At 37.1% G+C, this 72089-nt stretch overlaps 1 protein-coding gene across 1 annotated transcript; it reads left to right on the forward strand.

Annotated features, from left to right (window-relative positions):
• The first annotated feature begins 23448 nt into the window (after positions 1–23448).
• Positions 23449–24908, forward strand: LOC120095584 (40S ribosomal protein S18-like). The gene is made up of 2 exons (XM_039088749.1): positions 23449–23506; positions 24640–24908. The coding sequence occupies exons 1-2, from the start codon at positions 23449–23451 to the stop codon at positions 24906–24908; spliced, it is 327 nt and encodes a 108-aa protein (XP_038944677.1).
• The last annotated feature ends 47181 nt before the right edge of the window (positions 24909–72089 follow it).

Raw genomic sequence — 72089 nt, forward strand, 5'->3', positions numbered from 1 at the left:
TCATAGATAAGCAAGATATGATTCTTGATTTAAAGGCATTAAACAGGGTCAAAAAGTAAAGAAACTCCCTGAAATAGAAGTTAAGTTCTCATTACTGAAGACATCAAGACATTTTACTTCAGATGCTTCTGGACTGAAATTAAAAGTCCCCTCCCTGAGGACTACCTTTCATGTTACCACATAGCCTTCCAAATGAAAGAAAACACTTAAAGTCTTATTCAAATATGATGTCCACAAGCCACTTCAATGACCAGTATAGCATGATAAGCCAAAAAGTAAAGTAGTGGCACACATACCCCTTGGCAGTAACCAATGGCTCTTCAATTGACTAAAAACCCATTCAGTAGAAGTAACAGGAGTCTCATTACTGTAAACATTGCTATTACTCAGTACTACTGAAGTCATGGTTATTGGAGGAAAATCTATGTCTAATATAATCTTTACACTTTTTTTTGTATCCGGAGATAAGTGTAACTTTCTCCATCGTTAAGGAAACTTTCCACTGCTGCAGACTGGGACCACTGTAAAGTATCCATAACTAACCAATATTCTGAGTTGCTCAGTGCAATCCCAATGGATATAGCCATAAAATATTCTCACGGGCAAGGGTCATGGAAAAGGGGATTAAGCTGTTGAAATACTGTAAGATCCTAAGGACCAGTGACTTTGCTGTGAGATGACGTCTCTTAGTAACAAGAAAAGCCACACCTTTAAAGTTTCACCAACATGATGTTCAAATGATAGGTGGATGAGGAAGACACCAATGAACATTGTAACTGCACAGGGAATAGGTCACAAGATTTTAATCTGACAAAAAGAACCATAGGTAACAGAGAAAAATCAGGATCAGGAGAGATGGTCTCCCCCAGGGAAGAGAACACCAGTGGGTTGTCTAGCACCAAATGGTCAACGCTGAAATCACACCTAAAACTAACATTATATGGACTTAATAAGTTTTACTTCAGAATATGTGTGTGTGCGTGTATACATATATATATATATGTACATATTATATATGTGTGTGTGCGTGTATACATATATATATGTACATATTATATATGTTTGTATGTAGTCAATAACAAATGATAAAAGAGATTATGAATTTGAAGGAGAACAGGTAGGGCTATAGGTAAGAACTTGTTGGAAGTAAAGGAAAGAGAGAGATGCAGTACTTAAAATACAACCTCAAAAGAAATAAGTAAGAAATCACAGTGAATGGCACATGCAAATTCCTCAGAGATATCACTAGAAACAGAGCAAATCATTTTATTATAAATATTCTATTTGACTAGGAAGCCAAAATGTATAAATTAATAATTAAATCAAGAAAATATAGCATAAAACAAATTAATATTATACCTCCAAAAAGCAATTAAATTATTTTATGTGTTATTGAAATTTTTCTAGAATACTCTATAATCTCCATTATGGCAGAAAAAGATTAGGAATGTTTAATTGTTTAATTACATATGACTGAGACCAGTCTACATATTGAACTAACCATTGATAGAACTGACAAGCTGATCTCAACTTTATATGGAAATTCCAGAGCCAGAAAAAGTAAGACAAATTTGTATAATATCAAAATTTTCCAAATCAAAGAACAACCATTGTTTCATTTCAGATAATACCAAAATATCACACAAATAAGACACCCAATCTAACATAACCAACCACTTTAAAAATTAAAAAAAATATACCACTACAGTGTGTCCAATTGATTTTTACAAGAGTCTTATGAAAATTTCAATGAATCATTCCAAAATTAGCTATTTCAACAACCATATTTTCAGCAATGGGGTTGGGGCCCCTTTCACAAAATTTTCGTTTTATTTTAGAAATTGAGGTTGATGTAATACAAAGTTAAAAAATTGAAACATTTATAAATAGCAATATCTAAGTCAAATACGAAATTTTGTTTCCCTTTGATATGTTTTATTCTTTCAGCATATCTAAGATTTTACTGAGCATCGATAAAGAGATTTCCTGTATTTTGAGTTCTTTCTTCTGTAGGTTTGGGGCTTGTGGCAGCAATGTGACAGAGTCTGAATGCTGTCACTATTTTGGACATCATCCATTGTTGTTGCTGTGTAAATAAAGCACTCCACATAATATTTGAGCAGTCTTGTCTTTTAATTTCATGAACTCTCCATGTTTTGCAGTTACTGTCGTATAACTTTTTATGTCTTGTGTCTTGCTTTTCTGTGAAGCAGAACACTCAGATGCCCTTGATTGACAGAAATGTGCCCTTCCAGGGATGGGATAGTTCATTGTTTTTCTGGATATTAGATATTCTGCATCACATATATTTACATCATGATTCATAATAGTTATGAAGTAACAACTGAATAATGTTATGGCTATGGGCCACTACATGAGAAACTGTATCGAAGAATTTCAGGGTTAGGAAGGTTAGGAGCTCGACACTGTTCTCTTCTCTCCCTTTTAACAGCATTATTAAGAGAACTCTCTGACATTTCTTTTTATTATTTTTATTTTATTTACATCCCAATCACAGCACCCTCCCTCCTCAATTCCCAGCCCCACCCTTACTTTTTGTGGGTCTCTAGAGAGAAAGCTGATAAAATACCGCTTCTCCTCACAAAGCTGCAGTGCCCATTAGTCATTCTTTTGTCTTATCTTATAATTCTTTTATCTCCACACTACTTAATATGAATATACACTAGTGTTTGTTACCAAATAAAAAAACGTGGTCCAAAATTTGCTGAACTTCTTCCATTTTTTAAAAGAAAAAGTTATGTTATTTTTCTATTTTCATTTCACATTTTATATATTTACAGTCCAGTCATTGCCCCCTCCTGGCCCACCCTCCTACAGTTTCTCATGCTATCACCATAAGTCATTCTTATGCTAAACCACTCTAAAACCGACCTGGGGGTATCTTCTTTCTCCATGTATTTCTGCTGTTTTGGCTATGGCATTCATCTGTTAATCTACAGATCTCAACTTTACTTCATGATAGCCTTGTAAATCACACATTCTAGTGTAGCAGTTTGGCCTGAAATACTAAAGTTCTGTTAGGTCAAACCACACTCTCAGGATTCAGTTTGTATAACCACTTTTTGTTATAAGACAAAATTGATAACATACACTACTTCTGGTATTGCAGTTAAAGTGAGAAGCTCTTTAATAAACACAAACCTACTCTTGGAATTTCCTTGTGTTTCTGGGCGCGGTGACTTTGTCCAGCAACTGATTTATTCTTTTTCCTATTGGCAACTTTGGAGTTGAAGAAACTGTTGCACATCTAAATCTTGTTCTTCACTTTACCCTCTACAGTAGACTCCCATGATTCCCATCTCCTAAGAGTCGACTAAAATTTTGCTCAGATTACGTGTGTCAGAAATCTTTCATCAGCAAACTTTGCTGAGATTCTTTATTTGTGTATCAAGTGTGAAATTGCACTTTTGTTATAATTTACTGAAACCACTCAGTAGGGCTAATAGGGTATCTGCTTCGACCACTATGCCTGGCACACAGTAATATACATAACTTTCAACTATAATGAAATGAATAACCACCGTGAGAATAATATTATATCAAAACTTACTTAAATATCTTTATTAAATGTGAATATTTCCTATTTATTTTTACATAGTAAGGTACACTTCACTTTTAAAAGTATCCTACTTAAAAGTTTCCTGGTTTTCTTTTGACAAAGAATGCAATGTTCAAACTGTGATTTTTAAGCAAAAAGCCAGAATATCTCATCCAACTCTGTCAATTGTTAATGCGTTTCTATTATAGTAAGGACAAGGAGTCCTCAAAATAAAGTGAATAGCACAGACTGACCATCTACCAATTTATAGACAGGTGTTCTTTCCTTATATCATTCTGCCTCTGAAACCTCTAAGTAATTTGCTAGTTGTAGACAGACAAATGGAGGCTCTGTACTGCTACAGTTCTTAGGCAGGGCAGATTCACCCAGTAATGTTACCAACAACATCCCCCACAGACATATTTATTACCACAATTCATTTTGCTCTGCATCAGCAGGTCCATCTGGCAGAAAAGGATTGACCAGGTGTTCTGGGGAAAGTTGGCACACAAATGCCTTGCATATTGTGACACTAACAGGAGGAAGAGATTTTTTTTAAATGAGAGGAAATTAAATTATTCTTGGTATTTGTGAGGTTACAAGACATTTTTAGGTGGTAAAAATTATGGAACATCTTTTTGCCTTATTTGTTGCTTGTTTGTGGCTTGGTCTGAATTATCAGAATGAGGAATAAATATCCAAAGGTAATGGAGTGTATGTGCATTTATGGAGGGCATAAACAAAACCATACATAAGCCTCCTAAGAATTTTGCGGTAACACAAATCAAAAGACCAACCCCATAAAACCATTTGCTAAATTGGAAATATTAACAAGACCTCTTTCTTGATTAGTCTTGATTAGTTGGTATCTGACTCAGGTTTCTCAATCAGATGCCAAGAGTATAGTTCACAAATGGCCTTTCCTCTACTAAATTTAATTTTGCAACCAGAATTATTTAATCCTTTCCTCGGGGTGAACAATTTTCTGTGTATTTTAGCTTATCAAAGCAATGAATATATTAGGAGACCAGATCTCATTCTGGCGAGGAAGAACTTTCATTGAATGACAATCGCAGTACATGTTCATGTACTCTACCCACATTCCGTCCAAAACTGTGACAGACAATGAAATGTTCTTTCTATAGTATGTGCGCTTGTGCACAGTAGAAAGAAGCCTCCAGTGCCAGTATCAGCAATATGCAGGACTTCTAATTTCATCACATAATAAACAAAATCAGACTAAGGGTCTAAAGTCTGAATCTTGAGCATGTGTAGGCTATATTTTAAAATATCCATATATTTTTTATACACATATATTTCTGTACACTAATTTTACCTGTTCCATACTAGGAGTCCTAATACTGACTCCTCAATTTTAACTAATTTTAATTAATTACTAAGATTTTGCAAGATGACATAGTAATGGTTGCTTAATATTTATGAATATTAACACATCACCATATGCTTAATTTGTCTCTCTATAGCTAGATATTAAAGATAAATTATTTCTAGTTCCTATTGTAATCTAAATCATTGTTTAGCCTAGAACACATGCATAGAAAGTATATTTACTGCCTATGGCTTTGTTTTTGTGTTCTGTTTGGTTTCTGAGGCAGTGTCTCCATTACGTAGCACTGGCTTGTTGGAATTCACTCTGTAGACCAGGATAGTATTGAATTAGCTGAGATCATCTCGCCTCAGGCCTTTGAGAGACGGGATTAAGGTCATGAGCCAGTGTGCCTGGCAACTTTCTACTTCAATATTGATCTAATGATGCAAATAGAATTTAGTGTATTGAGATTTAATACAGCAAAAAGCTCATACAATTACATCACATTGCTTTCTAGCTTTAATCTCTGGACTCAGGCACTGGGGGATAAAAGAGTGAGACTTACAGTTTTGGGAAGGAGGAATTGGTTGCTGGCCACTAGCCTATCATATCTCTACAGCAGGTGGGAAGCAACTGACAGGGACTCAGTGATATGTTCCTTCCAAAGGTGTAGCAGGAGATTCACTTGAAAGGGTTGAAAGTTGTTTCTCATTTTTCAATGTGCTGAGACATCTAAACTTTAGCAAGAAAAATTGAGAACAAAGCTATGTTGCCTTTAAAAAAATTTAATAATCTCTCAAGCCGAGTTTATAAGAACACTGTGTTCTTCCTGTGGGGCTTAATAAACTACTTGTATTTGATCTTAACATTACAGTGAGGAGTTTCTGAAATTTTCACTTATTTTATTTGTATTGCATCGCTATATTATTGAGGGAAAATGTCTCTTATAAGGAAAAGGGTTAAAAGTTACTACTGTTGAGTTGAGTGTAACATCAACTTACAGGGAAAAAAAACATTTGACTAGGTATAAATTTTTCAATAAAATAGTGAATATACACCTGAGAAACCTACATGTTAAGTTCATGCCTATCACATTTCTCAACATAAGTAATAAGATTCTCACCATTGAACCTGTAACAGCTCAATAAAAGCTCTAAGGATCTTCAATCAGTTTTCCTATTGCCTGTTGTCAATATGCAATAATCATTTGTACTAACTTTAAAAGCTACAACTTACCTTGTCTCTAAGGCAGGTTCTACCTACCATGAACTCCTAGAAACGTTTTCTATTTTATTGTTTGTTTCTTGCTTAATTGTTTTTACAAGAATACTTTGAATATAGAATATTCTTGGTCTTCACATATGTCTTTTGACAGTCAGGTTTTAAGAAACTCCAGTGATTCTCACACTTGTATATTACATCCTGCAGATGGGACAGGATTCTATTAAAAGGTCATGATAAATGGGAAAACATCTGAATTTGTTTAAAAAAAATTCTTGCATAAACTTTGAGCTCATGGCTGGGGTCACTTTTCTTATTGGCTCAGATGCTACTGAAAACTCTTAAAACTCTTTGTTGTTGGGTTTAAGAATAAAGCTTCTTGAATACTTGGGAGATGGCTCATGGATGCTGAGGGTGGTTCTTGTCCTTGAGAATTTTGATGGGAATGAGAATTGCTGAAAACAAGGATGTTGGAAACAGATTATTCCTTAGTCCATTCTCTGATGATGCCATAACCACAGTCAAACAGAATTTGAACATACTAATACAGAAAGACAGAGTACACAACATGGTTGATGACCAGATTCTCTCCTAAGAGGTATATTTACATAGTCAGTGTGTACTGTGTTAAGCCTTAGAGAGCATGTAATTGACTATTACACTTTTATTAAAACACATGTCCATTCGTATCTGAGGAAGGTTAGTGCTGGTGTACATGAAGAGTCTCCTAATTCCATGTGTGTAAAAATCCCTTACATAAAATGATGTACTATTTACATGTAGTAAATATAAGTATTCCAATAAACATTAAATTATTTATAAATACTTTGTAATACCCTAATGTAAGTAAAAGAAAAACATGTGACAAACTGTGTTGTTCAATGGATAAAAACAAGAAAATAGATGTGCACAGGTAATACAGACATAACGAACTTTAGCATGTGCAGAATGTATTTTGGTGTACTGCTATGTACATGTGTAGAATACGCAACTCCAGAGACTAACAGGAATCTACTGTTTTTATCCTGTAATATTTATCTCTCTTAATAGCATTCATTATTTTGATTCAGCTTACCTTTGGAAGTTATATTTTATTTGAAATTTTGTGAATAAATCTCACAGTCAAATGATTCAAATAGAACAAAGTTCATCCTTCACCTTCCTGAGTATTTCCTTATATTCAACCATAAAGGGTCACTTATCAACCCAAGTATATATGTTTCATGAGGTTTTAATTATAGGTACTTTTAGGACATATATTTCATGAATTTGAAGCTGTTCTATTGTATGTGGTGTATTGACAGAAAAAATAGTTTTGGTAAACAATAATTGAAAAATGCTCATAATCTTTTTGCAGAATTTCTTGTTTAACTCTTTCTTAAAGTCAGAAAAATAAAGAATATCAAGCTACATGTATCTTTGAAATGAAATGACACTTAATGACTCCATATGCACAATCTGTAAGTTCTGTTTTATGAAATTTCTAGATATATTAGCAGTTCATGATGTTTTTTCTGTTATCTTTATAGCTTACCTAAGGTTTGTTCATTTCAAGACTTGACTGAAACATACATAACTTTACCTTTCAGTCAAAGTTATTATACTACAGTATGAAAATAATGAGATCTCCATTAATAGAGCTGCAATAAAATTAATTAAAGATTTTTTTTTGGTTCTTTTTTTTTTCCGGAGCTGGGGACCGAACCCAGGGCCTTGCACTTCCTAGGTAAGCGCTCTACCACTGAGCTAAATCCCCAGCCCTAATTAAAGATTTTTAATAGCTAATAAAAACATATATGGAAATTTTAAACTAGATTTTGTTTAAAACGACAGCTTCTTCAGAAATCCATAATGCTATAATAAAGTGCCATAAAATGAATTATTTGGATTCAATTTCTTATCTGATAGGAACGAATCATTCTATATAGCTGAATAAAAATACATTATAGTTTTCCTTTTACTTTAATTATATTGAGAACTACATTTTAGACTGAAATGAAGCAAGGGTCACATTCAGAGAGAATCATTACCTCTTACTAGTCATAGCAGCCAAAATATTCACTGGGATTTACTACGGTTTTATGAGTTTTATTAACATCATTGATGACACTGGAGAAAAGAGTTACTAATTGAATTACTTTTTTCCATATGAGAAGTTTTTGAACAAAAATGATTGTTCTTGCAGTGTTCATAATTGTTTTTTGGGCTGAGGTTAGTAAGGTTTTTTCTTCAAATTAATAAGGCAGTCCCTATGGACTACAAACAAATGATGTGTATAGGTAAATTTTTTGTGTTAGAAAACGAAAATTGTGTAGTGACATGACAAACAGTGAAATATAACACTTTCACTTCATTTGCATAACATGGACATCATTAACATTTGATATGGATTACACTATTTAAGAATTCAGTGAATCATAAGACCAGAATCAACTAGGAAATAATATTTTACCTGTGGTTTGTTGATATATTCAAATGAATTCTGAGAAAACAACTGGAAGATATCAGTCAAAAGATTTTTTTTGCCTTAATTTCTTTATCATGTTTGGACCTTTAAGAAATATATACCATCATATATACCACTATTTAGTGAAAATCTATTCTAGATTTTAAGGAACACACTCCACATACTATCTTGTTTCTAGTTCTTAAGTCCTAAAGGTCTTTTCACAAAGGTAGGTTCGACTCTGTTCTATGGGATCTTCAGCCTTGTGGTTTTCATCACTGTGAAGTATGCTCAAGCAGATGAACGTAATTCCAGTTTTCCTTTTGGAATTGGCCAATCACTTTGAAGTCTGTAGTCCATTATAAGAATATTCCGTTCATTAAGCTCTGCATTCTATCATGTCTTTAGAAAACTAATCTGGTTTAAAAAAATGTATTTCTTTCCCCCTGTACAGTAAGGATGAAAGTCCCAGAACACATACCATATTAACTACACTGAAAAGCACTACAGATGTGCACATGTAGTGCTCACGTAATGAGGAATCCACAGCTGTAACTGTGCATGTTTGTGTGTGTGCATGCACACTTTTGTGTGCAGGTGCACAATGAGTTTAGCAAAGGATGTTGTATCCCCTGTGACGGAGTCATCATTTCCTGTGATCTATTGAAGTAGACAAACTCAGATCACCTGCAATGGAGTAAATGTTCCTAACATCCAAATGGTTTCTGCAACAATTTCCTTTACCTAATGCAAGTATTTTTTTTAAAATTACTGTCATTGACACTTTTCATTGACTTTTTTGTGTAAAATATTCATAAAATTTTTAAATAAAATTCCATTAATATTAGGAATCTTCTCTAGGAGAGCTGCTACATGATTGTTGTCCCAAGTCACAGGAAGTAGAAGCAGGTGTTAAGAAGCTGAACATTCCAGTCATAACAAGTTTAAGCCAATCTGGGGAAAAAGGAGGCTTAGTCTCAAACAACCATACAAAAAACAGTCTTCTTTATCAGATATTTACTCAAAAATATGTTGTGTAGAGAAGACAAACATTAATGAGATTCTACTAAGAATGGGGAAGTTCAGTGAAGTTGTAAAGATAGAGAACATCTCCATGTAATTCATCATTTTAGGCTTCATGGACTTGCTATATTTTCTGCATCCCATAAGTTTATTGTTTTATTTTTGATATGAGAAGTGTAATTTTCTCTATTTATCTAATGAATGATTATGTTTATAATTGTCCTACATATTTTTATTGGAAATGAACTCATTTTTTAATCAAATTCCTGAATAAATGAGCTAAGTTTTCATTATGGCTGTGAAATAAATATAATTTATCATAATCTTTGCAAAATTAAAAATCCCTAGCCAAGCCCAGCTGCCTTGTTAAATTGAAATGATTGTGGGGCTCAGGACCTTTAAATTCATTCAGGAAGATGGTAGTTTTAAACTTCGAATTCTTTCCTAAAGTAAATAACAACTTTGTTTCCTAAGATTTCATACTTTAAATTCTACTTCATTACATATCCTAAAGAAATCATTAGTATTGGCATATTTTCCAGTAGGTATCTTATTGGAACTTTGGAATCTCCTCAGGATTTCCATAAGTTATAGGGAGAATTGGGGTTTACTTTGGTTTTTATTAATCTTTTTAATAAAATGATTTTAAAAGCAGACTCAAAATGTTGCTGAAAAACAAGTTTGTTAAAATTTCAAAAGTAAACCCCAGAATCTGCTAACTATATATCCCAAGATTGGCCAAGAGAAGGAAAAAGAACATTCTGGAACAACTGGGATGGAGGTCAGACACATGGCAGACAAACATCAGTATGGCAGTGAGGAAGGCCTTTGAGAAAGAGTAAGGGATACCAAAATGTTATCTAAGCTCAGGAATTAGAAAAAGCATATTCAGAAAGTATAAAAAATGGGAATTTGCAATTTTGTGAATAATTTAGTAATGTGTGGATTATGGAGCTCTCCTGGAAAGCTTTTATGCTCTTTGCTATTTACCAGGGGCAGACGTTGTTTGTGAAATAAAAGAACACTATTTTATTAAATACCTAATTATTATACCTAACTCTTTACCATGGCCTAAGATGATCCTACATTCCTGAAAAGGGAGACTGTCTCACAGCCAAGCAATAGACCCTCTCCAACTAGAAGGCCATGTCTCCCTGCAGGCAGAAGATTCTATTGGCCATAAGGAGATTTTTCTACTCTAAAAATGAACTATGCCATCTTAGGAATAAGTGTACCTTCTAGCCCACTGGAAGTATGGTCCAATGGTAATGTGGGAATAATCTGAAATCTAGATTAGGTGTATTAGTATATATCTAGTAATTCCTCAATTACTCATCAGACTAAGACGAAAAGCAGTAATAAGCATTGCAGGTTTTTGTTACTTCCAAACTCTGTGGAAAAATAACTCACCGTTCATGGATTTTATGAAAATTAGGATGACATCTGAAAGAGGTCACTGCAATACAGGTGATGTGAGCCCTGATACTGTAATTAACAGTCACCATTCCATTATCACGCTGATTGAAAATTAAAGTTATACGCATGTGAGCAATTAAGAAATAATTATGGAAGTTGCAGTTATGTGAACATAATAAGGTCTTAAATTAATTATTATTCTATTGAAGCATATTTTTAAAATTTACATATCTCATTTAAATGTATCATCATTAGATAGAACTGTCCTAAACTAGTATGAATCTTACATATTAGATAAAATTACTATTGTTGACCTTGAATGCTCAGCTACCTTAATATTGGCTAGAATAACAAAACTGAATTACTGGTCTCGATTATTGGTCTGTTATGAAAACCTTTGTTTAGACAAGTAGTGACTTGTTAGAAACTAAGACGTGGGTATACACAAAAACAATCACTAGTTTTTAGTTTTTCAGAATATCGGGATACAGATGATAATGTTGATAAGCTTTAATATTTTGGAACTCATTAAATTATAAAAATAACTAAATATTTTAAGTTTGGTATACATTGAAATTCTCAGGTGTGATAGATGACTCAGACAAAATTAATTCCATGATAACATCTATATCTATATCTATATCTATATCTATATCTATATCTATATCTATATCTATATCTATATCTATATCTATATCTATATCTATCTATATCTATATCTATATCATATCTATATCTATATCTACAGAGAGAGAGAGAGAGAGAGAGAGAGAGAGAGAGAGAGGGAAGGAGATGATGGGGGATTCTTTAAGACATCAGAGACATTAGGGACTCTGCAGCCAGGAGCAGAAGGAAGGTTAGTAAATGGAAAAATACTAAGAGGCCATGTCAGGATAATGAAATTATTATTTAGCCTAACTAAGTGGATTTTCAGTGAAAATAGACCAGGGTGTTAAGACTTCACTTGGAGAACATAAGCAGACAAATAGTCTGACCAGATACTGAAAGGGATAGAGATGCCAGTGGTGTAATATTTTGTTAAAGTGATGCAGTGAACTTGCTATTGGAGTTTATAACGATGCACACAAATGAGCCTGGCAGACTATTCAATAGCCTGAGGAATCTGCCATTGGCAAAAACGTCCACGATGTATTTGCCATTAATGATATTTGAAAGGAGTGGTAGCTGCTGCCCCCCTTTTCCACTGCATCCCTCCAGAAGAGTAAAGCTCACTGTCCACTTGCTAAATGTGTTAGTTTGCAAGGTCTATCTGGTGGTTAACACTGAAGTTCCCTAGTTTTCTACTCAAGTGGCAAAGCCTTGAGAAGTAAGCAGACTGGGATAGTTCTGTATCTGCTTATCTCTTGGTAAGAGAGCCAAGTTGCCTATCAGTTATTACAACAGTTGCTCCTTGAGATTTGTGTGTGTAATCTAAAGTCTCCAAAGAAGCTGGACACGTAGAAAGAGATCAGAGGCACATAGTTATCAGAAGGAACTCTAGAGGGATATAGTAGGATATGGGCTTTATGAAGGAGGTAATAGGAAAATTGAGAGAATTTAGCAGCAGAAGAGAAAAGAAAAGTAGACAACATGATGGGTGTTTATAAAGTCACCACTCAACATACTATTTTATAAGCTTACTAATATTTAATATATGTTACACAATTATATATGTGATATATATAATGCATGAACATGCATATTAAATAGACTTATAAAATATATAAAATATAAAATTATATAAAATATGAGGCGGTAGTTGTTCAGTGTTAGATGCTTGTTGCTTGCTTAAAATTCTTGGGACTTGCCAATTATTACAGTACTTGAAAGTTTCAGGTTTGGAGTTTTCAGTGAATCTGGGTTCGCTTAGTGAGATCTGTTTCAAGATGATCCCGACAGTACCCAGTTTTTGCCCAAGTGTCTCCCATGCAACACCACACTGGGTGTGGCACTCACCCGATCTGGGCAATGAATACATACATGCTGTTTTTCTATGTGCTTGCTCTGTTTTCTATAAAAAGCCATTTAGCCCTTACCCACTAGTACCACTGACTGGTTTCCATGAGGCAGTTATTGATGGTACTGAGGGAAGCCAACTGAGTTCAGGCTCAGTTATGTCCTGTGTTTTCTTGTGCTTTGATATCCAGCAGGACTTTGAGTTTTATTCTGTCAGTTCTTCTCAGTTCCCTTTGTAAAATAAGCGTCCTTCCATCCTTTTCTCCCCCTTTTCATCCCTCTGTCTGTCCCTTCCTCCTTCCCTGCTCCTTCCTTCTTTTCTTCTTTCTTTATCATATTTTAATTTGCTTTGTCCTATACTTTCATATTTAGCTAGGGTTATTTTGCACCTGATTTAATCTGTTAAAATATTAATTCTATGAAAAACATTTCTAGCAAGATGCTGTGGAGATGACTTGCTGTAGAAGTTTTTTTGTTGTGAAAGCAAAACAATGAGTTCAGCTCCCAAGCACTCATGAGAAAAGCCAGGTGTGGCAGCACAAACCTATAATCCTAGCATTGTGGGAGGTTAATGATAAAAGGAGAATCTTTGGGCCAAATTAATCAATTCGTTTTAACAAACAAGTTAAAGATAAATCTCCCAAGTTCACAGAGACTCCAGTTCAAAAAGTGAAGTAAAATCAAGAGAGAAAGAGACTCAAATTTGACTTCTAGATACAGCAATCATGTATGCTTGCACATGATAACATGCACACATCTACACCTAAAGAGACATACACACACGGTCCTAAAAATTGACACACAATACTGTTAAGATTGATTTTGGACCTCATCATTTAGCTTTCAGAGGATTCATAGAGCAGGCAAATTAAAAGAAGATATGATTCTTCTTCAAATCGTAGCATGAAATGTCAAAAACCATTTTAGCTGCTAACTAATCTGTGATTCATTACTATCTTCAATTTAAAGGCATCGTTTAAGATGAAAAGGATTGCATGTGTTTCAGGAAGTAGCTAATAGGTGTCAGGCACCATGGTGTGTACTACACCATGACTAGTACAATGACTAGCCCTCAACACAGAACCCAGGATTTTCATGATCTTTTAAAGTAAGTTCTGAGCGCTTTAAATATGAATATTAACATTTTCTGTCCTGCTACTAATTGGCACAATTTTACCAGATAGGCATACTTAAATGATGAGAATATACTCATTAACCATATCAACCTGAGAGATTTTGGTCACAGCTACTCATCAAATGAAAGGATATATTTGTAGGGTACATGGCAAAACAAACTGAACAGTTATTCCTGGAAGGTAAAAGAACAGAATGTTATATGACTGTATAATAGGAATACAAAGTGTTTGTGATGTTGTATATAAATATTTTGTGATGTTTTTAATTATTGAAATTCTAATTATCTAATTGCTTCCTTCCATTTCCTCTTTAACACAACTAAAACCCTCTTTGCTTTCTCTCAAACACACAGACTCATTTCTTTTAATTGTTAAATATATGAATATATATTCTGAAATATATAACACAACCTCTTCAGTATGTATATCACTCAAAGAAGGATGGTCACTTGGTATAGGTTAAGCAATTCCTGTGCCCCTTTCTGGAAAATACCATTTTTCCGGCCCTCTATTTTCTGTAGTTTCATATCATTCTTTGCCTAGTTCTAAGGTTTTATAAGGTGTCTTCCTTCTGCATTTGCTTGTCTATTGGTAGTGTCATTGTTCAAGTCTTGTTTTGACAGCTATGCTCATAAGACTTCATGGATATATCTTCTATGATATTTCTAAGAGGTACAATCTCAAAGCAAACTCCTGTTTCTCTGAATTTTGCATGTTTTCTGTCTTGTTTTCTGTAGATTCTATACCCATGTACAATGTTTCTTTATCCTTCACCTTCAGTCTAGAACGGAGGTTCCCCCATATTGTCACAATTAAATAGTTCAGTAAAACAAATTACTTGAAATTGAAATGAAAAACTAAATAACAAAACTGTTTCTATGTTTTGCTTTTTATTTTTCTTTTCTTTAGTAGTATCTAAGATGGGTTACTGTGTCATTATTGACATGAAACTATTAGATTTGCATCTCCTGAGTTTCTATATCTTGGCAGCAAAGATACTAAGTGAATGTTGTCATCTATCTTTTCAAGAATGCTCATGTAACAATCAGTCTTGAATGACAGATACATTGTATCCACACTCCATGTCTCCTTGACAGAAAAACATCAGGTTTGCAAATATCTTTAAATGATAACATTACTTGTATGTATATAATCACTTTGTACTTGTGAAGGGTGGCATAAACAGATTCCAAAATATTTCATTTTAAAGCTTACTTTTAGCTAGTAATACTTTTAAAAGGATGTCTTAAAATATTGTCCTTTTTTCTTTCTTTAGCTCTTCTACATTATTTACTTTCTAATCGTCTCTATTTGTGAAAATAAAAATATTCATCTTTTTTGTTCTGAGGGTTTCTCAAGGTGTTCTTTTTTAATTTTTTTATTGTTATTCTATTTATTAACATTTCAAGTGTTATCCCCCGTCCTGGTTTCCACTCTGCAAATCCCCATCTGCCCCCATTCATCCCTGCTTCTATAAGGGTGATCTCCCACCAAACCACCCACTCTAGCCACACCACCCTAGCATTCCCCTATGCTGAACCATCTAGCCTTCACAAGACCAAGTACCTACCATCCCATTGATGCCAGATAAGGTGATTTCTTTAGTAAAGCTACTAAATCCAATATAGGTTGGATTTTTATACAGGTCTTGTTGTTCAATGCTGTTCAATTCTGAAGGTAAGTTACCTATCTAGGATAAGAGAAATTTTTTATTCCTTACCCAAATATAACAGATTTAGAAATTGTGAATATACATTTCTTATTCTTATAACAGAGCACAGTATATAGAAATATGTTAGTTGATTTCTTACTTATAAAACTCATTGTAAATGGAGTCGAGTCCAGTGTATAAATTGAAACTCTGAGATACTAATATTTTGGTGAATAATAAACCATATTTTTAAATAGAAACAATGGACTCTTCTCAACATCTAGTAGGCAAATTGATTTGAACTTGGGTAAAACTTAGATATTTCAGATATCTTATCAATCACATCTCAGCCATCACACATGGCAATACATACGTGTGTGTGTGTGTGTGTCCAAGAAAGCAGCAATAAAAAGGAGTTTGTGTGATTCTTCCAGAAATATAAAATGATACAATTATATTTCCATTTTTTCACCTGATTCTGGGACAAAATAAATTTGCATTATAAACAACTCAACGTTTTCTTAGATTTTTTTCCCCAATCTCTATACCTTTCTGCCTTCAGCATTGTGCTTTCCTTTCCTTAACAGAGATAATGAGAGTCCTATGCCTTGTGCTAAGAAGTGATCCTTATCTGAGGAGTACATGTTGATTGGTACATATGTAGACAAGTGCTATCCGAAAGGATCAAATCTGTAAATCTGTATTTGAATAAATGTTGCCACCCTTAGATAGGAATATTTGGCTAATTTAAGAAAGTAGTTTGAGCAAACATGAGAAGTAGACTAGTAAAGAGTTCCTCTATGATCCTTGTTACAATGCTTTCCTCCTGATCCCTGCCTTGAGGTTCTGCTTTACCTTTCTTAGTTGATAGGTAATAATCTCAAGTTAAAATAAGCCTATTTATCTCCATATTGCCTTTGGTTAAGGTTTTTTTCATAGTATCAGAAAAATAAGCACCAATTATTAATAGGAAAGAAAGGATATTAAATTGGACTGAGATTGCGTTGGTTGATGCAATAGCAATTGAGTGGGTTAAAAGAGGTACAGATGTAATCATACTTCATTATACACATACAAATTTATAAAAATGTAGAAAAAGTTAACAAAATAACTAACGGTTTACACTATTGCCTGAAGGATTCATTTTGCCATTTTCAATATCTGTGAAAGCAACTTCATTGACAGGAGGTTGAGTTGGTTATTAAACGCTGGATGGATGGATAAAAACTTGACTTGGCAAAATAACTACCCTATAGTTAGAACATAATAGATTATGTGTACCAAAGAGTGACAGTTACATAGTCAAAGTAGATAAGAAAATTCAAGATGTACAAAAGTTATAAAGATTTTTAAAAAGTCCTATCTGGTGCTGGTTTTTTCTGTACTTCTTACTCAATTTTTTTTTGGGGGGGGAAGAAGTTCTCACTATGTAGCTCATCCTGATTTTAAATCAAATCTTCAGCCTGCTTAAGTGCCTTGCTTATGACTAGGCACTGCCATTTCTGGCTAGTAACATATGCATTTGAGAACGTCTTTGTTTACTATAGTTAAATGAGACGATTATTGGTGGCAGTCAAGTAATCTTAAGTGTTGTCTTTTGTCTGTCTCCTATATTACATATTTCTTAACTCATTATACATTTGACTACTATATAATATAAAACACCTTATTTTATTTATATGCATCAAGTTTTATAATGAGTATATTAATTAATTTATCTATTAATTTTGGTAAAATATAATGGTTCTGAAAGTTTTGAATTAGCTATGATTTAAAAGCTACAATGTTTCAAAATAAATTAAAATAACTTGTATCTACAGTTCTAGTGATGATGAGAAATTGATCCTTGTTCCATTTATGGCTTATTAAAGTATCATGGATTCCCTCTATGTTGATTATGCAAATGAAAATCAGAATTGATTGTGATGATAGTAAATGAAACAGGTGTTAACATTTCTAATGTGAGCAGAAATGTCACAAAATGTCTGTGTTTAGAGGTTTCTTTGTTTTTTCCCCATGGGAGTTTGACATGCCTGGAAAGCATGTAATAAACAAGAACTGTGAAATCATAAACCACTGGGTTCCTAGTGAAGCTGAAGTAAGGGTAGAATGAAGATAAGCAGGAGAAATTGCTGTTAACATCATAAACCAGAGGTTATTGGATTTTGATTATGACCATCTTTAATAATGATCAGTAAATGCCAATAAGGTCTTAAAAACCAATCAAGTGAATATAATTCATATAATTCACTTGGTTTTTCTTTCATAGATTAAGCTCGGTGGAATTATTAACTAGTGAAAATTAGTCCTCACACAAAATAGTTTCCATCCATTAGAATTACACTATGGAATCCAAAATATATTGATAGTATAGAGTGAAGACAGCACTTTTGCTGTCCTTTGAGACCATAGCTTCCCAAAGAGACTTCCCGTAATGTAAGAAGACAGACTTCTAGATCAAACTCACATGACTTTATGTCTTTGACCTCTCTTTAGGGACGTTGACTCTGCCACATGATGCCAATAATCAGCTCCTCTCCATGTGCCTCAATGTTGGGGTTCGAGTTCAGCTAAGGCTGCACCTCCACCAATCCTTTCGTTCTGTTCATTAGGAGCATTCCACCTCTGCCACATGAGTCAAGTCTCAGGTCTCCCACATGCTTGATGCTTTTCCACCCGGTACAGTTCGGAAGACTCTTAAGCACATCCAGAGTCGAGGCTGAGATGCAGCTTTGGTCCTCTCATGACCACAGCTACAGCTGACCTTGAAAAAATACTCCCCAAAAGAGTATTTTGATTCAGTGGCACTAGACTCTTCTTAATCACAGCTGGGGTTTCAATTTCAGCTAACTGGTACCCATTGTGCCAACAAAACAAAGGTTTTACTTTTACAGATTTTATTTATAAGATTCTTCTCTTCACATTTTTTGTCTTTAATTCTTGGATTATATTGTAATTACATCATTTCTCTCCGCCCTTTTCTTCCTCCAATCCTCTCTGTATACCCTTCCTCACTCTCTTTCACATCATATTCATGTACTCTTTCTTCATTAATTGCTATTACAAGTTTATATTTATATAATATGCACATCTGTATTATACATATATAAAACATACCATATACGCATAAAATATGTAATATGCATATGTATAATTACCATATGTACAAAACACATATCATCTAAAATATAACTTGCTCCAACACTACTCTTACACATGTTTTCAAGGCAGACCATTTGGTTTTGAATCTACAGATCCTTATTAAAGGCCTTATTACAAAATCAGACATGATAATGCAGCTATCAAAAACAATGACTTCATGAAATTCATAGGCAAATGGATTGAACTATAAAATATCATTCTGAGGGGGTAGCCAAATCACAGAAAGCCACACATGATATCCACTTACTAATAAGTGGATATTAGCCCAAAAACTGGAATTACCCAAGATACAATCCACAGACCGCATGATGCTCAAAAAGAAGAATGACCAAAGTGTGGATGCTTCAATATTTCTTAAAGGGGGAACAAAATATTCACAGGAGAGGATTTGGAGGCAAAGTTTGGAGTAGAGATCGACAGGATTGGCCATTCAGAGCCTGTCACACATGGATATATAGCCCATCTATATGCAGCCACCAAAACTAGATAAGATTGTTGAAGCTCAGAAGTACATGCTGACAGGAGCCTGATATTGCTGTCTCCTGACAGGCACAGCCAGAGCATGTCAAATACGGAGGTGCATGCTAGCAGCAAACCAGTGAATTGAGAACAGGACCCGCGTTGGAGGAGGTAGAGAAAGGATTGAAAGAGCTAAAGGGGCTTAGAATCTCATAACAATGTCAACCAACCAGAGCTTCCAAGGACTAAACCACTACTCAAAGATTATATACATGGACTGACCCATGACTCCAGCTGCATATATAGCAGAGGATGCCCTTGTTGGGCACCAATGGAAGGAGATGCTCTTGGTCCTGCCAAGGCTGGACCCTGCAGTGTAGGGGACTGTCCAGGAGGGAGTGGATGGGGAGGCGAACGCCCTTATAGAAGAGGAGGGGGATGTGATAGGGGGCTTATGGATGGGAAACCAGGAAAGGGAATAACATTTGAAATGTAAATAAAAATATCCAGTAAAAGAAAAAAATAAAGTCTCCATTAAAAAATATACTGGATAAATTCTCAAACATTTTTCTATCACCTGCATTTCTTCCAACCCTCTTGTGCTCTAAATTCTAACAACACTTCAATAAGATCAGAACACATATATCTCAAAGTCCCAAAATGTTTCCACAGTCTTTCCAGCTCAAAAAAATCCCCAAAACAAAACAAACACTTTTCCCTGAAGAAAAACAACATCAAAAACAAAACAAAACAAACAAACAAAGACAACCAAGCACACAAAATAAAATAAAAATAAAAAACATGGTCAGGTCAATCAATCTGCACACTACAAAAGGAGAAAGGTAAACCCCAATACAGGTACAAACTCTTGGTCTAGAACGGTATTTGCTGCAATCGTGACAACAAAGCTTGCAAGGGTAACCAACCAAGATATAATCTGAATTACGGTCCGCTCCATATTGTGATGTGTTCTGTCTTCCATATTGTGTGAAACAATTTCTGGTACTGATGTTTCCTCACTAGTCCCTCACATCTGTTAAGGTGAGGTAAACTGAAACTCATTCTAGCTTTACCCTGGCAGTGCTGATAGTGGTATAATTGTTTGGCATAGTACAGTCATTGAAGGATCTTTCCTTTTTCTGGGTAAAGCAGATTCAGAGTCTGTCCTATCTGAATTGTCAAGGTGACACAATCTACAGCTATTTGTCAGAAAAGCCTTAACTGAGAAACATCTTCGATCAAAGTGACTTTCAGGCATATTCAGAAGACTGTCTTGAGTACCAATTGATATAAAAGGGTTCAGCTCACTGTCAGCCATACCAACCCTAGGCAGGTGGTCAAGGATACTCTAATGAAGCTAGATAAATGAGAGACAGAGAGCAAGCCCAAGAAGTGAGTCAGAAAGCTGTCCCCTTATCTTTTCTGCCTTCAGGTTCCTCTTGAGTTCCTGCCCTAACCTTCCTTAGTGCTAGATTATGATCCAAAGTATAAGCCAAGTATCCACCTTTATTTTCAAGTTGTGTTTGAAATTTTTGGCCTGTTTTATTACAGCAACAAAATAACTAGGGAAATAATTCCTCTTTTTCCCTTAGCATAATAGCCTTTTCTCTATGGACCAGTGAACCAATGTGAGCATTCCAAGGCTATGATTCATAAAGATTTCAACTAGGAATCCAGAAGTGAGGAGAAAATTTCTGGCTAACTTTGTAGATTTACCTTGTCTACATGTAAATGGTTTCAGGCCAACATCCACTTTTCAGTTGACCTTTTAAAGCCTATACTCAGAAAAGCACTGCAGTGGCCTTTTGGGTTATTAAGAATTCATACCAATTGAAAGCTATCGCAATGAACAATGTTCAAAAATTTGGATATTTTCACTCTTTCCAAGCAAGGTTACCTTGTATACTATATCAAACTCCTTTGAAAACAATCTGGAAAAAGTATTTCTATTATGTAATTATCATACCTTTTAGTGCATATTGCTATATTGACTGTTATATTGATTGTATTGTATTTTTATTATGTCAAGAGTCTCCTTCCCATGGTAAACAAACTTTCCTTCATCCCTGGTTCTTCCCTTGGAAGCATTTTAGATGCTTTTGATTGTCCTTAGAGGTTTTTTTTCCCAGTGTGTGTATGCTGCCTGGGTGCATTTTATTTTCCAACTTCAATGTACATTGTAGACTTATTGCTCGATTTATTTTATTTATATCAAAAGTGGGTGTGACCTCAGGGCATTTATTCTAAGGTACTGCTTACTGAGTTGTGGAGGTTACAAGTCAGTCTTCCCAGGAGTGTTTTACTGTGTAATGCCAGGTCAAAGTCCACAGAGAAACAAGTAGAAAGAAAAGATAACAAGAATGTTGAAATCATGGGAGAATAGACTGACTCTGTTGTCTCTAATATTAATGGACAGAGCATCCTATAGAGTTATGAACTTAACATTCTTTTCCTTTCTACTGGTAGTTAAATTTATTTGGGGAAAATAAATGAAGATCAAAAGCAAAAAATTGAAGACTTGTCTTTTTTTGACAGTGTCACTAATTATCTTTCAAAATACTTACTTCTGTTTTCTATTTACCCTAAGTAGAAGAGCAAAGGGATGTTGACTCTTGCTATAGTACAATCAGAGAAAGGAGAATCGCAGGTTACGGCTGCTCAGTGCTACAGAGTAAGTTCAAAGCCAGCATAGACAGCTTAGGGAGAGCCCAACATAAAATTTTTATAGAGCAAACTAATAAATAAATAAAGTTCTGGGGATGTAGTCCATAGGAAAGAGATTCTATAGAATGAGGGAGGCCCACAGTTTAATCTAAGTAGTAGGCCTAATAGACAATGCTGTTAAACGTAGCCAGGTGACACATTAAAAAATATGTTAGTATATTCTCATTAATGAAAGTATCTCAAACTATGTCAAGACTTTGTGGGTCAGAGTTCAGACAATCCCGCTGCAGAAATGCTATGGACCTTGAAGACCATAACCATTTCACTTTAAACTTAAGTGTTGCTAGTACACCTATATGCATATTCAGTGGTAAACCATGGAAATAAAAGATGTCAAACATACAATGACTGTATGCCAGCTCGTGATTTCTAGGCATCCCACACTAAGCACTCATGTGTTCAGGTCACCTTTATCTTTCACAGCTAATCATATTAGAATAAACTTCTCTCACCATCAATAATGGCTCACGAGGAGAATATTCTCCAGTCTCTTAAGGAGAAAATTTGCTTGGATCCTTGAATAATGTATTGCAGAACCACTGTAGGCAGTGTCTCTCTCTAAACACTTAGGTTTTTTTTTTTATCTTCTGTAAAGATTAGAATTAAGTTTATATCTCAATTTCTTTGAATTAGATTCGCCTTGAAGCAGTGAAGTACATCATTGGAGCTACTCACATTAGTAACAACATCATATCATGCTATGGGTCTTTTCTTTCTTAAAATAATAGAGTTGTGTGTCTTTCCCCATATCTCTGTGGGTTTATTTTTGGTCATTTTTTGTACAAGAGCTCATGCACTTGTAGTGATGGCAGGAACTGAGGCAGAGACTATGGAGGAAGCTGTTTATTGGCTTTCTTCCTGTCTGGGGGTAGCACAGCCCATGGTTTACTGGACCCTTTTTTAAATCAAACTTTAATCAATATAATGCCCTGCAGACTTGCTTATAGGCCAATGTGATGGAGACACCTGCTTAATTGAGGTTCCCTTTTCTTGGATGGTGAAATCTTGAGCAACATGAAAATTAATTAATTAATTAATAAATACATGTATAAAGAAATATATAACACATTTCTATTCAAATTATAGAACTCAAGTATCATGATATTTTTCTCAAATAATTATAATCATATCTGCATTTCTATTCTCAGTTTCTCCTTTGAATTCACTTACATCATAACTAGATAATTGATTACAGAAAAATCTAAGTGAGGATGCCTCAGTCCCACTTGAGAGGGAGAAGAAAGCAAAAAAGAGGGGAGGGACGAAGGGATCTGGGAGCAAAATGGGATGGGGTTGGGGAAGGGGGAACATGATCTGGTATTGAATGGGGGAAAAGGACTAAAGCTCTGAGGTCCAGCAGAAAGAATGGAAACAGGCGACCTGGGGAAGAAGGAGGTACCAGAAGGTTTCAGAGACCTGGGATGTGAGAGACTCGGGACTCAAATGGGGGGGAGATGAAAGTCCCTACAGTGGGTAGAGGGAATTTATTGAATCCACTTCCAGCAGAAAAAAATCAGGGCATCAAGTGAGGGATGGGTTGCTATCCCACAGTCAAAGCTCTGACCCATAATTCTTCATTTCCAAAAGAACTGCAGAGGTGGAAATGGAGAAGAACCTGAGGAAAAGAAGGCCCAGCGACAGGCCCAAAGTGGGATCCAACTCAAAGGGATGCCCCAAGACCTGACACCATTACTGAGGCTATAGGGCGTTCACAAAAAGGGACCTATTATGACCGCCCTCCGAAAGACCCAACAAGCAGCTAAAACAGTCAGATGCAGATATGTGCACCCAACCAACGAACAGAAGCTGCTGACCCCTGTGGCTGAATTAGGGAACAGCTGGAGGAAGCTGAGGGAGGTGACTCTGCAGGAAACCACCAGTCTTATTTAACTTGAACCCCGAGATCTCTCAGACACTGGCTCACCAACCCGGCAGCATACAGCAGCTGAGATGAAGCTCCCAATACATATACAGCAGAGGACTCCTGGATCTGGATTCAGTCAGAAAAGAGGCCCCCTAGCCCTCAAGAAAATAGAGGCCCCAGGGAATTTAGGGGTCTGGTAGGGTGCTTGGGTGGGGACATCTTCGTGGAGACAGGTGGGACAGGGAGGAGGTATGGGATATGGTACAGTCGGAGGGCAGACCTCGGGGGGAATAAAATTTGGAGTGTAAAAAAATTAATTAAAAAAAGGAAAAGAAAAAGAATAGAAAAAAGGGGGAAATGTGAATATTGTGCTGTTGTTCAATATGAACAGCTTACGTCAGAGAAAAGTGCCTTCTTAAGGAAGTCCCCGATTGAGGGACTCTGCTACTGTCATGTGTACTCGGATGAGCCCAGTGTGTATCTTCAGACTACAATATAGTTCCTTATCAATATATGCATCATTAAAAATACCTGATTTCTTTTCTTCTTCAACAGGAGTCCTTCAGGCAGGTCACCCACTACTTGGGCTACCTCCATTTCTCTAGTGATCCCTGAAAAGTTCCGACGCATTTTGCCTGTACTCAACATCAATGGGTGGTAGTAAACTGTCTTGGCCGTCACTACAATTAAAGGTATTGGGCGGGGATATGCTCTTGTGGTGTTGAGAAAAGCAGACATCGACCTCACCAAGAAAGCCAGAGAATTCACGGAAGAAGAGGCAGAATCCGTGAGAGTACAAGATCTCAAAACGGCTCTTGAACAGCCGGAGGATGTGAAGGTCAGAAAGTGCAACCAGGTTCTGGCCAGCAGTCTAGACAACAAGCTGCGTGAGGACTTGGAGCAGCTAAGGAAAATTAGAGCACACGGGAACTGCACCGGTTGCCAGTGCCTTCGTATCTGAGGTCAGCACTCCAAGACCACTGGATTCCAGGTCATGCTGTGGGTGTATCCAAAACACATGAGTGTCTGAGCCTTGTTGTTAATAAATAGTTCATTCATCTATGATAAAAAAAAAGAAAGAAAAATCTAACCATGTTACTACTAGCATGAAGAGTAAAATATAAAAATATTTTCATGTTCCTGGCCAATGTTTAGAATTTTCAAGCCTTTAAACACTTGAGGTTATATTTCTGAATGCATCTACCCATCTACACTTGCTTTTCAAACCCCACTTTATACTTCAGAACTTATTACATGGAAGTTTTCCCGTTCCTTCTCCAGTAAGGTTATGCCATTTCTTGCATAATCATTTACTGTGTGACCTTCTCTTTTGAAATCCCTCGAGCTTTGTCTAATTAACTGTTCTTCAGTGTTTTAGGATAGAAACAGGTACCGCCACTACAACAAAGCCGGGTTCCTGTTCTTATATCGCACTTCATGGTAATTGTCTATATACCTATACTTCTTAAAGTAAAAGGCTGCTTTAGGTTTGACTTAATAGTGTGTTCATTAATGTGAAAAGACATTAAATATGTGTTGGTGATAGAAATACAACCCAAACATATTACTATTATTTTTCAAAAGAAATGACGTTTCAAATTATCATTTCAATATAGAGATTTTTAAAAATGTTGTCATTGTTTCAAAGCTTACTAGACAATCTAGAAATACGCATTAATGACAGTTCATTCTATTTTCATCTTTGCCAATCTCTTACAGTGTTCTTTTATTTATGAAATGGCAGTAAATTTGTTCGTTTTTCTATTTCAAAGACAGAAACAGAAATATCACATCATATTGTACGTATTTCCGTGTTTTCATGTTCAAAAGGTATATAGTTTTATCATCTGTGCTTGAAATGAAAAGTATTCCATTTTTCTCAAATCATAGTAAATTCAAAGCATTTTCTCACTTTTTTTTTCTTTTCTTTTTTTTTCGGAGCTGGGGACCGAACCCAGGGCCTTGTGCTTGCTAGGCAAGCGCTCTACCACTGAGCTAAATCCCCAACCCCATTTTCTCACTTTTTTAATTGGACAATTTTTATTTAAATTTCAAATCTTATTCCCTTTCTCCGTTTCCCAGCCATAAGCTCCCTATCCCATCTCCCTCCCCTTCTTCTATGAGGGTGTTCCCCCTCCCAAGCCACCCCCCTTTCCCACCCCTTTTGACATTACCCTGCATGGGGGGGTCCAGTCTTGGCAGGACCAAGGTCTTCTTCTCCCATTGGTGCCCAACAAGGCCATCCTCTGCTACATATGCAGCTGCAGCCATGGGTCTGTCCATGTGTAGTCTTTAGGTAGTCGTTTAGTCCCTGGGAGCTCTGGTTACTTTTTATGGGGTTGCAAGCACCTTCAGCTCCATCAATTCTCTCTCTAATTTCTCCAACGTGAATGGCATTCTCAGTTCAATGGTTAGCTGTGAGCATGTGCCTCTGTATTTGACATGCGATAGCTATGCCTCTCAGGAGACAGCTATATCAGGCTCCTGTCAGCATGCATTTCTTGGCTTCATTAATATTATCTAGTTTTGGTAGCTGTATATAAATGGACTATATACCCAGGTGGGGCAGGCGCTGAATGGTCATTCCTTCAGTCTGTGCTCCAAACTTTGTCTCCATATCAGTCACATAAAATCACACACACACATGGCATGCACTCACTCATAAGTGGATATTAGCCCAAAAGCTCGAATTACCCAAGATAAAGTCCACAGACACATGAAGCTCAGGAAAAACGATGACTAAAGTGCAGATGCTTCAGTCCTTAGTAAAACGGGGAACAAAAGTATTCATAGGAGAGGATATGGAGACAATTCAAAGCATTTTAATGCATTGAAAGATTGTCCTCATTTATTAGTGAACACCGTTTTCTTCATCTTGTCAAATGCTAAAAACAATTGTCTCTTGTACACACATATAAGGGAAGCATGGTATGTACTATTTAAAAGCCCCACATTTGATCCCTAATGTGATTAAAAGATAAATATAAAGAACAAAAGTTACAGACATATCATGGTAAAAAAATTTTACTCTAAAAATAATGACAAAATTGAAGATAAATGTAAAATTGTTTATCTTCAGCATTTTACATTCTCTGGTAAAATAATATCTAGTATTACAATGCAATGCAGTTTTACACAGACAGTACTTCTTTTATCCTATTAATAACAACTCAAAGTATTTACCGTTATTGTGAAATTGTGTAAACATAGGAAGGGAGCTCTGAAAGTAACAGAATACCGACTATTCTGAGAGGCATTGCAGGTATGAGATGTAAGCAGGAATTACCTAGTATTTTAAAAAAACACAGCACATTGTCTATGTACCTCTAAGAATCATCCAGTTGGAGATAAACCTTTAATTTTAGTTTCAGAGATGAAACATTTGCTTAATTAAACCTTATTTGCCTTTAAATTATAGTTAGTCTCAGTGACATCTTCCATAATATTTTGAGTTTTTGTTAGAAGTTTTTGTTAGAAAATACGGTGAAAACTGGAAACAAATGATATGATCAGAGCTGACAGTTTTCTAATGCGGGTAATATTTTTATCCATTGTTCTTTTATATTTATGTTATACTTTTGTCTCCATTTAACCACCAGCCAAGCTTCTTCCTGTAGAAATTTTAATTCTTACTAGAAATACTGAAATAAATATATAAATTTGCAGATTAATTTCTATTGTATAAGAGATGTCCAATCTGTCCTTTGCTATATAAATATTTCTAAGAATGCAATTGGGTTTTTTTTTTTTTTGCCATTGAACCTTTCTTTACTAAGCACTCTGTTGCTATGAATATTTAGTCCCAGTTGTATAATGTATGGGTTAATTGCCAATTGTAAGATGACATGTTATCGACTTATCTTTGCTGTAATTTATAAATGTGCACATAATATTTGTATGTTAAGAATTTTACCTATAGGGCTAGAGTTTGGTGAAGTGGGATTTTTTTAATATTATGTACCTTTTAATAAATAAATATCACTTTGAATAGGACATGTATGGTTTTTTTTTTATCTTCTGCCTTTCTTCCATGTATTCACATAGCATCCCTTGTGTCTGTAGGACATAGCTTCAAGACAACAGAAACACTAGTAATGAAATGAATGTGCCTGATTCTTGGATTCCCAGCGTCTAAAACTGAGAAATTAATTTTAGTTATGAAATATTAAACAAATAGGCTGGAGAAAAGAATTAGTGGTCAATAAGACTTTCTGATGTGGAAAAGGACCTGGGTGTACGTTTCATCCTCAACCTCAAGGATCAAAGGTATCTGCTACTGCAGTCGCTAATGCTTTCTTCTTGCATCTACAAGCACCAGACATATGTGTTTTGTGCATTCATGCATGCAGTCAAAAAACTCACACTCATGAAACAGACATAAAATAAAACTTCAATAAAACTCAATCTCTAGTATTTTCTCATGGTAGTATTTATGTAGAAGTTTCATTTGCAACAATATCTGAATTATTGTAACACGGATCAACATCCCTGTTACAGCTACTAAAAGTTACTCTTTGACAGACTTTCGTAGGAGATTAAATATTTCTGTACTACATTATCCCATTTATAAGGCAACAAATACTCCTGGGTTCATTAATGCTCTGCATAGCTAGCTTCCGAACCTCTCATTTGATTATAAAGCCTTCGCTGGGAGATTCAAGTAAACCTTTGTTCCCTCTGTTCTGACTCCCTACTCACAGAAACATGTACAGAATGTTTCAATATGCCTAAACCTTTTACTATTGTGTGTGAAAATCCTTGTACTTCTGCATATGTGTATTTTAATGAATAAATAAATAAATGATTGCTTGTTAAATACAAGGTAACTTTCTTTTTTTTTTTTTGGTATGAACATTTTTTAATATGGATTTCTGTCAAGACATACCAAAACATGTAAAAGGCATAGAAGAAAATGAATGCTCATTAAAACAAATAAATACTATATATTTTCCTTACTGGGATTATAGCTAGATTTGTTTTGTTTATTTGTTTGTTTTTTTTAGTAACTTGAGTATTTCTTATATACATTTCGAGTGTTATTCCCTTTCCGGGTTTCCGGGCAAACATCCCCCTCCCCCCCTTCTTTATGGGCGTTCCCCTCCCCATCCTCCCCCCTTGCTGCCCTCCCCCCCAACAATCTAGTTCACTGGGGGTTCAGTTTTAGCAGGACCTAGGGCTTCCCCTTCCACTGGTGCTCTTACTAGGATATTTATTGCTACCTATGAGGTCAGAGTTCAGGGTCAGTCCATGTTTAGTCTTTAGGTAGTGGCTTAGTCCCTGGAAGCTCTGGTTGCTTGGCATTGTTGTACCTATGGGGTCTCGAGCCCCTTCAAGCTCTTCCAGTTCTTTCTCTGATTCCTTCACGGGGGTCCTATTCTCAATTCAGTGGTTTGCTGCTGGCATACGCCTCTGTGTTTGCTGTATTCTGGCTGTGTCTCTCGGGAGAGATCTACATCCGGCTCCTGTCGGCCTGCACTTCTTTACTTCATCCATCTTGTCTAATTGGATGGCTGTATATGTGTGGGCCACATGTGGGGCAGGCTCTGAATGGGTGTTCCTTCTGTGTCTGTTTTAATCTTTGCCTCTCTATTCCCTGCCAAGGGTATTCTTGTTCCCCTTTTAAAGAAGGAGTGAAGCATTCACATTTTGATCATCTGTCTTGAGTTTCATTTGTTCTAGGCATCTAGGGTAATTCAAGCATTTGGGCTAATAGCCACTTATCAATGAGTGCATGCCATGTGTGTTTTTCTGTGATTGGGTTACCTCACTCACGATGATATTTTCCAGTTCCGACCATTTGCCTACGAATTTCATAAACTCGTTGTTTTTGATAGCTGAGTAATATTCCATTGTGTAGATGTACCAAATTTTCTGTATCCATTCCTCTGTTGAAGGGCATCTGGGTTCTTTCCAGCTTCTGGCTATTATAAATAAGGCTGCGATGAACATAGTGGAGCACGTGTCTTTTTTATATGTTGGGGCATCTTTTGGGTATATGCCCAAGAGAGATATAGCTGGATCCTCAGGCAGTTCAATGTCCAATTTTCTGAGGAACCTCCAGACTGATTTCCAGAATGGTTGTACCAGTGTGCAATCCCACCAACAATGGAGGAGTGTTCCTCTTTCTCCACATCCTCTCCAGCATCTGCTGTCACCTGAGTTTTTGATCATAGCCATTCTCACCGGTGTGAGGTGAAATCTCAGGGTTGTTTTGATTTGCATTTCCCTTATGACTAAAGATGTTGAACATTTCTTTAGGTGTTTCTCAGCCATTCAGCATTCCTCAGCTGTGAATTGTTTGTTTAGCTCTGAACCCCATTTTTAATAGGGTTATTTGTCTCCCTGCGGTCCAACTTCTTGAGTTCTTTGTATATTTTGGATATAAGGCCTCTATCTGTTGTAGGATTGGTGATCAGCAATTATTAGTGCAGTTTTATTAATAGTGTATTTGCATCCTTTAGGAAATACGTTATGAGCTTCTCTCATATTTCTCTAGACACTCAGAATTAGAATGGAGGTCTTATCAACAGCCTTACCCCAAAAGCTGTGGAGAGATTCCTGTGGGCTTCTTGATAAGGTGTATGTGTTCAGATTCCTTAGATAAGGTATGAATGTCTGTGTACATGTCCATGCTAAGGGAAAGGGAGTGGTGTGCAGCTACATGCCATCAACATGTAATTATTCTGGTTCAATTTCTTGGAGAGTGAGTTCTAACTGAATGAAAATGAAATCTTTTGTTGTTTATGATTATGAAATAATTGTTATCACTATTTTATTTTTCTCAGAAGTTCTGAATGTGATATGAAATTCAATTACACATAGAATTAAGAAAATAAAGGAAGAGCAATTCAGTAGGTTAACAGTGCAGAAGTCTTCACAATCTTGGTGGATTAATAGCTGTCAATAATAATGGTAAGAGGTCACTGCTTTAAATAATATTATACCCATAGCATTAAGCATAGCAACATTGCTAACAACTTTCTAATATTGAATCAATTGCAATAGGTGACACAATTTGAGAGGAACATAAAAGTGAATGTATATATTAAAATCAATGTAGTAATTTACAGCTTATTTCAATTTTGTTAAATGATTAATAGTTGATACATATTTGACATAGCTGAGTCTGCCCTAAGAGAATTGTATTTCAAAGACACCGAATAATAAATATAAATGGTCTCTCTCCACAGATGAAATAGTATAGTTTAATATAAAATTAGTCATTCCTTCCCATAATTTAAAAATAGACCACAGGTGTTGAACCATCCCATGAACTGTTTGTTTTACAGTCTCCACTCCTGACTTAGCAAATGTAAAGTTAGCAGTGAGTTTTACAAGCCTTGTTTGTCTCTGACTTTCAGAAAGTCCTTTCTTCTAAACATAACATTTCATCCTGTCCTCCTTGTACCAGTCATGGGTCAAATGATTGTTCTTTGGTACTCTAAGTGCAGTCAAATGGCCTTACAAGTAAACAGCTTTTACAAGTCAAGCCTCTGGGTAGTCCATAATTCTTCTACCTTGTTGAACTTATGTGACAGAGTGAGAAATACTGCTTTGAAGAACTGTAGCCAACAGCACTTTACATTCACAGGCTGACTTCCATTTCGCTCCCCCAAAGAACTCACATTATTTCAAGAGATAGCTCCTCCTTTTAAGATGCTTTCCTTCCTCTGTTTCAGAAGATAGGATGTGAGAAGTGCGTGTGTGTGTGTGTATGTGTGTGTGTGTGCGTGTGGGTGTGTGTAAAATAATCAGTAATAGATGAGTAATGGAACTAGGAAGTACTACATAATAAATAACAGTGATCCAAAAGAGACTTTTAACTTACCAATAATCAATATAAGCTTAAATAAATTCAAGTAAAAACTGACTGGTTTTTCCCTTCAAGCAAGTATTTGAATCCTAAAAGCAAAATGTTATATTTCTCCTTTTAATTGGCCCTTGCAATAGTTACATTATTTCATTACTATGCCCAAATATCTGAAAATAACTTTTTATAAAGAGGAGAGGATTATTTTACCTCACTGTTGGAGAGCATGTGATAACAACATGGGTGGAATGCACAGAGTTTAGAATGTGAGGAAGCTCAAAACTCAGGCACCAAAGAAGCAGCAAATCAGGACTGCTCCTCAGCCATATTCACCGATAGGGTGTGTGCGTGTGCGTGCACATGTGCATGTGCAAGTGTGTGAGGACATAAGTGCATGCATTGGTGGGTACCAGTGGGCTCACCTGTGAGTATATGTACAAAGGACACAGTCCACTTTACTTTTGAGATCATGGCTCTAACTGCACCTGCAACTAACCATTTCAAGTAGCCTGACTGACTGGCCATTTAGCCCTACAGGTCCATCTGCCTGCTTTCACAGCAATGGGTTTCCTAATGCAAGCATGATACCATGGCAGGCATTTTAATAGATCATGAACATGTCCTCAATGTTTTTATTCTTTTTCACATTGAGCACGTTGACCCAGAGGCTTGCTGATAATAACCCTGAGTTTTTACTCCCTCATTTCTTTAAAGTAAAGTGAGTTTTAATTTGAGTCACAATTTGAAAGGAATTGGCCCCTCCTAGCACTGAAGGCACGGCTATGTGTGGCACTGTGGTGGTGGGTGTGGGAGGCAAGTGTTGGCTCACATCTCATCCTGGCCTGAAAGGAAACTGAGGTCAGGAAGTGGGAAGACCCATGTGTTATAAAAGGTAGCCACACTCCCTGTCATGTAAATGCCAATTATTAATTTTTTTTATACCTCCCAAAAATAGTACCATCAAATAGGCCCACGTAGTCAAAAACAAGAGACATTTCATACTCAGACCAAGACAGATGGCAGGAATATTTGACCCAAAAGATAAAATAATGTCCTCTTAGAACATTTTTTAATTCAGCAGTCTCTGTTTCATTTATTATCCTCTCTTTTATCCAGATCCTGGAGCCCAGGCATTGTGATGGTGACCTCATATTTTATTCTTGGAATCTACTTCTGCCCACCTGCTTTAATCCTCTGACAATTCCCTCACAGACATTTCCGGACATGTGGTTTACTAATAGCATAGACGTTTTTCATCAAATCAACTTGACAATCAGAATTAACATAGGCATTTATGTTTTTTTAAATAGGTTTTGACAAACTGTAAGTTTCTAAAGATTCAACTCCAAACAATAAAGGCTGCAACTACTTCTTTGTTGCCCATCAGAGCTTAGTGATAAGACCCTACTACTGAATATATTAAGTACTTTCATTGCTGGACATGAAGAAATCAAAATAGCACTGACCAGAAAGCTTCCTTGCGGATGGCTAGTTTTCACAGTGCTACATGATGCTATGGAGGCTGATGGAGAGAACAAAGTTATTATCAATCTTGCTCGACTGTGGCCTGCAATAGTGATCAATATGACAAGATATAGCCATAGGTAAAATAACATCATGAATACCAGGGGAGTCACCAATCGCTTTATAATCGGACATAATGCCTGTTCCATAGAAAAAATTTCATACCTGATACTATAAATCTACCCATCAACCCATGTTTGTGGAGCTCACAGGCTCCCAAAGGTGAAACAATAATGGTTGTTCTGCTAAATGAATACAGTATCAAATTGCCTTATGAAATCATCTCTGTACCTGAAGCTTAGCTCTACCCGCAGACCACATTACAAAAGCTTCAGAGTGTAGTGGATGGCAGTTAATACAAGTGAGAACCACGATTGCTCAGAGCACAGAGAATAAGTAGGAATACTCGGTCACAAACAGAACATTCGTGTCACCCTTATCACCACCTCGATGTGTGTGCATGCGTGTGTGTGTGTGTGTGTGTGTGTGTGTGTGTGTGTGTGTGTGTGTGTGTGAAATGCTTGGAGTCTGCTTGCTGGCGCTTTACTCTAACCATTATATGTGTGAATGTGTATATGTCTGCAGATATGTATACTCACTGCTCTCAAGAAGTTAAAGGAGGTCATAGTTTTTTCACTGGCCACAGGGAGTGCGATCCCCAGTAAATTAAGTTTTGTCCCCACAAAGACAAGTCTGCTGAGTAACTTCCATAATTGCTAGCTGCCTGTGGCAGCAGCCCTGTACGTATCTGGATCCATCCCTGTCAGCAGCTCCAAGCACTGATTCCCAGTTTATCCACCACATGGATGGCAAAGCCAGTCATTGGCACCTTAGGTTGGAGGCTTTATTCTAGTATTTTTGGTATATCTGTAAGGGATTTATTTGTTTCCTCTTTAAAGGCCTCTACCTATTTGATTGTGTTTGTGGATAGATATTGTTTGAATTTGCATTTGTCTTAAAAATGCTCTGTTTTCTCCATCTATGGTGATTAATAGTTTTGTAGGGTATAGTAATCTAGGTTGCCATGTGTACATTATTTTAGAGGTTGCAAGATAGAAAGGTCCAGGCCTTTCTAGCTTTTAGCATCTGTTGAGAAGTCCAGGATAATTCTAATAGTTCTGCCTTTGTATGTTACCTGGCCTTTTCTCCTTGCTGCTTTTAATAATCCTTAATTCTGTAGATTTTGTGGCAAGAGGATTTTCTTTTCTAGTCCAGTCTAATTGGTATTCTATAAGCTTTCTTGTATGTTTAAAGCATTCTCTTTCTTTAGGTCTGGAAAGTTTTCTTCTATGATTTGGTTGAAAATATCATCTGGGCCTTGGACCTGGGCCTCTGCATCTTTGTTCCTAGGATGGGTGTTCGCATGGCCACATTTCCTGGTTGTTTTGAACCATGAGTTGTTTAGAGTTAACATTTTCTTTGATTGATGTATCTATTTCTTCTTTTGTATCTTTTATTCTAAGTGGAGAGGTTTAATGAGAGAAGAAGAGTAGAAGAGGGGAGGAGAAAAGGCCGGCCATGAGCACATGGAGGGGAGGAGTGGGAGGAATGGGGAGAGCAGGGACAAAGGGGAAGAGGGGAAAAGGGCAAGAGCAAGGAGCAAGAACCTTTGGTACCCTTTACACCTGAGATTCTCTCTTCCACCTCCTGTATTCTGTTGGTGACGCTTGCATCCGTTGTTCCTGTTCCCGTCCCTAAGTTTTCCATCTCTACGTTTCCATCACTTTTCTTTATTGCTTCCATCATCACTTTCAGTTCTTGCACAGTTCGATTTATTTCCTTCACATGTTAATGGTTTTTTCCTTATATGTGTTTGAGGGATTTATTTGTCTACATGCCTCTACCTGCTTGCTTATATTTTCCTGTATTTCTTTAAGGAATCTATTCATTTCCTCTGTCATCTTTATTATATTTTGTGTATGGGGGGTGCTTTGTTTGTGTTAGGATATCTAGGACTTGGAGTACAAGGGTAGCTGTGCTCTGAAGGTGTCTTATTGCCCTGATTTTGTTGATTATGCTCCCTGTGGGCCTTTAGCCATCTGGATGGTTTTAGTCCTTGAGTGTTCCTGTTGCAGTATGCATTAGGAGGGGCATTAAGCTCCACGGTCCTGGTGTAGCAGGCCTCTGATGGGTATTTTGGGGCTATGTGTCTCAGGATCTGCAGGCCCGTGGGGCTTAGAAGCTACAAGTCTGCTACAGGTGAGCAGGGAGATGGTCAGAGAATGGTGGTCCTGAGAGGACATTAGGCTGCTCAGGGTAGCTCAGTGACCAGCGAGCAGGTGAGATGAGGTAGGAAGGGAGGTAACCAGTACAGTTCAGGATCTGCAGGTCTGATGAAGGTAGGTGGAAACGTGGATTGACAATGGAGGTCTCAGGGGAAAGCAGACTGCTCTGGGCAGCCTGGGGTGCCTTAGAGGACTCTTTGAGCAGGGAAGATGGGTTAGGGAAGGGAAGCTTACCTGTAAGTCTCACTTATTCTAATAGTTATAGAATGTTAAGAGATATTTACAAATTTTTGATGATAAAATTTACATAACAAGACAGGAAAAATATGGCGAAATATCTATAAGTTTGATTGTGTAGTGAGTGTGCCTTCATGTAGCAAAAATAAGAGAAAAGCATTTCATAGATTAGGACTGAGGGCCCTGTTAAATAACTCTTAAAGGCAAGAAAACTTTTCATTTAAAATGTATGTTTTAAACATGCTCAGTATTAGGGGCTTGAGACCCCATATGAACAGCAATGACCACCAACCAGAGGTTCCAGGGAATAAGCCACTACCCAAAGACTATACATGGACTGACCCTGGGCTCCAACTGCATAGGTAGCAAGGAATAGCCTAGTAAGAGCACCAGTGGAAGGGGAAGCCCTTGGTCCTGCCAAGACTGGACCCCCAGTGAACAGGATTGTTGGGGGGAGGGTGGTAATGGGGGGAGGATGGGAAGGGGAACAGCCATATAGAAGGAGAGGGGAAGGGGTTAGGGGGATGTTGGCATGGAAACTGGAAAAGGGAATAACAATCGAAATGTAAATAAGAAATACCCAAGTTAATAAAGATGGAGAAAAAATGCTCAGTATTAAAATGGATAAAATACATCCAACAACATTAAGAATAATTTGGTGTATTATGCTTCTCTAGGTTTTTCTCTCTCCATAAATTCATAGGTATATATTGTAATATGCTGTATAATTCTGAGAAAATTTCATAAATCTATATGCGGGTAATGAAATCATGGTAAATTGTTCCTTCTCCATCAGAAATGATTTGAATTAATTTTTACTTCCTATGTTTGTTCAGCCACACTGAAAGCTCCTCTTAGTTCAAAGCAATGGTAAACTTACTAAAAATATTAAAGCTAAAATCACTTTCTTACTAAATAATATTTTAACATAAAATATATCTTTGGTGCTAATTTTAGCTAATACTATAGAACACAGTTGTACACAAGAAAACAAGCAGTCCTGATAAGGCAGTTGCTGTGCATTTTTTTTCTGACATTTCATCATTTTTAAACAAAGAACACTGAAAATGATTGAAATACATTCACGGACCTTAATAATTTCTTTTGTATTGTTTCAGTGTTTTATAGTTTTTTTCTCCACATCCTTTCAAATAGAGGGAGGATAAAGGAACAATTAACAGACTCGAGTTGCAATGCACAAAGGGAAGTGCTCTGGTGAACTTCTGACTCTGTTTTCATCCACTTGTTTAAAGTATGAAAAACACCCATCACTCAAGTCTTCAGTGTACTCAGAGTGCTATTCTCTTATTATTCTGCCAAATCTTGGGAATTATTCACTTGTATTGACTAGGGTTGCTAGGATACATTTTTATCAAACAGTACTAACAATTTACTTAATTGGGAAAAATCTTATTTCAGGGTAGAAAATCAAAACAGTTCCACACTGATTTTTGTGAAATTACTGTTGTTAAGGGGGTCAATGTTTTTAAATATGTAACTACTTGCTTGAATGGAATACACCACCATCAACTTCGTCAAAGTTTTACTTTCTTATGTTCACTTAAGAATGGCCAAAACAAGTTCTAGCAATATTAAGTTGAAAATTCTCAAAATAAATCATTCATTGTTTTAAAATAATTTTTGTCACAGGATAGTTAGAATTCTCACGTTGTGTTATTGTACCTACATCATCTGATAATATGACTAACTTATAAGTTAAGGCTTATTATAGGTTTTACATACATATATACATATACAATGTAGACCTGATCAATATTTAAAAATTAGATCTGAAAGTTTACTCCACTATCTGGTTTCTAGGGATTCTGGAGGCTTATAACAGATTTTACTGTAACATTACTCTAACAGTTATTTTTCTCATGTTTATTCTTCAGTTAGGAAATTAAAATTTATAGCAAAAATTATTACACTTTCAATCATTTAGGCTTTTCACAAAAAATGAATGTGCTTCCCTCTAAACTAACATATATATATAAATATATATATATATGTAGCCGACATCTACACAAGTAACAAAAAGTTACTTGACTCTCCTTATTTATCTTCATGCATTTCTTTTCTTTTTTTTTTTGCTTTAAAATGGTTTATTTATGGCCTTAGCATAGGACTCCTGTGGAGGCAGAGGGCACTTGGTAAGAGTCGCTTATCTTCTTCTTTCTCAGTAATCCAGGTTGTTACACTTGGCAGGAGGAATCTTTACCAGCTCAGTCACTTTGCTGGCCCTTGTTTAGGTTTACTTTCAATCTCTCTGTTCTCATTTAAACCACACACCATATTTTAGCTTATAAGTGCTTTCTTTTTTTTTTTTTTTATTAACTACATTTCGAGTGTTATTCCCTTTCCCGGTTTCCGGGCAAACATCCCCCTCCCCCCTCCCCTTCCTTATGGGTGTTCCCCTCCCAACCCTCCCCCCATTACCGCCCTCCCCCCATAGACTAGTTCACTGGGGGTTCAGTCTTAGCAGGACCCAGGGCTTCCCCTTCCACTGGTGCTCTTACTAGGATATTCATTGCTGCCTATGGGGTCAGAGTCCAGGGTCAGTCCATGTATAGTCTTTAGGTAGTGGCTTAGTCTCTGGAAGCTCTGGTTGCTTGGCATTGTTGTACTTTTGGGGTCTCGAGCCCCTTCAAGCTCTTCCAGTTCTTTCTCTGATTCCTTCAATAGGGGACCTATTCTCAGTTCAGTGGTTTGCTGCTGGCATTCGCCTCTGTATTTGCTGTATTCTGGCTGTGTCTCTCAGGAGCGATCTACATCCGGCTCCTGTCGGTCTGCACTTCTTTGCTTCATCCATCTTGTCTAATTGGGTGGCTGTATATGTATGGGCCACATGTGGGGCAGGCTCTGAATGGGTGTTCCTTCAGTCTCTGTTTTAATCTTTGCCTCTCCCTTCCCTGCCAAGGGTATTCTTTTTCCTCATTTAAAGAAGGAGTGAAGCATTCACATTTTGATCATCCGTCTTGAGTTTCGTTTGTTCTAGGGATCTAGGGTAATTCAAGCATTTGGGCTAATAGCCACTTATCAATGAGTGCATACCATGTATGTCTTTCTGTGATTGGGTTAGCTCACTCAGGATGATATTTTCCAGTTCCAACCATTTGCCTACGAATTTCATAAACTCGTTGTTTTTGATAGCTGAGTAATATTCCATTGTGTAGATGTACCACATTTTCTGTATCCATTCCTCTGTTGAAGGGCATCTGGGTTCTTTCCATTTTCTGGCTATTATAAATAAGGCTGCGATGAACATAGTGGAGCACGTGTCTCTTTTATATGTTGAGGCATCTTTTGGGTATATGCCCAAGAGAGGTATAGCTGGATCCTCAGGCAGTTCAATGTCCAATTTTCTGAGGAACCTCCAGACTGATTTCCAGAATGGTTTTACCAGTCTGCAACCCCACCAACAATGGAGGAGTGTTCCTCTTCCTCCACATCCTCGCCAGCATCTGCTGTCACCTGAGTTTTTGATCTTAGCCAATCGCACTGGTGTGAGGTGAAATCTCAGGGTTGTTTTGATTTGCATTTCCCTTATGACTAAAGATGTTGAACATTTCTTTAGGTGTTTCTCAGCCATTCAGCATTCCTCAGCTGTGAATTCTTTGTTTAGCTCTGAACCCCATTTTTAATAGGGTTATTTGTTTCCCTGCGGTCTAACTTCTTGAGTTCTTTGTATATTTTGGATATAAGGCCTCTATCTGTTGTAGGATTGGTAAAGATCTTTTCCCAATCTGTTGGTTGCCGTTTTGTCCTAACCACAGTGTCCTTTGCCTTACAGAAGCTTTGCAGTTTTATGAGATCCCATTTGTCGATTCTTGATCTTAGAGCATAAGCCATTGGTGTTTTGTTCAGGAAATTTTTTCCAGTGCCCATGTGTTCCAGATGCTTCCCTAGTTTTTCTTCTATTAGTTTGAGTGTGTCTGGTTTGATGTGGAGGTCCTTGATCCACTTGGACTTAAGCTTTGTACAGGGTGATAAGCATGGATCGATCTGCATTCTTCTACATGTTGCCCTCCAGTTGAACCAGCACCATTTGCTGAAAATGCTATCTTTTTTCCATTGGATGGTTTTGGCTCCTTTGTCAAAAATCAAGTGACCATAGGTGTGTGGGTTCATTTCTGGGTCTTCAATTCTATTCCATTGGTCTATCTGTCTGTCTCTGTACCAATACCATGCAGTTTTTATCACTATTGCTCTGTAATACTGCTTGAGTTCAGGGATAGTGATTCCCCCTGAAGTCCTTTTATTGTTGAGGATAGCTTTAGCTATCCTGGGTTTTTTGTTATTCCAGATGAATTTGCAAATTGTTCTGTCTAACTCTTTGAAGAATTGGATTGGTATTTTGATGGGGATTGCATTGAATCTGTAGATTGCTTTTGGTAAAATGGCCATTTTTACCATATTAATCCTGCCAATCCATGAGCATGGGAGATCTTTCCATCTTCTGAGGTCTTCTTCAATTTCTTTCCTCAGTGTCTTGAAGTTCTTATTGTACAGATCTTTTACTTGCTTGGTTAAAGTCACACCGAGGTACTTTATATTATTTGGGTCTATTATGAAGGGTGTCGTTTCCCTAATTTCTTTCTCGGCTTGTTTCTCTTTTGTATAGAGGAAGGCAACTGATTTATTTGAGTTAATTTTATACCCAGCCACTTTGCTGAAGTTGTTTATCAGCTTTAGTAGTTCTCTGGTGGAACTTTTGGGATCACTTAAATATACTATCATGTCATCTGCAAATAGTGATATTTTGACCTCTTCTTTTCCGATCTGTATCCCTTTGATCTCCTTTTGTTGTCTGATTGCTCTGGCTAGAACTTCAAGAACTATATTGAATAAGTAGGGAGAGAGTGGGCAGCCTTGTCTAGTCCCTGATTTTAGTGGGATTGCTTCAAGTTTCTCTCCATTTAGTTTAATGTTAGCAACTGGTTTGCTGTATATGGCTTTTACTATGTTTAGGTATGGGCCTTGAATTCCTATTCTTTCCAGGACTTTTATCATGAAGGGGTGTTGAATTTTGTCAAATGCTTTCTCAGCATCTAATGAAATGATCATGTGGTTCTGTTCTTTCAGTTTGTTTATATAATGGATCACGTTGATGGTTTTCCGTATATTAAACCATCCCTGCATGCCTGGGATGAAGCCTACTTGATCATGGTGGATGATTGTTTTGATGTGCTCTTGAATTCGGTTTGCCAGAATTTTATTGAGTATTTTTGCGTCGATATTCATAAGGGAAATTGGTCTGAAGTTCTCTTTCTTTGTTGTGTCTTTGTGTGGTTTAGGTATAAGGTTAATTGTGGCTTCGTAGAAGGTATTCGGTAGTGATCCATCTGTTTCAATTTTGTGGAATAGTTTGGATAATATTGGTATGAGGTCTTCTATGAAGGTTTGATAGAATTCTGCACTAAACCCGTCTGGACCTGGGCTCTTTTTGGTTGGGAGACCTTTAATGACTGCTTCTATTTCCTTAGGAGTTATGGGGTTGTTTAACTGGTTTATCTGTTCCTGATTTAACTTTGATACCTGGTATCTGTCTAGGAAATTGTCCATTTCCTGCAGATTTTCAAATTTTGTTGAATATAGCTTTTTATAGTAAGATCTGATGATTTTTTGAATTTCCTCCGAATCTGTAGTTATGTCATGCATTTCTTTTCAAGCTCTCCAACACCTATTAAAGTACTACTGAATGGCCTATTTTTTCTTGAAAAACAAAGTGCATCAAAGTGCTTTTTCAATAAAACACTGTGTGGAGATTTTTCCATATTGAGAAAGTTTGAAAGTAGTCAAGTGTGGAGTCAAATGTCGACGTACACTGTTTATACACGTCCAATTTCTATAACATCTACTTACAGAAGAATAACTTGCCTCAAAGAATAAGAACGTCATTTGAAGCCTTCCTGTTGAAGCCAGACGAGTGAGTTATTTGAAATATAATTTATACTTCAGCTATAAGGTGACCCGACTGTATACATTTAAGGTTCTAATTATGTCAGCCTCTGCCTTGTCAGTTAACAAGACGTGAATTTTATGAGGCCTGGACAAATGCAGCCAAGACTGAGAATGTTCAGATGAGAGGAAGATTTACAATATACCTTGGAAAACTTTGGGAGTAAAATGAATGCAATATCTCTATGAAAACAAGAGAATTGGAGAAGCTTTAAATTCGAAGAAGAGAAGGAAGCTGCAAAAGTGAAAATGGGCTGACTTCAAGCCTACAGTGCCTTGTAGAAGGTGTCATATATAGTAGGATTTGGTGCAAGGTCTTAGGATGAGTAAACTCAATACTATAATTAGTAAGCATGATCTGTTTTCTGGAGTAATTTATTACTTGTAGTCATGGGATAAGCATACAAGGCATTAGTATGCTCTGGGTGTCTTTTTGGAGTATACTACCAACTTAACACACACACACACACACACACACACACACACACACACACACACATATATATAAACATATATTACTCATTTTCAAGATTCTCTCAGAAAAAAAGACAGAGTAAGTAGAGAGCAGAAAGGAAAAATTTACAAACACATCTTCTTCATGTTCAGTTCAAAGTGTAGGCTGGCTCCTGAGTTACTTTTTTCCCACTGAATGTGTCAGCAGTGAAGTAGAAAGAGCCTTAAGTCTTTTCTCCCTTCCTTTCTTTGTTATCTGCTCAGAGTATCTCCGTTAGCCTGTCAGAGAGCAGGCAGAGATCAAACATGGAGGACCTGACTCATCCAATACCCAGGTGACAGCCATCAGTATACAAAGCAGGAGAGAGCCCAGCACCACAATCAAGGGCTATGCCTAAAATAGTCAGCTGCAGAGAAGCTACTGAGTCACCTAAGACACAAAATATTCAGTTGACTAAACTACAGTCTTGTGAACAATGGCCGATGGCATTGCTCCACTTAATTTGGCTTTCTTGTTGGTAAAGCCTGACAGAGATATGAATTCCTGATCAAACAGTTGTTGAATTCATGCACTCGGTTAAGGAAGGATAAATGTAGAAGGAAAAGGCATCAGAATGAGGCTCAACACAGATTTCAAAAGGGAACTCTGTGAGCACAAAAGACTGCTCCTGAACTAAAAGAGGTAGGTAAAAATTGGAGAGGAAATTCTGTGACTGGGGCACAGCAGCTTTGAAAAGCTAGCAGAAGGGAACTGAGAAGTTCCCATAAATTCAGAGACAATGTCAATGGGACTTGAATCATTTGGTGACTTGTCAACTAAGCGCTGTGGTCTTTCTCTTCGCTACCCATCAGTCATGAGCCAGGATGACTTCACTCATAATACTCTCCCAGTTCTACGATAGATGAACTAATTCAAAATTAATGAAATATACACATTTACCAGTGCATTAGATAGATATTGATTTCTGAGGCATTAATTTATGGAGTTCCATTAAATAGCTCATAGAAAGCACACAAACCATGAAAGGGATACTTATCCACTTAACCTTAAGTTGAATATTAGTCAGAATCTATGAAGTTAAAGATTTTTTTTATTCTTTTATAGGAAATGAAGTAAAAATAATTCTATAAAAATTTTATTTGAATTATGAAAATAGAGTCAGGATCACTTGTGTGCCAAGTGTAGTGACATCTACACTACCTGTACTCTCAGAATGTGGGAAATAGGGAGGAGGATCCCAAATTTAAGGGCATCTAGGATGCATAGGTGAACTTGTCTCCAAGCAAAGATATCCCATCAACACATAATTGCTGGTTTGGAAATGAAATGTAAAAGCATATGTTTACTATTATCTAAGTTATACATTGTATTCTATGTGGATACATTTCTATCGCTAATGTTTTTATTTTCATAATAATGCTACTCTTCACAACAAGTAGAACTTTAAAATGGAAACTTAAGTGTTGTTTAGAAAGTCAGCTGGATGGTGTTTTGTGGAGGCAAACACATGATGAAAGGTTTCCTTAAAATGAACACAGGTGTAAAAGGCTAAGGCAGACTCTTTGAAGGAATGTTTTGCTGAATTTGACTGTTTAGTTAACTGTTTCAAAAATACTTAATATTTATATACCAATAAAATATCTATTGCATGAAATTTAACAATAGACAGGCAAAAGAAAAAAAAGTTAGCCACAAAGGCACAGAGAAAATGATTCCTATGTGAGGTAACATAAGACTCATATACACGCCAGCATAAAATATAAACCTGTCACTTATTGCTGAAGCAGATAGGGATATTAACTCTGAGCACTGATTTAACTTTTTTCCTAAATAAAATGAAAATAAATTTTCACATGACTGTAGTGAGATATTTAAGAGAAATTAACTGGTAATATTTGATAAACTCTCTCTCAGTGTACATTTCCTTTCATTTCTATAGTGACAGGCTTCATGGATTTCTGTGATGAACTTCCTCAGAGATTTTATTTGTAATCTCTGAAACACCATATTCAATGGTATATAGCCTCGTACTTTCCATCCCCTACCAACTTATAGATGATAAGCCTTGAAGAAAAGTCTTTTATATAGAAGTTAATGCTACAGAAGTCTATCATCCTTCATTCTTATTTATTTCACCTCTATTTTTAGGTCACTTTCTCCTATACTAAGGGTTTTGGAATCTATTTCAGTATTGATTCGTCCTTTCCATAATAATCTTCAGAGATTCGAGTGACTATTTTGTCTCTTACGATGTTTTACAATGCTTCAAAATTTTGATATATATTTAATGAAACTTTAATCTGCTTCTGTGTGAACTATAGGTAGAACAGAGTTGAAACAAATGTCATGCTGGGCCCCTGGGTCAGGAAGAGATTCAAAGAGCGAACTAAAGGTTTTTATATCACAGAGCAGACAGTACTAGAAACAGCACAGGAAGTAGGAAAACCTCTGTAATAAGGCCTGTGGCTAACATAGCCGAGAACACAGAAGTGGAATGAGATGTTTGGCAAGGTTACATTTAATTTACCAACTCAACGTCGATTTTAATTTTTTGTTCACCTGAATGGATACTGAATAAATGATAATTATATTAACCAAAAATGTGCCTTGTGTTATTAGCTACAATAACTTTACTGTGACTATATTGTTTGAAATGTTTTAAACAGAAATTCAGATGGAGATGCAAGTAATTACATGATTGGAGTAAATTCTTACCTCACATCCAGCAGCCTCAATTGCTGACCAGGCACAGTAACCGTGCTCCACCCAACCTGAGGCTCTCAGTTCATGAGACTAAACCCACATGAAGCAAATGCCCAGCAATACATGTCCAGACAAGACAAAATGAAGCTGCAGAGAAGACCGCACTGTTTTCAATCTGAAAAGAAAATCAAAAGAACTGGAAGAGCTTGAAGGGGCTCGAGACCCCATATGTACAACAATGCCAAGCAACCAGAGCTTCCAGGGACTAAGCCACTACCTAAAGACTATACATGGACTGACCCTGGACTCTGACCTCATAGGCAGCAATGAATATCCTAGTAAGAGCACCAGTGGAAGGGGAAGCCCTGGGTCCTGCTAAGACTGAACCCCCAGTGAACTAGACTGTTGGGGGGAGGGGGACAATGGGGGGAGGGTGGGGAGGGGAACACCGATAAGAAAGGGGAGGAGGGAGGGGGATGTTTGCCCGGAAACTGGGAAAGGGAATAACACTCGAAATGTATATAAGAAATACTCAAGTTAATAATAATAATAATAAAAAAAAGAAAATCAAAAGAATTTTGTGCAGTTCACAGAGCTAAATTGTACCTGATTAACAAACCATTCTTTACTCCAAATAAAAAGTTTGATTTCATTCCAAACCAAGGTTTTCTGAAGTGTGGTAGTGTGTGTGTGTGTGTGTGTGTGTGTGTGTGTGTGTGTGTGTTTGTCTATGTGTGTATGTGTGTGCATCCCAATTTGCCAAGCACAAGATTAATGGCTGCAGCCATGTAAGGATCATGTTAGCTCACATTTTGAACTATTTTTGGAATAAGCTAACTTTTTCTTCGTTTTTTTCTTCCTATAATGCATTATTTAATTTTTTGTACTTTTCTCATGACATTTTACCTTTTCTTCATCTTTGTCTAGAGCCTCTCTTGATGCCCGTGAATTGTGAATTCCAGCTGGCCATGCGTCTGACCTACAGAACAGCTATCATCTGCTTTCCCTGCTCTCCCTCATTTTCCTCCTCCAGACAACTGAGGTTCACAGCTTGCTTTTCCTGGGATTTTCTTTGCAGAGGTAAAAAAAAAATCATCCTTGTTCTCCGATTTGAGCCCATTCTTAATTCATATTTTAATGAGAGGGTTTCTGAATTTCCTGTTTCAGCATGTCATATGAAAACGTCAGAATTACATTCTTCTAGCTCTCTTTTCAAAACGTACCGTCCCGTATTTTATATTTTTATCTTTTTGTCAGTCTGCACTTTCCGCCTGGGCAGAACATCATCTTGTCTGCTCCTCTCAAGACCCCATAGTCTGAAGGTCTCCTAGGATATCAGCTGCACGCAGGGCAATAGGTAAGGGGCTCTCCCAATCACCAAAACGGCTGGGAACCCCGAGGAGCCCAGAGGACTCTGAACCCATCCCCTTGTCCCAAACGAGGGGTAGATAACTCTCCAGTACATAAAGTTCGGCTAATTCCAAAACCTCACCTCATTTGTTTTTTTTCTGTAGAGGATCATTAAACTTCCTTCCTTGTTATCCAACCTTATAAAAAGCATTATTTCTCATATTTTATATGACTTTGTATTTTATGTGAAAAGATAAATCTACTTCCAGTAACCTCAATTTGACATTAAAAGATATATTACTTGCAGTTTTTAATATTGTATTATTGACATATTCTTTGCAGGTTGATGCAGAGATGAGTCAATGTCTTTTATTCCAGGAAAGTAAATAAACATAGAAAGCTTTTGAACCTAAAATACATGGCTTCAATTATGTTTTGAAACAAACCACTTTTATTTTAAAACTGTTGGATTCTTTGGTTAAATGACCCAGATTTTAATACATCTGTAATAATAACTACTACTACTAATGTGATTATAAGCTTCTTCTGTACTAATCTTCAGTTTCCTACTGGGTGATGGTACTTTGGCTTACTGTGAAGTGATTCTAGTTTAGCATTTGACATTACTAGCTTATAACTCAACAACATTGTTGTGTTTTTTTCCCTGAAAACAAAAAAAAAACATGCCAACATTTCTATTTTTGCTATACATTTCTCACCTTAAAAAGCAGTGAAGGAACACCCATTCAGAGCCTGCCCCACATGTGGCCCATACATATACAGCCACCCAATTAGACAAGATGGATGAAGCAAAGAAGTGCAGACCGACAGGAGCCGGATGTAGATCGCTCCTGAGAGACACAGCCAGAATACAGCAAATACAGAGGCGAATGCCAGCAGCAAACCACTGAACTGAGAATAGGACCCCCGTGGAAGGAATCAGAGAAAGGACTGGAAGAGCTTGAAGGGGCTCGAGACCCCTTATGAACAACAATGCCAAGCAACCAGAGCTTCCAGGGACTAAGCCACTACCTAAAGACTATACATGGACTGACCCTGGACTCTGACCCCATAGGTAGTAATGAATAGCCTAGTAAGAGCACCAGTGGAAGGGGAAGCCCTGGGTCCTGCTAAGACTGAACCCCCAGTGAACATGATTGTTGTGGGGAGGGCGGTAATGGGGGGAGGATGGGGAGGGGAACACCCATAAGGAACGGGAGGGGAGGGGTTAGGGGAAAAGAAAAAAAAGAAAAAAAAGGGGAAAAAAAGCAGTGAAGAAGTTGTTTCTTGGTAAACATAAAATCATTATATTCATATTCATAAGATATCACCTACTTGCGGGGTTGGGGATTTAGCTCAGCGGTAGAGCGCTTGCCTAGCAACCGCAAGGCCTGGGTTCGGTCCCCAGCCCCGAAAAAAAGAAAAGAAAAAAAAAAGATATCACCTACAGCTTTCTCTCTGAAGTTCATACTTCTCTCAGCAAACAGTTCCTTAAAATGAATATAGGTAGTTTGTCATGCTATGGGTTAAACATGTAGGTCACTGCCAAAAACATACGAGATGGTGTCATACCTCCTGAGAGTAACAGCCTTAACTTCCTCTGATTTCATTAGAGGAAGAACTTAGATTGAAGAACTTCTAGTGTACATCTCAATTCTGTATGGTAAGCCATGAGAAAAGAGTATCCTTTTTTATATTGAAAGTGGCTCAATATGACTCTTAAATCTTGGGCCTAACTTTGTTTAAATATGTGCAGGAAGAGAGAAAATAGCCATAAATACATAAGGAAGAAAAAAAAATTAAACATGAAGATGTGATTCCACCAGAGTCAGTCTGCTCTGGAACATAATAACATCTCCTTTCAGTACATTTTTCAGTCTGTAAACTGTGGGGTCTACTGGTTACTATAGAAAAATGCAAGTTTCTGATTTCTAATTATGTTGAGTCAGTAGACATTTGTTTACAGAGGAGCTCAACAGGCACCTAATACACATTGTTCAAGGATGATATACCCCCGTGAGGAAGGACCTATTTCTATCACCTCAAAAATGTCACAGGTGGAAGGCTGCTGCTATTGTCACTCACAGAAATAAATTATGGCTCTGTATTCACAACAGAGAATGCGTTTGTTCATTGTTTTGGAGATATAGTTTAAAAAAAAGTAGTTGTATTTTCCTAAATTACAGACAAGAGCACAAATGTGTTTACATTCTGTCTGTGCTCACATATACAGTCTGCCACAATTCCTGTCTGTATGATGTTGGAAGATTTCACCACGCACTTCAGAGGAGCCATGGGGTTGGAACAGAGAGATGGAGAATGATGCTTGTATCTTGCAAGCTACCGAAAAGGCAACATCGATACCAGAGCAGCCCCTCTTCCCCTGAATCTCTTTCATGATCACATCCATCCTGTCAAATTCCAGCATCTACCCCGTCAATTACTACTTTTGATTCAGGCACAGAAGTAGCAAACCTTATACTAAATTCTCCCACAGAATTTTCCAACATATGACAACACCATGCTACCCCCATTTCTATTACATATGTGTCATAAGGTGACCTATGTTTCAATATTGCTGGCTGTAGTCACCTTATGAATTGTTGAGAACAATGAGGTTCTAAGATGTTGTCTACTTGCATGGATTTTGTTAGAAGGTGATACCCTGGATCAGAAAAGAATAATATTGTTTATCACAGGACATCAGCAGAATGAAATCTAATATGTTTTTTGTTCCCTTTGGTTGATAAATCCCATGCAAAGGGTAAAGCAAAGCGACGAGAGGGAAGACACTCTGGGTTTGTGCACTAGCTCACAATTTTATAACGCAAATATCTTTAATGCATGTCATAGAGTATTTTGTTTTGATCCAATCAGACATTCCACTGTCTTTTGTTCCTAATCTTCTAACTTGTATTGTAAGAATATTTTTGAGAATGATCTTGAACAAAACGATCAAGAAACATATAAAAACATGACAGAAAAGTGCCCTCCTGACAATGCTTTCTGAACCCCTGTCCCAGTGAGTGCATCAAGGAAAGATTCACAAAACTTGGAGAGACCTTTAGGCAGTGTTTAGAGTTGATGTCCCCACTTCAAACAAGAGTCCTGATATATCTACAACAGAACCCTGCTCCTTTCCTTTGGGGATCATTACCTAAGAGAGAGTACTAAGAAGCAGAGGAATGGAAAGTTTTCTGTGAGATTGTGACCTCAAACGTCAGAGAAGCTATGGCCCTGAAGTCTCACTGACATTCCTGCCTAGACCTGACCTGAAGAGGCATGATACCAGTAGACTTGCTAATGGTCAAAAATAGGGAATGGACTGTTACAAAAGAGACATATAAGCCTTAATTTGAAAAGAAAGAGACATAGTCTAAAGTTTACTGTATTTTTATCTGTAAATTTTATGTATTGGATGAGAAGCAAATATAGGAAAGTTGACCTGATACACACACACACACACACACACACACACACACACACACACAGAGGCATATATATATATAATATGTATGGTATATGAATGTGGATATATATAGATATATATGTGTGTGTATACTGTATATGCTATATATGTGTGTGTATGTGTGTGTCTGTGAGAAATATATATAATCTCACGTTTTGCTGTATTTGCATATATACACATATGTATATGTATTCCAAAGCTTTTTATACATCACATATATGTATATATATATATATAATCATTTCAACTTGATATTGTTTCTGTTTGCTTTTTATTTGAAATGAATACTGCTAAATAGTATAATTAAAATGCTTTAAGGAAGTCAATTCATGCAAACAAAAACTATCACTAAATAATCATTAAAGGAACAATGAAAACTAATAAAATAAAATATTAATTAGCTTCTCTTTTATCATGAAATCATGAACTTGTAGAGTCTCTTTCAAAACTACAAGAGACACAGACTCTAAAGGAAATTCTACCACCTTTGATGACCAAGATGTGAAGGACAGAAGTCTTTTAACTTATGGCAACTTCACTGCCTGCTTTATTGTAAAATCTCAAAGGCTGAAAGTGAAAGGCAGAAGTGTACTTGAACTTTGCAGCTGATAAACACTTTATAGAGAAAAAAATTTTGTGTTCTTCCTGTGAAGTCTGACACCTTAACATGGTCATGACAAACTCTCTCATTCATTCCCAGCATCCAGAATAACTGTCAGCAACTTTGCCTCAGTGCCAAAGATATGTCAAAAAATAGAAGATTTATCATTTTTTCTCTTCCCACCACATAATTATCTTGCCTGGTTTTGTATTTCCCATCATTCTCAATCCTAACAGAATATGAAAGATAGAAGTGCCAGAAATAGCGAGCTGAGCAATTTTTCTCCTTCAATAGATAAAGAGAGGAATAAAGATAAGTATACCTGCAGATTTTATGTGCATCTGAATATGGATGTATATCCTGGGATCTGGATATTTAAAACTATACAAAGCATTTCATATGTTTCTGAATCTCCAGACAGTAATGTCAAAACAATAAATCTTTAGAAACAATTAAGTTAAAGATTAATGTAAGTTAAAGTTGAAACTCTTTAGAAAATTACCCAGGATGTTCATCTATGCCTCTAGTTGGTTACAAAGATAATAATGTTACCTGGTAGGAAGGAAAAACCTGTGCATCAGTAAGCAAATATTCAGCTAATATCAGTCTGGATTCTTGTCCTTGTAGATAACCTTCTATATGTTGGTTATTAGTAATAGACAAACCTGAATTCTGTTCTAAGGAGTCAATATTTTCCTAAATTCAAATGATGGTGATATGTGGCATTAAAGAGGAAGTAGGTATATATTATATTATATGTATGTATATAGTATATATATTATTTTCTGATAATTAGCAAAAATTTTAATTTAGTAACTATAGCATTAAAGAAATGAAATGAGTGAAAATTATTTTTCACATATTTAAAAATTAAATAAAGTTTATAATAATTTGTTCTCTTTCCATTTGAGAACAATTGGGTAATTAGTAGTTGCTGTAATTGTACATTGTAAGATTCACTTTACTTAATATTAACATCAGATCAATATGAAGAAAAATAAGAGAGCAACCCCACGGTAGAAATTTCACTTCATATTATTAAAAACATTAACACGCAATAAGATAATTACAAATTTCATCAAAGAGTCTCTTTCTTTTTCCTTTTACTTTTTTATTTTAGTATAACTGTTAGGGTTTCTACTCTTGTGAAGTGACACCGTGAACACAGCAACTCTTATGAAGGCAACATTTAATTGGTGCTGGTTTCAGAGGCTCAGTCCATTGTCATCAAGGTAGGAGTACGGCACATCCAGGCAGGCATGAAACTGGAGGAGCTGAGGGTTTTACATATTCATCTGAAGGCCAGTAGGAGAATACTGGCTTCCATGCCCACAGTGACCTGTTTCCTCAAACAAGACCACACCTCCAAATAGCGCTACTCCCTGGAACAAACATATTCAAACTACCACATTCCACTCCCTGACCCCCATTAGCTTTTTCAAACACATGACTCTGTAGGGGCCAAACCTAACCATAGCATAATAAAAAATACATTTACTCCAACTTCCAAATTCTCCATAGCCTATAGCAGTCTCAACAGTGTTAAAAGTCCAAAGTTCAAAGTCTCGTCTGAGAGTCATATAATCACTTAACTGTAATCCCCAAAGCAAGACAGTAAACTAGCTGGGCAAACCTGAAACACTTTATTTCCTTGTCTGATGTCAAAGCTGTCTTCAGATCTCCAATTCATTTTTCATCTTTGTTGACTACAACAAATTTCGCTCTCCTTGGCTGGTTCTACTCACCGTGAGCAGCTTCCCTAGGCAGGTATCCCATGGCTCTGGCATCTTTAACATCTTGGGGTCTCCAAGTGAACTTCAACATTACAGATTCTTGTTCCAAATTCTGGGATCCACACATGATCTTCTGCAGTCTTCCAAAATGGCTTGTGTCATGTATTGAGTTCTGCTCTCTGTGGCACTCTAGACTCTTGTTGACTCCACTCTACTGCTGCTGCTGTTCTTGGTGATCATACCACCATATTGGCATCTTTAATCCTCTGTGTCCTTCTGCTGAAACTTTGCTTCACCAATAGCCTCTCATATGTTCTCTTCATGATGCCAAAGCTTCCACTTCTTCCACCCCTTCAGTCCTAGACCATCAACTGCAACTGAGGCTGCAACTTCACCAACGTCCTTTCCTGGTCTCTCACAGTGACAAGCCTAAACTTTTTTCCATGATCCCTTTACATCTACAAATCCAATATCACCTGGGTGACTTTTCCACATTACCAAGTATAGCTGCAGTGTGAGTACAACCTTGAGTATCTTGAAACAAAGCATCCTTGTGTTAGAAAACATTTCCCAAAAGATTTCACTTAGTGTTACTGGTCTCTTCTTTTTTGAAATTAATTGTATTGATTTTATTGGGTATTTTATATATTTACATTTCAAATGTTATCCCAGTTGCCCCCTCTCCCATCCTCCCTCCACCCCACTCCATGATTCTATGAAGATGTTTCCACTCCCACCCATACCCAACTCAACACCTGGCATTTCCCCTCATTGGGCAAATAAGCCTTCACAGGATCAAGGGCTTCTCCTCGTTTGATGCCAGATAACGCCATCCTCTGCTGCACATGCAGCTGGAACCATGGGTCCCTCCACATGTACTCTTTGGTTGATGTACTTTCTTCTTGTTTCTCGGGATCAATGGTTTATGCCACCATAAGCCAAGTTGGGTAGTATCTTGCCCCAAAGTCAATCATTACCTTTATCCATTTATCTTCTGAACACTGGATTCTGCTTCAGCTTACTTCCTGGTGCACCTCTAATACTTGAACTATATATTTTGTACTTTTCCTTTCTCAGTTTGTTCCTTTTTTAAAAAAACATTCTTTATCAGAGTGAACTGTAGTAACCACACAGAAGAATTTATACCAGGTTGTTTTGATACTTCATTTATAAAAGATATTAATCATTAATTAATTAATATTATATTATTATTATCAATTCATTTATAAAAGAGATTGAAAGTAGCCTAAGGCAGACTTTTGGGACAATGTCAATAGGCATCTACATTCTTCATCAAAACACCACTAAATCAGCCTTTATGTCACATATTGAAATTCTTCTCCATTGAAACCTCTTGGGCTAGGTCTGCACGGTTGAACTCTTACCAACACAGTGTTCTATATTCCTACTAGCATATTCCGTTAAGCCACATTTAAAGGATTCCACTACTTTCCAAATCCAAATTCCCCAAATCCACATTCTTCTGAACAAAAGCATGGTGAGGCCTATCACAATACCCCACTCCTGGTTCCTAACTCTGTCTTAGTTAAAGTTTCTAGCTGTTAGGAGACATCATGACCACAACAACTCTTATGTTCTCTTCATAACTCAAATGTTATGAAGAGAACATTTACTTGTGTCTGGCTTACAGATTCAGAGATTCAATCCATTATCACCAAGGTGGGAGTATGGCAGCATCCAGTCAGGCATGCTGCTGGAGGAGCTTAGAGCTTAATATCGTCATCTGAAGGCCACTAGGAAAAGGCTTGCTTCCAGGCAGCTAGGACAAGGGTCTTAACTATCAATGACTACAGTGACCCATTTCTTCCAACAGGACCAAACTTCTAAACAGTGTCACTTTCTGTGCCAAACATATTCAAACTACTACAATAACTTATGTACTATAATGTTCATTCTCTTCAAATATATGTGTATATTCCTACTCAAAGCCTTGGAAAATCCTCCCCAAATACTAATGTTAATTCATTTGTTACTGCACAAAGAGATCCATATTTATTCCTGTCATCCCTTGTCACCCTCTATGGCAGTGGTTCTCAACTGTTCTAATGCTGCAAATCTTTGTTACAATTCTTCATGCTGTGATGAACTCCAATCATAAAATTATTTCATTCCTACTTCATAACACTAATTTAGCTATAATGTATATATCTGGTATGTGGGATATTTGATATGCAATCCCTATCAAAAAGGGTTGTTTTGCCTATAAAGGGATCATGACCCACAGATTGAGAGTCATTGCTCTATGGAGTAGACAGATGTCTTTCAATTAATCTATTTTCATTTGTTTGCCTATTTTATATATTTTATACAATTAATGTTATGTATATTATATCATTGCTGCCACAAAATTTCTAACTACATAATTTAAGGAATGAAGAATTATCTTGCTTAGTGCTCCTAAAGACAGTCGTTCATCATTGCAAGAAGAGTATGGACTAGGCTTATCTCATTCCACCCACATGACCAAGAGTCAGGGATCACAGAGAGCTGTCAATACTGACACTCACGTTGTTTCAACTCTGCGTACCATCTGAGAGCCCAGTTCAGATTGTTATGGCGCACATTTAAGGCATTACACCATCAACATAATCTAGAAAATCCTCCCCAGACTTGTGCAGAGATTTGTTTCCATCATAATTTTAAATCCTAACAAAACAATAGTTAAGATCCCCATATCAAAGTCATGTCCTCTGTGGAGTTTCAATCTTGTTTTAATTCTAAGTAAAATATTTTAAAAAATGATAATTAACTCAAAATAGTGGCCTTGGTTTGGGTTTTATGCTGTGAATAGAAACCATGACCAAGGCATATCTTATAAAGGACATTTCATTGGGGGCTGGCTTACAGGTTTAGAAATGCAGTCCATTATCATCAAGATAGGAGGATAGCAGTATCCAGTCAGGCATGAAGCAAGAGAAGCTGAGAGTTCTATATCGTTATCTGAAGGCTGCTACTTGGAGACTGACTCCCACATAGTTAGGATGAGGGTTTTAAGCTCACTCCCACAGTGACACACCTACTCCAATGAGGCCACATCTTCTAATCTTGCTACTTCCTGGATTGAGCATGTACAAACCATCACATTATACTCCCTGGCCCCCAGAGTCTTGTTAAAACACATGAGTCTATGGGGTCCTTATGTAGTCATAGCATAGTTTTAAAGGTGCATTTATGACAATTTCCAAAGTCCCAATATCTATAGAAGACTCAACAATGTCAAAAGTCCAAAGTTCAAAGTCTCTTCTGAGATTCATTCAATCACTTAATTGTAATCCCAGAATCAAGATAGAAAATAAGCTGGGCAAACTCCAAACTCTGCATCTCCATGTCTGTTATCAAAGCAGTCTTCAGACCTCCAACTCCTTTTTCATCTTCGTTGATGGCAACAAACTTCTTTCTCCTGGGCTGTTTCTGCTCCCTGTTAGTAGCTTTCCTCAGGAGATAGCCCACAGCTCTGGCATCTCAAACATCTAGGGTTATCCAAGGCAACTTCAGTGTTAGAGCTTCTTGTTTCATTGTCTAAGATCCACATATGATCTTCTCATCTCCGCTATTCATGACACTTTCATGCCTTCATAACCAGTATCACCGGAGTGATTCTTACACATTATCAAGTACAGCTGCAACATGAGGTACAACCTTGGCTAACTCTGGAACACAGCTTCTTTGTGCTCTCAGTAAATACATCCCAGAAGATTTCACCTCAATGATGCTGGTCTCTTCTTAATTACCACCAATTTCTTAGCTCCAACTAGCCAGCATCAATTGTCCCAGTAGCTTCCTTCTCCTCTTGAATATAAAGCCAGAGCCTCATGGCCGAAGCTGCTGAGTTCTGCTGCTTGCAGGGTCTGGAACATGGCCTGGGACATGGTTCCTTGTTCTATTACATTACCACTAGCTTCCTTTTTCCAACTCCTTCACTGCCTAAATTGGCTGTCCTGGAACTTGCTCTGTAAACTGACTTTTGAACTCAAATCTGCATGCCTGTCTCCAAAGCACTGGGATTAAATGTGTGGTCCACCAATCCTGGATTTAAGTTTTTCTTCACCTAGACCTTGCTCTGTTCTAGGCCGGCCTTGACTCAGAGTTCTGCTTATCTTTGCCTCCTGGGATTAAAGGCTTGTACCACTGTACCTGGAATTATTTTTAGCTGGGTGCAATCTTGCCGCAAGGTCATTACTCCCATAATCTGTTATCTCCTAGACCACAGGATTTGACTCCATTTCACTCCCTGTTGTTCCTTTAATACTCAAACCATATACTTTAACATTTGTCATTCCTAAGCTTGCTACACTTGTTCAAAATGCTTTTCATGAGACTTAACCAGAGAATGAAATCTATGACAGGTGTTTCTGAGACTTCCTTGTCGATGAAATTGGTCTGATTCTCTTTACCTTACTGTCAGGCAGACTCTTTAGACAAGGGCAAAAAGTAGCCACATTTTTCACCAAAATACCACAAAAACAGTCTTAAGGCCACATGTTGAAATTCTGCACTGAAACCTCTTGGGCCAGGTCCACACAACTCAAATCACTCTCAGTAACAAAGTCTTCCATATTCCTACTAGGACAGCCCATTAAGCCCCCTTTAAAGCATTCTACCTTTTTCTTAGTCCTAAATCCCAAAATCCCCATTCTTCCTCCAAAAAAGCATGGTCAGGCCTATTTCAGCCATATCCTAGTCCCTGGTACCAACTTCTGTCTTAGTTTAGGTTTTACTGCTGTGAAGAGACACCATGATGACCAAGGAAAGTCTTATAAAGAACATTTAATTGGGGCTGGCTTACAGGTTCAGAGGTTCAGTCCATAATCATCAAGATAGGAGTATGACAGCATGCAGTCAGGCATGGAGCAAGAGAAGCTGAGAGTTCTAAATCGTCATCTGAAGGCTGCTAGTTGGAGACTCACTCCCACATGCCTAGGGTGAGGGTTTTAAGCTCACTCCCACAGTGTCACACCTACTCCAACAAAGTTGCATTTTCTAATTCTGCCACTCCCTGGGCCCAGCATGTGCAAGCCATCACCGTGGTTCTGTTACCCAGTGATGGTGCCAGACACTTCTAGTTCCTAAAGGCAAGGAGGTGAAGAAGAAATAAATGGAAGTTCCAGATGACATTGAGATACAAAGAGAGACTTTTTCTCAAAGCTAGATTAGTAAATAACTATTATGTGTAATATAATTGTCATGAAAATTTGTGTATAATATGTAAAATATGTAAGACTATATGTAAAATTATAAATGTATGATACATAATAAAATGTATATAATTATTTGTGTGATTTGGATAGGGTTAAAGTTAGTCTCTCAAGGTGCCAAAAATAAAAAAAAAACTGAATTCTTTATGGACACCATGATTGTGTGTTATCTTTTGTGTCAAAATAAAGTCAGAGAGTATTTTAGAATGTGCCTGTGTCTGCAGCATTCAGGATAGTTTCTTGAAATCTCTCGTTGCTATAATTGATTCTATTTTTAAGCCCACTTTCTTTGTGCAGCATACATGAATACACTATGTAATACAGCATAGAAATCAAAACATGGGCATAATATTAATATTTCAGGTCAGTATGTTTCAGTTAAATTTTTTAATTCAAGTTCACAGTAGCTGGAGAAGCATAAGATTAACACATTTGATTTGAAATTTACAAACTGAGGATAGACATAGTCAATCATAGCAAAATTTTAAAAAAAAGTTTTTTAATAAAAATAACTAGCATGCTGATTGAATTATCAAGTGAATAAAAATAATCAAGGCTTATTCTTTAACCCACAAACATTAGATGCTATACAGCCAACAACTCAGGCTTAGCATTGAAGTTTGGGTTTTTCTTTTATTTCCTTTTATTTTTTTTAATTTCAGTTTTTAGTTTTCTTTTCAAAATATTCACATAGAAATATCCAATTGTAAAGGAATTTTTCCAATTTATCAAATTTTTCCGAATGTAGATTTGTTATCCAAACTGAACAATGGTATTATAGGTAGAACAAATTTAATTTTGGCTGTACTTGTTAATTTTTCCAATTTTGGAATTAATAGTCAAAAAAGACTAGAAATCACCTTATATATAAGTGCTGCTGAGCATGGAAAAATTATAGATATGCTCATAAGTAGAACATTTGAATTGATAATAATTAAGATACTTCTGTACATAACTGATATATGGTTTACTTTTACCTGTAAGATTATAATATTACTACATTAATATTACTAAACCCTCCCATATTTCCCTCATTATTCTTTGTCAAATAAGTGACCTCTTTTTTCATTGTTTCTATGTGCCTATATGTATATATACACACATAAATATTCTTAAATATATTTAAATATATGTATATTTACACACACATATAATATACATTCTTGAGTATATATTATTAAATATAACTATTTACTCTGTATGTTACCTGTATGTAGTTTTTGGGCTAGCCAATCATTAACAATATACATTTAAAAATTAAAATGTGAGGTGAATAATGGAGGCCAACAGAAATATCAATCAGATTTGTAAGTGTCTATTTCGAAAATAGAAAAAGGTCAATTGCCTGATAATTTACTTAGCACAGCAAAGCAGAGCTTGACTGAGTGAAGGAAGCCAGAGAGAATAAGCAAGCTGTTCTTTCAAGAGTAAAAGATTCAGAGATGGGAGGAAGAATGCACAAGGGGATGCTGAAAGGAAGTGGAGCAAGATCAGGCGGAAAGCACTAAAGAAGCAATTGCCTGTGTGAGTACAGGAAAGTTGGAGTCTCAGCTTTTCCGGCTTTGCCAAGCTAGCACATATTTCCTACACTAGAAAAAGGTTTTGGTAACAATCTGCCAATAACCAGTAGTAAGGAGCCAGAACACAGGACATTGAGACAGCATAACAACTCAGCATTTATTCAGTGACTTACAAACAGAATTCATTGTACCACTTTTTATTCAGACTCCACAATTAATCTCAATCTACCTACCTTTCCACGAATACCAGTAGGTCTTTGAAAATAATGGTGATGGAAATAGTTTATTATATTATGCCTGGGAGTTGCATTGGCTATGGTTTTAAAATAAGGTTTATGGTGACTCTGCCATTGAAAAATAGGCTGGTTCCATGTATATGGCAAAAGTATTTCAAGATATTAAGTTTAAAAGGTGCCAAAACCACAAACATATCTGTGTTTTCGATGAACCAGAGTTTCATGCATATTAGTTTTCTGAAACATTACAATAAAGTGTTATATTTTGGCTAGTTAACAAAAAAGAAAGAGAGAAAGGTTGGAGTTAAGATGTTTTAGAAAATTCGAATGTAGGCTTTAATATTATACAAGAGTTAGTCTTCATGGTAGTACCTTGTAAACCACAGTGAATATATGAAACTATGTGCAGCCATGAATCCTATACATATATTATGTTATCTCCTTCATATCATCTATGATAAGTCATAGGGTACATTATACTTCTTGAGAAAATATATTCTATCATACATTGATTTTTAAAAATTACATTAGTGCTTATACAGCTGAATAAAAGATTTGGATAAATGATGGTTACAAAAACATTTGATTATATACCTAAAAATATATATGTATATATCCAAGGCATTATTACCTACCAAACCATCAAAAATTTCAGTAAAATTAATTAAGTCAATAATTAAGGCTTGTCCCACAAGGGGGGGATGATGGAAGCTAGCTTTTAACTTTACAAATGTACAAAGAGTGTCAGAATATGACATCTGAAACAATTTGTCACCAGGAGGTAACTTTCCACTCAGAATTTCTATCACAGGTACGTAAGAGGCATCTTCCCGGTTGTCTCTTCTCTTGATGTGACATTGCAAGTATGAAGTCTCCTGCATGATCTCAGAGACGTGTAGTGTGGCCAGCCTCGTCGTAGGCAGTTGTCCTCTTCCCACACCTGGCATTCCCAGAGACTTTTCATCCCTTCCCTCCAAGAGTTTATATTTATGGCACTCAGTGCTGGATTAATGGAACACTCTAAGGTCAAGGCTCTGCTTATCAGTTTTTTTTTTTTGTTTTGTTTTTTTTTTTTATTTACTTGAGTATTTCTTATATACATTTCGAGTGTTATTCCCTTTCCCGGTTTCCGGGCAAACATCCCCCTCCCCCCTCCTCTTCCTTATGGGTGTTCCCCTCCCAACCCTCCCCCCATTGCCGCCCTCCCCCCATAGACTAGTTCACTGGGGGTTCAGTCTTAGCAGGACCCAGGGCTTCCCCTTCCACTGGTGCTCTTACTAGGATATTCATTGCTACCTATGGGGTCAGAGTCCAGGGTCAGTCCATGTATAGTCTTTAGGTAGTGGCTTAGTCCCTGGAAGCTCTGGTTGCTTGGCATTGTTGTACTTTTGGGGTCTCGAGCCCCTTCAAGCTCTTCCAGTTCTTTCTCTGATTCCTTCAATAGGGGACCTATTCTCAGTTCAGTGGTTTGCTGCTGGCATTCGCCTCTATATTTGCTGTATTCTGGCTGTGTCTCTCAGGAGCGATCTACACCCGGCTCCTGTCGGTCTGCACTTCTTTGCTTCATCCATCTTGTCTAATTGGGTGGCTGTATATGTATGGGCCACATGTGGGGCAGGCTCTGAATGGGTGTTCCTTCAGTCTCTGTTTTAATCTTTGCCTCTCCCTTCCCTGCCAAGGGTATTCTTTTTCCTCATTTAAAGAAGGAGTGAAGCATTCACATTTTGATCATCCGTCTTGAGTTTCGTTTGTTCTAGGGATCTAGGGTAATTCAAGCATTTGGGCTAATAGCCACTTATCAATGAGTGCATACCATGTATGTCTTTCTGTGATTGGGTTAGCTCACTCAGGATGATATTTTCCAGTTCCAACCATTTGCCTACGAATTTCATAAACTCGTTGTTTTTGATAGCTGAGTAATATTCCATTGTGTAGATGTACCACATTTTCTGTATCCATTCCTCTGTTGAAGGGCATCTGGGTTCTTTCCATTTTCTGGCTATTATAAATAAGGCTGCGATGAACATAGTGGAGCACGTGTCTCTTTTATATGTTGAGGCATCTTTTGGGTATATGCCCAAGAGAGGTATAGCTGGATCCTCAGGCAGTTCAATGTCCAATTTCCGAGGAACCTCCAGACTGATTTCCAGAATGGTTTTACCAGTCTGCAATCCCACCAACAATGGAGGAGTGTTCCTCTTTCTCCACATCCTCGCCAGCATCTGCTGTCACCTGAGTTTTTGATCTTAGCCAATCGCACTGGTGTGAGGTGAAATCTCAGGGTTGTTTTGATTTGCATTTCCCTTATGACTAAAGATGTTGAACATTTCTTTAGGTGTTTCTCAGCCATTCGGCATTCCTCAGCTGTGAATTCTTTGTTTAGCTCTGAACCCCATTTTTTAATAGGGTTATTTGTTTCCCTGCGGTCTAACTTCTTGAGTTCTTTGTATATTTTGGAAATAAGGCCTCTATCTGTTGTAGGATTGGTAAAGATCTTTTCCCAATCTGTTGGTTGCCGTTTTGTCCTAACCACAGTGTCCTTTGCCTTACAGAAGCTTTGCAGTTTTATGAGATCCCATTTGTCGATTCTTGATCTTAGAGCATAAGCCATTGGTGTTTTGTTCAGGAAATTTTTTCCAGTGCCCATGTGTTCCAGATGCTTCCCTAGTTTTTCTTCTATTAGTTTGAGTGTGTCTGGTTTGATGTGGAGGTCCTTGATCCACTTGGACTTAAGCTTTGTACAGGGTGATAAGCATGGATCGATCTGCATTCTTCTACATGTTGCCCTCCAGTTGAACCAGCACCATTTGCTGAAAATGCTATCTTTTTTCCATTGGATGGTTTTGGCTCCTTTGTCAAAAATCAAGTGACCATAGGTGTGTGGGTTCATTTCTGGGTCTTCAATTCTATTCCATTGGTCTATCTGTCTGTCTCTGTACCAATACCATGCAGTTTTTATCACTATTGCTCTGTAATACTGCTTGAGTTCAGGGATAGTGATTCCCCCTGAAGTCCTTTTATTGTTGAGGATAGCTTTAGCTATCCTGGGTTTTTTGTTATTCCAGATGAATTTGCAAATTGTTCTGTCTAACTCTTTGAAGAATTGGATTGGTATTTTGATGGGGATTGCATTGAATCTGTAGATTGCTTTTGGTAAAATGGCCATTTTTACCATATTAATCCTGCCAATCCATGAGCATGGGAGATCTTTCCATCTTCTGAGGTCTTCTTCAATTTCTTTCCTCAGTGTCTTGAAGTTCTTATTGTACAGATCTTTTACTTGCTTGGTTAAAGTCACACCGAGGTACTTTATATTATTTGGGTCTATTATGAAGGGTGTCGTTTCCCTAATTTCTTTCTCGGCTTGTTTCTCTTTTGTATAGAGGAAGGCAACTGATTTATTTGAGTTAATTTTATACCCAGCCACTTTGCTGAAGTTGTTTATCAGCTTTAGTAGTTCTCTGGTGGAACTTTTGGGATCACTTAAATATACTATCATGTCATCTGCAAATAGTGATATTTTGACCTCTTCTTTTCCGATCTGTATCCCTTTGATCTCCTTTTGTTGTCTGATTGCTCTGGCTAGAACTTCAAGAACTATATTGAATAAGTAGGGAGAGAGTGGGCAGCCTTGTCTAGTCCCTGATTTTAGTGGGATTGCTTCAAGTTTCTCTCCATTTAGTTTAATGTTAGCAACTGGTTTGCTGTATATGGCTTTTACTATGTTTAGGTATGGGCCTTGAATTCCTATTCTTTCCAGGACTTTTATCATGAAGGGGTGTTGAATTTTGTCAAATGCTTTCTCAGCATCTAATGAAATGATCATGTGGTTCTGTTCTTTCAGTTTGTTTATATAATGGATCACGTTGATGGTTTTCCGTATATTAAACCATCCCTGCATGCCTGGGATGAAGCCTACTTGATCATGGTGGATGATTGTTTTGATGTGCTCTTGAATTCGGTTTGCCAGAATTTTATTGAGTATTTTTGCGTCGATATTCATAAGGGAAATTGGTCTGAAGTTCTCTTTCTTTGTTGTGTCTTTGTGTGGTTTAGGTATAAGAGTAATTGTGGCTTCATAGAAGGAATTCGGTAGGGCTCTATCTGTTTCAATTTTGTGGAATAGTTTGGATAATATTGGTATGAGGTCTTCTATGAAGGTTTGATAGAATTCTGCACTAAACCCGTCTGGACCTGGGCTCTTTTTGGTTGGGAGACCTTTAATGACTGCTTCTATTTCCTTAGGAGTTATGGGGTTGTTTAACTGGTTTATCTGTTCCTGATTTAACTTCGATACCTGGTATCTGTCTAGGAAATTGTCCATTTCCTGCAGATTTTCAAATTTTGTTGAATATAGCTTTTTATAGTAAGATCTGATGATTTTTTGAATTTCCTCCGAATCTGTAGTTATGTCTCCCTTTTCATTTCTGATTTTGTTAATTTGGACACACTCTCTGTGTCCTCTCGTTAGTCTGGCTAAGGGTTTATCTATCTTGTTGATTTTCTCAAAGAACCAACTTTTGGTTCTGTTGATTCTTTCTATGGTCCTTTTTGTTTCTACTTGGTTGATTTCAGCTCTGAGTTTGATTATTTCCTGCCTTCTACTCCTCCTGGGTGTATTTGCTTCTTTTTGTTCTAGAGCTTTTAGGTGTGCTGTCAAGCTGCTGACATATGCTCTTTCCTGTTTCTTTCTGCAGGCACTCAGCGCTATGAGTTTTCCTCTTAGCACAGCTTTCATTGTGTCCCATAAGTTTGAGTATGTTGTATCTTCATTTTCATTAAATTCTAAAAAGTTTTTAATTTCTTTCTTTATTTCTTCCTTGACCAGGTTATCATTGAGTAGAGCATTGTTCAATTTCCACGTATATGTGGGCATTCTTCCCTTATTGTTATTGAAGACCAGTTTTAGGCCGTGGTGGTCCGATAGCACGCATGGGATTATTTCTATCTTTCTGTACCTGTTGAGGCCCGTTTTTTGACCAATTATATGGTCAATTTTGGAGAAAGTACCATGAGGAGCTGAGAAGAAGGTATATCCTTTTGCTTTAGGATAGAATGTTCTATAAATATCCGTTAAGTCCATTTGGCTCATGATTTCTCTTAGTCTGTCTACATCACTGTTTAATTTCTGTTTCCATGATCTGTCCATTGATGAGAGTGGGGTGTTGAAATCTCCCACTATTATTGTGTGAGGTGCAATGTGTGTTTTGAGCTTTAGTAAGGTTTCTTTTACATATGTAGGTGCCCTTGTATTTGGGGCATAGATATTTAGGATTGAGAGTTCATCTTGGTTGATTTTTCCTTTGATGAATATGAAGTGTCCTTCCTTATCTTTTTTGATGACTTTTAGTTGGAAATTGATTTTATTTGATATTAGAATGGCTACTCCAGCTTGCTTCTTCTGACCATTTGCTTGGAAAGTTGTTTTCCAGCCTTTCACTCTGAGATAGTGTCTGTCTTTGTCTCTGAGGTGTGTTTCCTGTAGGCAGCAGAATGCAGGGTCCTCGTTGCGTATCCAGTTTGTTAATCTATGTCTTTTTATTGGGGAGTTGAGGCCATTGATATTGAGAGATATTAAGGAATAGTGATTATTGCTTCCCGTTATATTCATATTTGATGTGAGGTTATGTTTGTGTGCTTTCATTCTCTTTGTTTTGTTGCCAAGACGATTAGTTTCTTGCTTCTTCTAGGGTATAGCTTGCCTCCTTATGTTGGGCTTTACCATTTATTATCCTTTGTAGTGCTGGATTTGTAGAAAGATATTGTGTAAATTTGGTTTTGTCATGGAATATCTTGGTTTCTCCATCGATGTTAATTGAGAGTTTTGCTGGATACAGTAATCTGGGCTGGCATTTGTGTTCTCTTAGGGTCTGTATAACATCAGTCCAGGATCTTCTGGCCTTCATAGTTTCTGGCGAGAAGTCTGGTGTGATTCTGATAGGTCTCCCTTTATATGTTACTTGACCTTTTTCCCTTACTGCTTTTAATATTCTTTCTTTATTTTGTGCGTTTGGTGTTTTGACAATTATGTGACGGGAGGTGTTTCTTTTCTGGTCCAATCTATTTGGAGTTCTGTAGGCTTCCTGTATGTCTATGGGTATCTCTTTTTTTAGGTTAGGGAAGTTTTCTTCTATGATTTTGTTGAAGATATTTACTGGTCCTTTGAGCTGGGAGTCTTCACTCTCTTCTATACCTATTATCCTTAGGTTTGATCTTCTCATTGAGTCCTGGATTTCCTGTATGTTTTGGACCAGTAGCTTTTTCCGCTTTACATTATCTTTGACAGTTGAGTCAATGATTTCTATGGAATCTTCTGCTCCTGAGATTCTCTCTTCCATCTCTTGTATTCTGTTGGTGAAGCTTGTATCTACAGCTCCTTGTCTCTTCTTTTGGTTTTCTATATCCAGGGTTGTTTCCATGTGTTCTTTCTTGATTGCTTCTATTTCCATTTTTAATTCCTTCAACTGTTTGATTGTGTTTTCCTGGAATTCTTTCAGGGATTTTTGCGATTCCTCTCTGTAGGCTTTTACTTGTTTATTAATGTTTTCCTGTGCTTCCCTAAGTGTGTTCAGGTCTTTCCTGAAGTCCTCCAGCATCATGATCAAATATGATTTTGAAACTAGATCTTGCTTTTCTGGTGTGTTTGGATATTCCATGTTTGTTTTGGTGGGAGAATTGGGCTCCGATGATGGCATGTAGTCTTGGTTTCTGTTGCTTGGGTTCCTGCGCTTGCCTCTCGCCATCAGATTATCTCTAGTGTTACTTTGTTCTGCTATTTCTGACAGTGGCTAGACTGTCCTATAAGCCTGTGTGTCAGGAGTGCTGTAGACCTGTTTTCCTCTCTTTCAGTCAGTTATGGGGACAGAGTGTTCTGCTTTCGGGCGTGTAGTTTTTCCTCTCTACAGGTCTTCAGCTGTTCCTGTGGGCCTGTGTCTTGAGTTCACCAGGCAGCTTTCTTGCAGCAGAAAATTTGGTCTTACCTGTGGTCCCGAGGCTCAGGTTTACTCGTGGGGTGCTGTCCAGGGGCTCTCTGCAGCGGCAGCAACCAGGAAGACCTGTGCCGCCCCTTCCGGGAGCTTCAGTGCACCAGGGTTCCAGATGGTCTTTGGCTTTTTCCTCTGGCGTCCGAGATGTGTGTGCAGGGAGCAGTCTCTTCATGTTTCCCAGGCCTGTCTGCCTCTCTGAAGGTTTAGCTCTCCCTCCCACGGGATTTGGGTGCAGAGAACTGTTTATCCGGTCTGTTTCCTTCAGGGTCCGGCGGTGTCTCTGGCTGGGGTCCTGCCGCTCCTGGGCCCTCCCCCACGGGAGCCCAGAGGCCTTATACAGTTTCCTCTTGGGCCAGGGATGTGGGCAGGGGTGAGCAGTGTTGGTGGTCTCTTCCGCTCTGCAGCCTCAGGAGTGCCCACCTGACCAGGCGGTTGGGTCTCTCTCTCACTGGGTCTGGGAGCAGAGAGCTGCTGCGGGCCGGGATCCGCGGGTGTGGGACTTCCGGTAAACACAGAACGTGCCCGGTTCTAGAGAAATTCTGTTTCCGTGTGTCCCAAGCTCACCAGGCAGCTTTCTTGCAGCAGAAAATTTGGTCTTACCTGTGATCCCGAGGCTCAAGTTCGCTCGTGGGGTGCTGCCCAGGGGCTCTCTGCAGCGGCAGCAACCAGGAAGCTCTGCTTATCAGTTTTGAACTACAGCAATCATTTTCATGATACAGAGGTATATTGAGGTAGAGCTCATCAGGGTGGGTGAGAAGTTATGGAAGGAATTTTGGGGGGTGTTGCTTTGTTTTGTTCTGTGTGTCTTTTCTCCTGTCATTTGCTTTAACTACACATTTTGCTTTGAAAGGAAACTGCCACTGGAAAATTTTTCCCATTATATCTGTTCATAAATAGTGGGATATTTCCTCAATAATTACTCATTTTCTTTCAATAATTTCAAAAAGTTTATGTCATTTAAGGTATTTAATGTCAATGGTTCAGTTTTCTTTAATTTGGCACATATTGAATTTTATAACATTACTTTATATCTGAATTATTCATTTTTTCATAGTCTAGTTTCTCTCGGTGTCATAATTATTCACCTGCATTTTCAGTATTATATCATTTTTGGATGCGATGGATTTTACCATACAAATGTTTTCACTCCGTTATGATTTTTTCAGTATTTGGAAATTTTAATGTTTATACTATAGAAAGCATGCAAAAATAAACTAAAATAGAACATTCAGAAAATTAATCAGGACCAAATAAGTCCACCTTGAAAAAGGTCTACACTCTTAGAATAGCAGTTCTGAAATGATGGATCTTCTTCATATTGAGCAGTGTATTTTTACTATCAAAAATAGTTGATTATCTCCAATTAAAAAGTGAGAAATCCACAACAAAATTAAAACTTGAAAAGCAATTTAAATCATGTCCTTTTTCTGACTCAAGTGTCTATTACACACATGCAATCCTCTCTAATCACTTAATAGTTACCTTTCTTTTTTTTTCAAAAATGTGTACTATTCAAAGATGTGCATGCATTTTATTATGGAGAATATATTTTTCTTTCTGAGAGTGTATGACTTTATGTAATATATTACAAGTCTATCTACATAATTGCAAATTTTGTGCTTCCTTTTTTCTGTAGAGCTGAAATAATAATTTGAATAATTTAAAAGTAGAAATATTCTAAGTAATATCCAATACAGGAATGGAATGTTTTCATGGTCGTTCATTATTTTGATGTCCTCTTAATATGATTCGTCCTCATTTGCGTAACACTGTAAGTTCCATAGTTAGAAGTTCTAAGAATCATAGATTCTAGATTTAAGAATGTGTTGTCCAAATAGAAGCTTTGCTTAAAGTTTTATCTTCCACATTATATCATTTACTAAATATTTTCCAATAATTAAATCATGAATTAATCCAATATCTCTGAAAAATATTCTTGAATTTTCATTACTCTATATACTAATGAATATTGAAGTATGACTTTGCAGCAAATCTTTGTCAAAGGTTGGCATATCTTTAAATTCTAAAATCTATGTTAGATTTAGTCAACAGTTTTAAGTAATAGAATTCTATAGGAGGTAAAAGATTACAGTACTACGTTTGGACATCTCGAACATAATCTCTCTACAATGTCTCAGGACACCGAGCGATGGCTAGTTTGACAAGCTACAACTTGCCTTTTCGAAAATTTCTAGAACACAAGGTGACAGACTGTCATAGCTGCAGCCTGCATGTCATCTTGTATAATGTATTTTTTTCAACACAGTAAGTTTCACTAGGTATTTGGCATGCTTCTGTTACTGATACTTTAATTTAGTACTATTTTAAGCTACCACGGTTTCAAGAAATCACAATAATTATTAATTGTGGATAAACATAACTGGGCTAAAAGATCTGGATATAACAAATAAAATATTATTTCCTGGTATTTTTGTAGGATCTTTCTGGTATTATAGAATTTGAGGTAGTATTGAGTAAAGTAAACCCAACTTTACCAATATCATTATTATCCAATGCTTTGGGAGCTTGGGTAGAACACAGAATGAAAATTCTCTTTTCTCCCTCCTTCCCTCCTTCCCTCCCTCCTTTTCTTCCCTCTCCCCTCTGCCCTCCCCTCTCTCTCTCATTCCCTGTCTCCTAAAACTGTGTAAATAGTCACACTGAACATCTACACTGAAACTCTTTTGCTTTGCTCTGTCTAATGTTTGCTGTGTTTCTCTGGAGAATTCTAATTTAGAATACTAAAGTCATAAAATGATGTGATTTGTAACTATTTGTTTTCATTTGAGCATGAAAACTTAAGTTTATGTTTGTCATCTTATTTTTTAATTAAAAATTATTTGAGGTAACTTTCCATATTTCATTTGGGAAGGACAGGAGGACATCTAAGGCAACAATAAGGTAAACTTATTGTTAGCTAGGAGAGAGAAATACATGAGTGATTATGAACGATTCACGGCAAAATGCTTTATGCCTAAAACAGCTTCCAGGGAGCAGATTTTCCCTTTTGCTTGCTAATGATATTTTCCTCTCATTAAACACTGGTATCTCTACATTTTGGTTTCTACTGCCCAGAGCCAAATGAATAATCCTAATTGTCCTACTCTTTCCATTTAACTCATGAGTATTTTTGCCAAAGTTCTAGCAATACCAACAACTCATTTTATGGAGTTATAGCTAAAGGCAGTGTTATAATAAACAAGCAGTAATTTCTATAAGTGTTTCAAGATGCTCATTTAAGAAGCAAGTGTGTGTAATCTAGTCTCTTCTGGAATATTGAAGTGTGTTTGCGTGCATGTGCATGTGCATATGTGTTTGTCGGTGTGTGTGTGTCTGTGTGTGTGTGTGTTTGTGTGTGTAAGAGAAGCAAGAGAGGAAGGGAGAAGAGAAGGGAGGGGGAGGGAGAGGAGAAGGGAAGGGGAGGGAAGGAGGGAAGAGGGAGAGAGAGAGAGAGAGAGAGAGAGAGAGAGAGAGAGAGAGAGAGAGAATTCACCATTGTAAGGTTTTGCTTTGTGAGATAGCTTACAGCTAAAGAGGCTTTTCTTAAGTGCCAAATAGGTAGCAAACTTTTATTTGCAATGTGAAAGAATTATAAATCACTAAGAAACTAAAATATGAAAAGAGAGATGACGTTTCTAGTATCAAGACTGGAAGAGTCACATTTAAGATTTGAATGCACAAGCTATGGTCAGAAAGCTGATGATGTCAATATTTAAAAACACTTCATCTCCAATGAAACCAGTGAGAAAAGTCAAACTCTTTGTAGCAAAATATCCGAGACAGCCAACAGTGTTTTGGTAACATGCAAATTGCTTATTAATGTTGATAAAGATCTACCATGAATACAGACTTGAGAAGGAGAATTGGTAAACTTTTAGAGAGGAAGCAATAACGTACCTGGGACTAGTGCAATAGAGAAGGCAAAAATTCCACATGGGGGAGGCTATAGGTTCTATGGCAAGGGTGGAGTGCAGGGGCATGGGGTATTAGCTTTGCAAGATAGTGTTAGATGTTTCACGTGTATTGCAATATTCAGTTTTTTGTTGTTTTTCATTTTTAATTAAAGTTATTACAACAATAAATACACTGTATTTTCGAACTTCTTTTCCTCCTTCTCCCATTGTCCTCCAAATTCACCCACATTCTGTTGTGTCTTCTAAAGTGTGTGTGTGTGTGTGTGTGTGTGTGTGTGTGTGTGTTATTGCATGAGCGAGCACAAGTGTGTGTGCGTGTGTGTGTGCTTAGGGAGATATAAATTAATGAAGTCCTGAGAGAATGCATTTTTGACATGGGCAAAGAGTTTTGCCAAGAACCCAGTTCTTCAAACTCATGGGAAGTGGCCAAGCCCCCTTTTGGGTGGAGCTGATGCTCAGAGTGGTAGCAAAGTCACCCTCGGATCTATGTGTGGGTGATAATATGAACAGAAAATGTCCACCATAGCTTTCACCAACCCCTATAGGACCCTGCTCAAAAACAGGGTCTGCTCCTACCCAAATTAGATAATCTTGCTTCATTATTCTTCTGTATATAATAACTCTGACCCCTTGCTTATCTTGTTTATCTATATTTAATAAATCCATGTTGTTATTCATCTATATATAATAACACTGTACCCCTATTTAGCTATTTATAGTGAACAAGCTGAGCTTCCAAAGTGCCAAGTGTTCTATATAAACTGATAATATGACTGCTCCAAAGTATGGTTCAGGTTAAGATTTTTATTGTAGATATGAGGGATAAAACAGCCAGAGGCATTTGGAAGAGTTTAGAACCAGAATGAAAGTAGACTGAACATGGCCAGTAGACTATGCCCAGCCGAGAGAAACAGAAGCAGAATAGAGTGAAGAAGGGCAGTGAGCAAAGAGAGGCCAAGAGAACAAAAAGGAAGCAGGGTCATACGGAGGAATGCGTAATGTATAGCTCGTAACCTGGGAGAAGTAGAATGAGGTTGGAGAAGAGCCAGGATCCCAACATGGACTCTGTAACTGGTCCTTGTGATACTGAGATAGCCTGGAGGCCAGCAAGTACTTTGGAATGCTAAAAGGTACCACAGATAGACATTCATCACTTCTGCATTGTTAAGGAAGATTATTCCTTTGATAGAAGGGAACCTTCTCTTCCTTCACAATTTCCAGGGAACGTTGGGTTTTGTCTAAATGACAGAATTTAATGAAAAGGAGTTTACTTTGGATTAGACATTTTCTTCATTACAGAGTCTAGTACACCTGATACCAGCTATACTTTGTGTCTGTCTTTGTATTTAACCTGAATACATCTGGAATCACCTAAAACCGAGAAGCTTGGTGCTTGCATGAATAACTTTCTGCTACTTTTACAGTACATGACTTCCACCTAAGGTTCAAGGAGATTTTTTGATGCAGAAAGACTCATTCTAAATATGGACCAGATTTTCTTGTGGCAAGAGAAAATGAAAATAAATATAGCAATGGCCTCATTCTCTCTGCCAAATTTATCTATCCTGTTACTGTCAACGTCAGAATTCCTTGTCTGAGGACCCAAAGCTCTCCAGTTGTCCACCAGGAATTCATTAGCAGATTACAATGGTCAACTACTATATTTTTGACTTTAGTGTTGTGAGGCAGCCATTACTGGACTATGGGGAGTGTACCCCACAAGCCATGCTAACAAAATCCTCTTTTAATTCCCTCTATAAAATTACACATATTATATATCAACTGTCTAATTGAACATTAGACCCAATCAGTTGGAGAGAATTCATGCCTAGTGCTATAAAACTAGCTAATTATTCATGGCTACATATATCACAATTCCTAGAAGAGAACATATTACTGTCCTTTTCTTAAATGTAGCTTCATGTTTATTAATATCTATGTTTAATGTAAACAAATTTATAGCTTTTATTCCTCATTGAAGTATCTTCTTCCAGCAACCCTAGGATATCAGAGAATTCCACAAGATATCCTATTCTTTTTGCAGTCTCAGGCTACTACAGAGCTCCTGATTAGGATGTAAAGATGTGGCCACAGCTAAGGAATCAACTGCTATTTCTACATCACATGACTTCTACCTAAGATTCAGGGAGCATCATGGAAGACAGAAAAAAAGACTATGAAAACCAAAGGACAAGGTTACTAT

Source organism: Rattus norvegicus, chromosome 11, assembly GCF_036323735.1.
Source record: "Rattus norvegicus strain BN/NHsdMcwi chromosome 11, GRCr8, whole genome shotgun sequence".
Taxonomy (NCBI): domain Eukaryota; kingdom Metazoa; phylum Chordata; class Mammalia; order Rodentia; family Muridae; genus Rattus; species Rattus norvegicus.

What these genes read in the sequence shown, in the direction of transcription:
- LOC120095584 (XM_039088749.1), top strand. Translation starts at nt 23,449, where the DNA reads ATGGAAACAGGCGACCTGGGGAAGAAGGAGGTACCAGAAGGTTTCAGA. An exon ending in AGGTTTCAGAGACCTGGGAT is followed by an intron (nt 23,507 to 24,639) that starts GTGAGAGACTCG and finishes CTACAATTAAAG; the next exon opens with GTATTGGGCGGGGATATGCT.